The sequence below is a fragment of the Eubalaena glacialis genome, chromosome 5 (assembly GCF_028564815.1).
Source record: "Eubalaena glacialis isolate mEubGla1 chromosome 5, mEubGla1.1.hap2.+ XY, whole genome shotgun sequence".
Taxonomy (NCBI): domain Eukaryota; kingdom Metazoa; phylum Chordata; class Mammalia; order Artiodactyla; family Balaenidae; genus Eubalaena; species Eubalaena glacialis.
Window position 1 is genome coordinate 129,226,303 of NC_083720.1, and position 72,089 is coordinate 129,298,391.

The 72,089-nt window shown below is 38.7% G+C and overlaps 1 protein-coding gene across 4 annotated transcripts; it reads left to right on the forward strand.

Annotated features, from left to right (window-relative positions):
* Nucleotides 1–2,111: 2,111 nt before the first annotated feature.
* On the forward strand, nt 2,112–27,014 carry TRMT10A (tRNA methyltransferase 10A). Of its 4 annotated transcripts, none has more exons than XM_061191691.1 (8): nt 2,112–2,221; nt 7,645–7,841; nt 10,971–11,133; nt 20,784–20,855; nt 21,925–21,999; nt 23,913–24,062; nt 24,945–25,050; nt 26,586–27,014. In XM_061191691.1, the coding sequence occupies exons 2-8, from the start codon at nt 7,657–7,659 to the stop codon at nt 26,849–26,851; spliced, it is 1,017 nt and encodes a 338-aa protein (XP_061047674.1). In that variant the 5' UTR covers nt 2,112–2,221; nt 7,645–7,656; the 3' UTR covers nt 26,852–27,014. The 4 variants fall into 4 exon arrangements, with proteins under 4 accessions (XP_061047674.1, XP_061047675.1, XP_061047676.1 ...); XM_061191692.1 differs by lacking the exon at nt 2,112–2,221 and adding an exon at nt 2,479–3,401; XM_061191693.1 differs by lacking the exon at nt 2,112–2,221 and adding an exon at nt 2,479–2,797.
* The last annotated feature ends 45,075 nt before the right edge of the window (nt 27,015–72,089 follow it).

Below are 72,089 nucleotides of genomic sequence, written 5' to 3' on the forward strand. Positions count from 1 at the left end.
AATGACCCAGTTAACAGAACTACATTCCTACAGTTGTCCAAATTAGAAAAACTCTTAGGGTTATTCTTTCCTCTTTCTTTCTCATCCTACCCACAGCTTATCAGTCATGTACCAAACTATGACATGTCTTTGCTTTCACTGTTCCCAATATTTAATTTCCCAATATATAAATTTTCCCTTCTTGATCTCTGGAAAACTCCTATTTACTTTCCAAGATGGAGCAAATTATTCAATTTCTGAAACTATGTCCCCCACCTCCAGGAACATTTAGTTGCTCCTTTCCATGTACAGGCATCTCAAGTACATTATATGTTGTATGATATGTAACACTGGCTCTCCCACTAGACTAGGGATTCCTCAAGAACAGAGATCATTATTTAGTTATCTTTGTATCAACAGTACTAAAACAAACAAAAAAAATGGAACTCAATGAATATGTCAAATTAAACACGAATTTTACAAATCAATGAAAATAAGATTATTTCATATTATGATTTTTACCTTCCTATATTTTCTGAATGCTTTCTATATCTTTGGTTAAATTGTCCATTTTTTGCTGGTGCTTGGTCTGGATTGATACTAGAATCATTTTAAATTTCACACCCTATGATTATAAAGTTAAATGGCTATGTCAAAAGAAAACATTGACCCCACTGTTAAAATATCAGGGTTTTTAAAGTAACTTAAAATTTTTGTTTTAAATATCTAAAGATATCAGGTATTAACGCTGAAAAAAATATATAATTATTCATAAAACAGATCCCTGAGGGGCAACTGAACAGCTGTTGAAAGTTCTGGCACATCACTATGGCCAGCCTGAGTTTAATGACCTACATGTGAAGGGCTACATATCCAATTACTAATCCTCCCTCAGCTACTCGTTGGCCTGATATGGAGGCAGCTGAAAAAAGATGCCCTACTAACAGATCAGAAATGGATCCAGACTTCTCTGCCAATGCTTAGTTAAAAGATCTTTTGGACTGGAGATAATGAAGAAACAGACATGGCTTACAACCATGTTACAGCTGACATAGTTTTTCAAGTAAAATTTGATGGTTTAAAGCAAGAGTGACTTCCGTTTTGTAACTAAATTTAGGGAAACCTCAATTCTTTAAGAAAACTCAAATTCAGAATTTAATTTTCTGTTCACTGAAACCTTTAAACATGTTAAGATGTTTTCAAATATCAAGAATAATTTACTTCAGAGTTCTTTCCAAACTGAGATGGCAGTCTTCTATTCATTGAGTCAAACAACATTCTTATCTTCAAATTCTGCAATAATCACCTTGTAGAAGTAGGACCAGGGACTTCCCCGGTGGTCCACTGGCTAAGACTCTGCCCTTCCATTGCAGGGCCCGAGGGTTCTATCCCTGGTTGGGGAACTAGGCTCCCACATGCAGCAAGGCACAACCAAAAAAATAAATAAATAAAACAAAACAAAACAAAGGAGGACCAACTTAAAAACTAAATAGAAAATGACAATATACCGGATTATGTTTCAGCCCTCCCTCAGTTGACTTGATCTATATATAGCAAAAAGATTTCATAAGGTCAGGTATTATCAACAATGAAATGTCACCTGATGTTTTGCAAAATAGCATATGAAAAACCGCTCAAGAAATGAATGGAGAGTAAGACTTGCGGTTGTAAGCAAGAAAAACCTTAAACATTCCAGGTTTACACGCATCTTATTGGGAGTTTGACTCACTTTTAAAATTTGATTTTCTATTTGAGTTGTGTAAAATCATGTGCTACTGACAACCTTCTTCTGCATTAGTTACAAATAGTTTAGGCAAGAGATGCTTTCATCTCCAACACGGAAGAATTAAGAGGCCTTCATCAGTATTTCGCACTTGTAATTTTTAAGAGTAGGAATGTCTTAACTTCCCCCGCCATCCCCACAGAAATATGAGTGAATATATGCCACAGGTATAACCTTGCCTTGAAGTGGAAAAACAGACATCACGCAACTACCTCCCACTCCAGAAACCCTAACTCCAGACCCCGCCCCACATAAACTCCCGCCCCTTTCTCCCACTGCGGGTACGGAGTGGGCGCAGTTAGCTGACGTAAGACGTAACCTCCGTAGCCTCCTACGCGTAGCTACCGTGTCTGCCTCTGGGAGTTGAAGTTTCCGAAAGAGGACCTTCTGGAGTGGTAAAGACCACTACAAAAAGCTTTCTGTGCGGGCTCTCAGGTTCCCCGACAACTCCTCCGTTCGGTAAGTCTCTTGGCATGGAGACTATCGCTCGCCTACCCTTTGATATAATCCGAGCGCGTGCCACTGCCGCCTTCCACTAGCAATAGGGCTTCCGAGGAAGAGGGGAGTGGGACACTGAAAGCAGCAGCCGAGACCCAGCTTCCGAAGGAAGTGACGTCATAGAGAGCGCGCCCCCTCGCCTTGCCAAGCAGATTTTTGATTCGTCGGCTACAGTTTAATCCCGCCTCTGGAATGCGTCCGCCCGCGGGTGGCCTGGAGGGAAGAGTGGGGCGCGGCTCTGCCCACCAGCGTCGGGGCTGTGGTTGTCGACGTTTGCTTGGGGGTAGCGATACGGTCTCTAGCATGTGAAGGGTGTGCGCTTCCCAAGAATGAAGGGAGAGGGAAATCTGGACTTTGAAGGGCCGGAAAACGAGTTGTGGTTCTGCCACTTGGTGGCTAGAGAGCGTGAGCAAGTCGCTTCACCTCTTTAAACCTGCCTTACCTCAGTTTTCCAAAGAGGGCTGACGTCGCTGAGCGCTCTGAAATGTGGGGAGAGCCCAGGGCGAAGTTGCTGCAGGTGCTGTCAGCTCCACATTGGTGAGCTGAGGACGATTTTAAGAAGTCCGTGGTGTTACTGGATTTCACTGAAATATTTTGTGTTAGAATTCGGGACTTCTTCTAGAGATATAAAGAGGATAGCGACAGAAGACTTTCTCACTTTATTTTTCTTTGTTTTAAATCTTGCCCCGTCTCCCCAGCCTGGCCCAGCCCAGCCCTCTGCCTAAGGGCCTCATAGCTGAACCGAGCTATGCAGATTTGGCCCGCGCGTTTTAAAAAGGATATTCTTTCTCTATCACCGTGAGGTCGTTTAATTACATTCTGCAGTTATTCCGACATTCATTTGGATCTTTCTGGAAGGGAGGCTGTGTCATAAATTATGAAGACTTTAGCCCAATCAATAAAACCATGATAAATTTTTTTTTTTAACTTTGGCCGGTCACTCATTATGATGTATGTCCTCCTTGCCGGCAGTTGTGCTAAGAAGTGGGAATACAAGGACGATTGAGATACAATTTTTTTAATGTATTTATCCCATACTAAATTGCCTTAGTCATCCTTATCCAGTTGTTAATTTTATAAGACCATCAGATAACCTGGATCTGCAACCTAATGAAACATTTTTTAAAAATTCAATGCCCAGGTAAACTAAATTTCACGCAGTTATTTCTATAATTGCTACAAAATTTGTTGAACGTGGTGAATGAATGAAAATGAGCTGTGAGTATCACTGCATGTGAGGGAGGAATGCAAAACTCCGTGGAGTTTATATTTTGCTTAACAGGTTAATCCAAACAAGCTAATACATAGTGAAATACTTATTGTATGTTGTAGGCAGTAGGAGTTGGTACGTATCTTTGTATGTAAAGTATGCTGCAAGCAATAATTTATAGGATCTCAAGCTAGCATCGTTTTTGTTGTGCAATGTGCAATGTATCTAGCTTATTCAAAGCTTAAAAAAATTCTCTTACTACAGTGCATTTTCTTAATTGGGAATAACTTTAAAAATAGTAGTGATAATGATGTTGACTAGCTCATGACCTTTCTCTGTATTTGATAGGCTGTTTAAAAACATTAGTGTGCAATGATAAGCAAATTAGATTTAACTTAGACTTCTTAGATAGGAAAGGCGAAAGCTCCCTCTGGTGTGCATGAGCTGTAAAACATTGCTATACTTTCCTAAAATTTTCACATGATAAAGCAAATCAACACTTGCATTTTCGAACAGAGTAGAGAACTAACAAAAAATGCCACTGATAATAGAAATATTCTTTCTTAGAATATTAATCACTGTTTCATGAAGAAAGCAATTTGTTTCCTCTGAATTTTAATTGTGCCTTTAAGTTTGCACATTTAGCTTAATGGGCAGGTTTAGCTTATGTTTTCTCCACCCTATATTGTTTTGAATACATTCATTGCCCATTTTTATTAACGTACTATCTATGGAAAGGAAATAAAAGTGATCCTAGGGGTCACAATATATATTTAAATTTTTTCTTCTGATCTTTTCAGGCTTACTGTGTTTCTCCTATCTCCTGTTTCTTAAATTGAATGTTAACCTTATTTTCCAGATTAAAAAAAAAATTAGTGAATGCACTCAAGGTTATATATTTATCCTCAGTTACCTTTTTGGCCTGTAGTTCTCTCATCCTGTTACTTGTATCTAAATGCTCAGACATACTATTTTTTCGTTCTATTTTTCTGTCTGAATTCTGAGTTAGATTCTGAGGATGTCTTCTAATTCATCAGTTACCTCTTGGACTCCAGGTAATCTGGAGTTTGTCTCATATGTTGAAATTTTTATATCTTCATTTCCTGGTTTCCAAATTGGTTCTTTTTTACAGATTCTTGTTTTCCTATTTTTATGCCTGCTTTTGTGTCCCAATTTCCTGTTTTGTTTTTATGGTTATTACTCTTCATGAGCTCTGAAAGATTTCAACCAAACTTATTTTAAAGTCATTTTCACATTGCTCTATTCAATTTTTATAGAGTGAATTTATCTCCTGCTTGTTGATTTAGCTGGGGTTTTTTTTCATTTCTGTCTTTTTGTAATTTTGCTTTGCAGACTCATCTTGAATGGAATTATAACTTTCCTCTCCAAACTACTTCTCTCTGTACTACTGATTTTGTGGTTTCTCTCACCCATGACCCTTTTCAGTGCTTCAGCCCACAGCAGAGCTTATATATGTGGTTCAGAATTCTAATCATGTAATAATATAAGTTCATATGTCACCTCATGCTGGACCCAGGTTGTAGCCAAGAGGCTGTGTCTGTTTCCTTCAGGTTTCCCCCGAGTAGTCAGTTTTGTATAAGCTATAGTCTATAATTTTACCTGTTTTCAGGCTTTTTTCATGGAAGGAGGAGCCCCACGCCTAACACTAGTGTAAGGGTTTGTCTTAAACTGTCTCCCATCTTTCTCCCATCCTCTGTCTTGTATTATTCTTCTTCTCTTTACTTTAAAGCTAGGAAAACTTCTAGCTGCCTTTACACAGAAGACCCAGTTCTTAACTTGGATTTTGAGAGAGGCTCTACCTTTTTTGTTTCCCCTTTTTATATTTTATCTACTGTTGTCATGTATTTCAAGATTGGGAGGCAGGGTGCATCAAAACATGAACTTTTGGCAATGATCTCTAGGAAGTCTGTCCCAATTTTTTTGGTGCAGAGGCATAAGAATAGAACTGGAGCTATTTTTTTCTCCTTATGTTTCAGTGATACAGGTCTTTTCAGAGCCCTCCAACAGCAGGGTTAAAGCAACACAGCTCTTTAACATTCTTTGGAAATCCTCATTTTCTAAATAAGACTTTGGATTTCTGGGAGATGGTAGAGTTAGATGTGGGTTGGAATCTTAGCTCCATCACTTCATTTGTCTATTCATTCAAGTATTTTGAGGACCTACTTTGTGTGACATTTGCTCTAGGTGCCTTGTTTCTTAGGAATTATTTAATAGCTTTCTAACTTCGGGCAAGTTATTTAAGCTTTGTACCTCTTCCTTTGCAAAGTAGGTATATACTATCTACTTCATAGGGTTTTTATAAAGAGTAAATTAGATAAGTTTTTTATTAAGCATAATAAGAATTAATAAATGTTTGCTCTTACTATTTTCATTACTTTAAAAAGTCCTTTGTAATATCATAGTCACTCGTTTGTTTATTCTACCAGTGTATAATAAGCATCTACGAAGTGCCAAGCACTGTATTAGTATTAGCAATATAATGTTGGGCAAAATCAGACTTATCCCTTACCCAGTGGAGTTTCCAGTGTAGGGTCAAAGTTGAGTTGTCATTTCTAGGAGATGTTCTCCCTAAGGAGAACTGTTTGGTTGGTGGCATAAGGAAAACTTGTGAATTCTTACTTGTATTACTAAATGATTTTTTTCCGCTCTTAGTAATTTTGTGACCTAGTAAAATGCCAGGGCTTTTGCTCCAGCCCCTAAAGCACTCATCTTAAAATTTCTTGTCTTTCAAAATTCGGTAAACTTTCTAAGTTTGCTTTGGTTATCCTCATATGTCCTGTTATTTCATTGCACTTTTAAAGAAAGCAAGAACCATATAATAAAACTACTGCTCAAATTATGTTCTGCAAAGGTTTTTTCCTTCCACTATCTGAATTGTGGGGATTGTTCTTTTTTCTTTTAGATGCTAGCTTCTCTGCACAGACTTGTTAGCTATCTCTGTAAGAGGGAAGAATCATATATTTTTCTATAAGGCCAATAGAACATTTGCAAGCTTCATGCTTAGTCTTTGGTAGGGATAAATAACATATATTCTTAAGCTTTGATGTTAAGAATCAATTAAAGAGAAAAGATATCTCATATTTCTAGCCCTTTCCGTAATCTGAAAGCAAGTTCAGTTCTAGGCAATGGATATGAAGATGTGGGTGTTTAAATCCAAATAAAGATGTTTGAGTTGGCCCTAAGTGTTCCACAGCTGATTACAGAGTCAACTTACGTATTTTGTTTTTCAGCTGTGACTTAAGTGGAAAATTTACAGTTACATATTTACAATGAAATATATTGGGGTGGGGGCAACCAAATTTCTTCTGTGCACTGGCCAAAAGATAGAAATATATAGCATGTCTGTTGTCAAGAACCAATTGTTGAGGGTACGCCCAGATAGTGAAAGTAATATTTTTCTTGTATGGACAGCATTAAAGACAAGTACAAAAAGGTGTCTTCCATCTCTTTTTAAAAAATAGTATATATTTTTCTATAAAACTATATTTTCATTATATAAAATTTAGAAAATGCAGAAAGCCGTGGGTGGGTCAGAATTAACACGTGTGTATGTATTTTTTTAAAACAAAATTGGACATTATGTATTTTTTGCTTTGATTTTCTTATTTAACATAACCATTTCCCTTTATCATTAAATAATTTTGGGAAACATGATTTCTCTTGGCTGCTTAGTATTCCAAGCCAGTGTTATAGATGAACTTTAATTTATATTTAGTCCCCATTTGCTGACATTCAAGTAGTTTCTAATTTTTTTTTCTATTTTTTTTCTCTAATTTTTTATTGTTAAAAATAACAGTACATATCCTTTTGCATTAATTTTGTGTGTATTTCTAATTAATTTACAGGAATTTATTCTAAGGAAATAAATTACTATGTGAAAGAATATCACCATTTTAAAGCTCTTCAAACATACAGGTCTGAGTAGTCTTCTGGAAAAATTGTGCAATGGCCACCAGTACTGTATGAAAATATCCCATTTCATCAAATGATCTTTGCCAGTAAATGACAATTAATTGCCCAAATTTGCATTTTTATTCATTACTAATATGGTTTAATTTTAATCACATCCTTCAGTCTTTTTTTTTTTTTTTTTTTACTTTTTTTGTGTTTGTAAGTCATCTGTTCATGTCAAAGTTGCTTTTCAATTTTTCAGAGGCATCAAATAATGTCATCTGAAATATTACCAGCATTTAGTGAGACTTCTAATGTTGAAAGAAAGCAAGACTTAAATGAAGACCAAGAGGAGAATCAGAAACCAGGATCAGGTGAAGGGTTTGAACCAATATCTAAACGGCAAATGAAGAAACTAATGAAGCAGAAACAATGGGAAGAACAAAGAGAACTCCGCAAGTATGTATCAAAATGCATGTATTCTACCCCTATTCACAGGGGTATATTCCAATATACCCCTGTTGGAATGTTGGACCTTGCAATAGCCCTTTGACACATTAAAAATAATTGTGTTAATTAAAATTCGGGCTATACATATTGTTAGCTAACATTGTCAATTGGCTACTAAAACTGTGTTTTAAATTATTTTTTTAGCAGTGTTGATGAATTTATACCGTACACTTTTCTCACTCAGAACCTATTGTGAGTAGCAGCACAATTTCTAAAATAACTGATTTACAAAAGGGATATAGTTAGCATCCATGTCCTAGATATGGAACAGAAATAACCACCTCAGAAAGATCAAATTTGGGCCTAACATTGATTTTGCTAGAAAAACGATTGCAGGTTTTGGTGAGAGCAGAACTAACATTGATTTTGCTAGAAGAACTATTGCAGGTTTTGGTGAGGCTGAAGCTGTCACTGTATAAAGACAAAATTTACTAGAAGAAAATAAATTACTGTTGATGCAGATGAGAGAAAAAAATATGGCTTTTTTTCCACAAACAATTTTACTTTTTTTTTTAATGGGAATAGTTTTTAAAAAAACATGTTATTTTTATTGAGGTATAGTTAATTTACAATGTTGTGTTAGCTTCAAGGTATACAGCAAAGTGATTCAGTTATATATTTATGTATAAGTATATACATGTATATATATTCTTTTTCAGATTCTTTTCCATTATAGGTTATTTACAAGACATAGACTATAGTTCCCTGCTCTATACAGTAGGTCCTTGTTTATTTTATACATAAATAGTATGTATATGTTAATCCCAAACTCCTAATTTATCTCCCCACTCCCCTGCTATCCACTCTTATAACCATAAGTTTGTTTTATATATCTCTGAGTCTACTTCTGGTTTGTGAATAAGTTCATTTATATCATTTTTTTAGATTCCACATATAAGTGATATCATAAGATATTTGCATTTCTCTGACTCACTTCATTTAATATGATAATCTCTAGGTCCATCCATGTTGCTGCAAATGGCAATATTTCATTCCTGTTTATAGCTGAGTAATATTCCATTGCATATATATACCACATCTTCTTTGTCCATCTGTTGATGAACATTTAGGTTGCTTCTATGTCTTGGCTATTGTAAATAGTGCTGCTGTGAACATTGAGGTGCATGTATCTTTTTGAATTAGAGTTTCCTCCAGATATGTGCCCAGGAATGGGATTGCTGGACCTTATGGTAACTCTGTTTTTAGTTTTTTAAGGAACCTCCATACTGTTTTCCATAGTAGCTGCACCAATTTACATTCCCACCAACAGTGTAAGAGGGTTTCCTTTTCTCCACACCCTCTCCAGCATTTGTTTTTTGTAGACTTCTTAATGATGGCCATTCTAACTGGTGTAGGGTGATACTTCATTGTAGTTTTGATTTGCATTTCTCTAATAATTAGCGGTATTGAGCTTCTTTTCCTGTGCTTCTTGGCCATCTGTATGTCTTCTTTGGAGAAATGTCTATTTAGGTCTTCTGTCCATTTTTTGATTGGGTTGTTTGGTTTTTTTGATATTAAGCTGTATGAGCTTTTTGTTTATTTTGGAAATTAATCCCTTGTCAGTCGCATCATTTGCAAATATTTTCTCCCACTCCATAAGTTGTCTTTTTATTTTGTTGATGGTTTCCTTTGCTGTGCAAAAGTTAGGTCCCATTTGTTTATTTTTGTTTTTATTTCAATTACTTTAGGAGATGGATTCAAAAAAATATTCCTTCTATTTATATCAAAGAGTGTTCTGCCTATATTTTCCTCTGGGAGTTTTATAGTATCTGGTCTTACACTGAGGTATTTAATCCATTTTGAATTTATTTTTGTATATGATGTTAGAGAATGTTCTAATTTCATTCTTTTACATGTAGCTGTCCAGTTTTCCCAGCACCACTTATTGAAGAGACCATCTTTTCTCCATTGTATAGTCTTGCCATCTTTGTCATAGATTAGGTGACAATAGGTGCATGGGTTTATCTCTGGACTTTCTATCCTGTTCCATTAATCTATATTTCTGTTTTTGTGCCAGTACCATACTGTTTTCATGACTGTAGTTTTGTAGTATAGTCTGAAGTCAGGGAGGATGATTCCTCCAGCTTCATTCTTTTTTCTCAAGATTATTTTGGCTATTCAGGGTCTTTTGTGTTTCCATACAAGTTAAAAAAAATTTTTTCTAGTTCTGTGAAAAATGCCATTGATAATTTGATAACGATTGCACTGAATCTGTAGATTGCTTGGGTAGTATAGTCATTTTAACAATATTGATTCTTCCAATCCAAGAATGAGGTATCTTTGCATCTGTTGTGTCATCTTCAGTTTCTTTCATCAGTGTCTTAGAGTTTTCAGAGTACAGGTCTTTTGCCTCCTTAGGTAGGTTTATTCCTAGGTATTTTATTCTTTTTGATGAGATGGTAAATGGGATTGTTTCCTTAATTTCTCTTTATGATATTTCATTCTTAGTGTATAGAAATGCAACAGATTTCTATGTATTAATTTTGTATCCTGCAACTTTACTGAATTCATTGTTGAGCTCTAGTAGTTTTCTGGTAGCACTTTAGGATTTTCTATATATACAGAATTATGTCATCTGCAAAGAGTGACAGTTTTACTTTTTCTTTTCCAATTTGGATTCCTTTTATTTCTTTTTCTTTCTGCCTGCTGTGGCTTGGACTTAACAAAACTATGTTGAATAAAAATTTTAATTTTTTATATGGTTATAAATGTAACTCAAAAATCATGTAGGAGAAGAATGATAAAAGTAAAATTTATCATAACTCTCAAACTCAGTATTTTAAAAGTTTTGTAAGTACGTCTAACATGCTACCAATAGTAAATAAAATTATTAGTATAGTTCGAATTTGTGTAAAAAGTACTATACTGTTTTTGCAAACTCATTTATTATATAAAGCTTTTAGATAGATTATATAAAATTGCTGATATCTGACAATTTTTGATCCATGGAAGTGGCAATTTTGTTATGGTTTAGTCTGCTAATTTTAAAAAGTAATTGTTTCTTTGTCTATTTAGAAAAGTATTGTAAATATATGAATATACAAATAATGAAAAGTTATTTTCAATTACTAATTTTAGACAAAAGAGGAAGGAAAAACGCAAGAGAAAGCAATTAGAGCGACAGTGTCAACTGGAATCAAACTCAGAAGGAAGTGACAGAAAACGTATTCGAAGAGATGTTGTTTACAGCCCACTCCGCCTTATCATTGACTGCAGTTTTGATAGCCTGATGGTATTAAAGGTATCATGAATCATTGTCAGAAAAATCCTGTAACTGAACTAGGCTGAATAATTTTTGCTTTAATATGTAATATGACTTTGGTGTAACTTTATGTACTAAAATGCATCTTTTTTTTTCTTTTTAATTGTGGTAAAATACACGTAATGTAAAATTTACCATCTTAACCATTTTTAAGTGGACAGTTCAGTAGTGCTAAGTACATTCATGTTGTTGTGCAGCCAGTCTCCAGAAGTCTTTTCATCTTGAAAAACTAAAACTCTATCCCCACTGAATGAACAACCATTTCCATTCCCCCTCCCTCAGCCCTTGGCACCACCATTCTACTTTCTGTCTCTATGAATTTGACTGCTCTGTGTACCTTATGTAAGTGGAATCCTCCAGTATTTGTCCTTTTGTGACTGGTTTATTTCACTGAGCATTATGTCTTCAAGGTTCACCCGCATTGTAGCGTGTGTCAGAATTCCCTTATGTTTTAAGGCAGAATAATATTCTAGTGTATGTATAGACCACGTTTTGTTTATTCATTCATCTGGTGTCGATGGACATTTGTGTTGCTTCCACCTCTTGGATATTTTGTTGTTTTTTTGTGTGTGTTTTAAATTTATTTTATTGAAGTATAGTTGATTTACAATGCTGTCTTAGTTTCTGTTGGGCAGTAAAGTGACTCGGTTATACATTTATATATATTCTTTTTCATATTCTTTTCCATTATGGTTTATTACAGGGTATTGAATATTTTTCCCTGTGCTATACAGTAGGACCTTGTTGTTTATCCATTCTATGTATAATAGTTTGCATCTGCTAATCCCAGACTCCCAATCCATCTCTCCCCCACCTCTCCTCCCCTTTGGCAACCACAAGTCTGTTCTCTGTGTCTGTGAGTCTGTTTCTGTTTCGTGGATAAGTTCATTTATGTCATATTTTTAGATTCTACATGTAAGCGACATCATACGGTATTTGTCTTTCTCTGACTCACTTCACTTAGTATGATAATCTCTAAGTCCATCCATGTTGCTGCAAATGGCATTATTTCATTATTTTTTATTGCTGAGTAGTATTCCATTGTATAAATATACCACATCTTTATCTATTCACCTGTTGATGGACATTTAGGTTGCTTCCATGTCTTGGCTGTTGTAAATAGTGCTGCTATGAACATAGGGGTGCATGTTTTGTTTCGAATTATAGTTTTCTCTGGATATATGCCCAGGAATGGGACTGCTGGATCATATGGCAACTCTATTTTTAGTTTTTTGAGGAACCTCCATACTGTTCTCCATAGTGGCTGTACCAATTTACATTCCCACCAACAGTGTAGGAGGGTTCCCTTTTCTCCACACCCTCTCCAGCATTTATTATTTGTAGATTTTTTGATGATGGCCATTCTGACTGATGTGAGGTGATATCTCATTGTAGTTTTGATTTGCATTTCTCTAATAATTAGCGATATTGAGCATCTTTTCATGTGCTTTTTAGCCATCTGTATGTCTTTGGAGAAATGTCTGTTTAGGTCTTCTGCCCATTTTCTGATTGGGTTATTTTTTTTTTATATTAAGGTGTATGAGCTTTTTGTTTATTTTGGAAATTAAGCCCTGGTTGGTCGCATCATTTGCAAATATTTTCTCCCAGTCCATACGTTGTATTTTCATTTTCTTCATGGCATCCTTTGCTGTGCAAAAGGTTATAAGTTTGATTAGGTCCCAATTGTTTATTTTTGCTTTTATTTCTATTGCCTTGGGAGACTGACCTAAGAAAACATTGGTAGGATTTATGTCACAGAATGTTTTGCCTATATTCTCTTCTAAGAGTTTTATGATGTCATGTATTGTATTTAAGTCTCTAAGACATTTTGAGTTTATTTTTGTGTATGGTGAGAGGGTGTGTTATAACTTCATTGGTTTACATGTGGCTATCCAACTTTCCCAACACCACTTGGTGAAAAGACTTTGTTTTCCCATTGTATATTTTTGCCTCCTTAGTTGAAGATTAATTGACCATAAGTGCGTGGGCTTATTTCTGGGCTCTCTATTCTGTTCCAGTGACCCATATGTCTGTTTTTGTGCCAGTACCACACTGTTTTGATTACTGTAGTTTTGTAGTATTGTCTGAAGTCTGGGAGGGTTATGCTTCCAGTTTTGTTCTTTTCCTCAGGATTGCTTTGCAAATTCTGGGTCTTTTATGGTTCCATATAAATTTTAGGATTATTTGTTCTAGTTCTGTGAAAAATATCATGGGTGATTCGATAGGGATCACATTAAGTCTGTAGATTGCTTTGGGTAATATGGCCATTTTAACAATATTAATTCTTCCAATCCAAGAGCATGGGATATCTTTCCATTTCTTTGAATCATCTTCAGTTTCCTCTGTTTCCTTTATTGATGTTTTATAGTTCTCAGCATATAAGTTTTTTACTTCCTTGGTCAGGTTTATTCCTAAGTATTTTTTTTTTTGGATGCAATTTTAAAAGGGATTCTTTTTTTACATTCCCTTTCTGAAATTTATGGTTAGTGTAAAGAAATGCAACTGATTTCTGTATGTTAATCTTGTATCTCGCTACCTTGCTGAATTCATTTATCAGTTCTAGTAGTTTTTGTGTGGAGTCTTTAGGGTTTTCTATATATAGTATCATGTCATCTGAATATAATGACAATTTTACCTCCTCCTTTCCAATTTGGATACCTTTTATTTATTTTTTTTCTTGTCTGATTGCTGTGGCTAGGATTGCCAATACTATGTTGAGTAGAAGTGATGAGAGTGGGCATCCTTGTCTTCTTCCAGTTTATAGCAGGAAGGCTTTCAGCTTTTCACCAGTGAGTATTATATTGGCTGTGGGTTTGTCATAAATAGCTTTTATTATGTTGAAATATTTTCCCTCTATACTCACTTTCGTAAGAGTTTTTATCATGAATGGATGTTGAATTTTATCAAATGCTTTTTCTGCATTTATTGAGATTTCATGTGGTTTTTGTCTTTTCTTTTGTTGGTGTGGTGTATCACATTGATTGATTTGCATATGTTGAACCATCCTTGTGACCCTGGGATGAATCCCACTTGGTTATGGTGTATGATCTTTTTTATGTGTTCTTGGATTCAGTTTGCTAATATTTTGTTGAGAATTGTTGCATCTATTTTCATCAGAGATATTGGCCTGTAATTTTCTTTTTTGTTATGGTTTGTCTGGTTTTGGTATCAGGGTGATAATGGCTTCATAGAGTGTCTTTGGGAATGTTCCCTCCTCTTCAGGCTTTTGAAAGAGTTTGAGAAGGACTGATATAAGTTCTTCCTTGTATGTTTGGTTGTTATTTAAGTCTAACTGTTGTATTTTATCATTTACGATATCTGTTGCCTTACTGATTTTCTGTCTAGAAGATCTGTCCATTGCTGTGAGTAGGGTGTTAAAGTCTCCTGCTATTACTGTTTTCCCATCAGTTTCTCCCTTAATGTCCGTTAGTATTTATTTTATGTATTTGGGTGCTCCTATATTGGGTGCATATATGTTGAGGAGTGTAATATCATCTTCTTGTATTGATCCTCTCATCATTGTATAGTGTCCTCCTTTATCTTTCTTTATGGCCTTTGTTTTAAAGTCTATTTTGTCTGATATGAGTATTGCAACCCCCGCTTTCTTGTCATTTCCGTTTGTATGAAATATCTTTTTTCATCCCCTCACGTTCAGTCTTTGTGTGTCCTTTGCCCTAAAGTGGGTCTCTTGTACACAGCATATTGTAGGCACTTGCTTTTTTATCTAGTCCGCCACTCTAGGTCTTTTGATTGGAGTACATTGACATTTAAGGTAATTATTGATAGGTATGTATTTATTGCCATTTTAAACCTTGTTTTCCACTTGATTTTGTATTTCTTCTTTGTTTATTTTTCCTTTTTGTATTTCCTTTTGTGATGTGATGATTTTTTTTGTATTATGCTTGTGTTCTTTTTGTTTTCTTGTGAATCTGTTGTATGTTTTTGATTTGTGGTTACCCTGTTTTTCAAGTATGTTAACCTCTTCCTATATCTACTGCCTTTAAACTGGTAGTCATATAGGCTAAAACACATTCCAAAAAAAAACCCCTACATTTTGTTACTCTCCTTCCCCACATTTTATGATTTCAATGTCCTCTTACATATTCATGTTCATCCTTTTGCTGTTCATTGTGGTTCTCTTGCTTTCACAGAAATGTTTTCTTTCTTTCTTTCTTTTTTATTTTTTTAATCTGTATACTGGCTTATTTAAGTGATTTACTTTCCAATTGTGATTTTCTCTTTCGTATAGATTCTTACTTCTCTATTTAGACAAGACCTTTTAATATTTCTTTTAGGATATGTTTAGTATTGCTTTTTTCTTTTAGTTTTTGCTTGTCTGAGAAATTCTTTATCTCTCCTTCTATTCTAAATGATAATCTTGCTGGGTAGAGTATCCTAGGTTGCAGACTTTTCCCTTTCAGGACTTTGAATGTATCTTGCCATTCCCTTCTGGCCTGGAACATATCTGTAGAGAAATCAGCTGATAGCCTAATGGGGGGTTCCCTTGTAATTAACTCTTTGTTTTTCTCTTGCTGCCTTTAGAATACTCTATCTTTTACTTTTGCCATTTTTGAATTATAATACATCTTGGTGTAAGTCTGTTTGGGTTCATCTTGTTTGGGACACTCTGTGCTTCCTGTACCTGTATAACTGTTTACTTCTTTAGGTTTGGGGAGTTTTCAGCCGTAATTCCTTCAAATATATTTTCGATTCCCTTTTCTCTTTCTTCTCCTTGTGGGACCTCTATTATGTGTAGATTGGCGTGCTTTATATTACCCCATACGTCTTATATTGCTTTAATTTTTTTCACTTGGCTTTCTGTTTGCTGTTCTGATTGCGTGATTTCCATTAGTCTGTCTTCCATATCGCTTATTTGTTCTTCTGCATTATTCAATTTGCTGTTCGTTGACTTTAGCTCAGCTTTTGTCTCAGCAAATGAGTTTTCTAATTTTTCTTGTCTCCTGTTTATATTTTCTAGTTCCTTTTCCTGGTAATCTGCATTTCTGTCAATAGCCTTCCTTACTTCCTTCAGTATTTTCATTATCTCCTTTTTGAACTTGATGTCTATTAGACTGAAGGAGTCTGTTTCATTGTCTTTGACTGGCAATCTCTTGATCTTTTCATTGGGAGTGGTTCCTCTGTTTTCTTCATTTTACTTATAGTTCTCTTACTCTATGGGTTTAGGAGAAACAATTATTTCCTAAATAGTTGGAGATATTTTTATGTGGGAATGTCCTTGTGTAGCCTGCATGGGTTTAATAATTTTGGTGAGAGAGCTGTTTTTTGTATGGATGCCTGCCGTTATCTCCTCGATAGGGGGTGTGACTGGGGTTGTGGTGGCCAGAGCCTGCACTGAATATTGAGCAGGGTCTCCTCTTTGCTCTGTGGTTGTCATGGCCCTTTTGGAGGCAAGGTCTATTCCCCAGTTGTTGGAGTAGAAGCCCCCAGATCCATTTCTGAGCTGTAGTGTGAGGTAAACAGTATTGGAGCACTCCCACTGGGAGAGGAGCCACTGAGTATTCCTCTGCCAGAGCTGTCCACTGAGAAGTGTGCTCCGTCATGTCATCTGTCACCCGTTGTGCAGGCTCACAAAGTACACTGTTGTTGGCACTGCCCTCAGCCTCACCTCAACCATGGGAATGCAGGCAATTGGCCCTGTTGTTCCTCAGGTGCTGGGTTCACAAAGCCACCAGCGCAGATCCGCTGGTGCAGATCCACTGAAGTCAGGTACCAGGACTGCAGTAGTTGCACACCTGGACCTGCTGTGGGAGCTATGGATGGACCCCAGACCCTGGCCCAACTCCATATGCATGCACCCACAAAGCCCACAGCTGCTAAGGCCAGACCCGCCCCAGCCATGGGAGCACCTGTAGCCCACTTGGATGTTCTGCAGGCACTGAGTTTACAAAGCTGGCAGCAGTGGCCTAAACCCACAGATCGCACAGCCACAGGGAGAGGGCTCACATATCAGCCCTGCTTCCTAAGTCACATGGCCCCTGGGGATCAGCTCTGATTTCAGCCCCACCTCTGTGTGTGGGCAATTCGCTGGCACTTGCGTGCTCCCAGAGCTCGTAGAGGCAGCGCTGAGCCTGCTGAGCTCACTGAGAAAGAGGCAGCTTTGGCAGGCACTGTCCCTTAACAGTGGGGTTTCAGTGGCAGCAGCACACCTGCTGTGAGCACACCAAGAGTGAGGCTGCTATGGCGGGCCCTGCCCTTCCCTTTGTGCACCCCTTAACAATGGTGCTTCACTTCTGTGGCAGGCCTGAGCCACAGTCCAGCCCCTTCAGGCTGTCTCCGTGCAGCCAACCCCAGTCCTCTCCCTGGGTCTGTCCTCTGAAGCCCGAGCTTTAGCACCCAGCCACCGTACACAAAAGCAAAAGCACATCTCAGACTGGGGAGTGCAGGGTGGTGGCAGGGACCATTTATGCAGGTCTCCATCTGTTCTGCCTGCTGCAAACCAGCTGCTGCGCTCTCCTCCAAGCCTCTGAAGCTCCCTTTCTGTCCCAGCTGATCTCCCTGCCAGTGAAGGGGCTTCCCAGTGTGCAGGAACGTTTCCTCTTTCACTGTTCCCACCCAGGGGCTCAAGTCTTGTCCCGATTCCTTTTTTTTCTTTCATCCTAACCAGTTACATGGAGATCTTTCCTGCAGTTTTGGGTGTCTGAGATCTGCCGGTGTTCAGCAGGTATTCTGTGAGAATTGTTCCACATGTAGATGTATTTGTGGGAGGAGGTGAGCTCTGTGTCCTTCTATTCCGCGATCTTGATTGGAGCCCTCTAAAATGCATCTTTTTTTTTTTTTAATTTTTGTTGGAGTATAGTTGATTTATAATGTTGTGTTAGTTTCGGGTGTACAGCAAAGTAAATCAGTTATACATATACATATATCCACTCTTTTTCAGATTCTTTTCCCATATAAGCCATTACACAGTATTGACTAGAGTTCTCTGTGCTATACAGTAGATCCTTATTAGTCATCTATTTTATGTATAGTAGTGTGTATATGTCAGTCTCAGCCTTCCAATTTATCCCTCCCCCACCTTACCCTCTGGTAACCATAAGTTTGTTTTCTACATCTGTAACTCTATTTGTGTTTTGTAGGTAAGTTCATTTGTACCCTTTTTTTAGATTCCACATATAAGCGATATCATATGATATTTATCTTTCTCTGTCTGACTTACTTCACTCAGTATGACAAACTCTAGGTGCATCCATGTTGCTGCAAATGGCATTATTTTATTCTTTTTTATGGCTCAGTATTATTTTATTGTATATATGTGCCACATCTTCTTTATTCATTCCTCTGTCAGTGGACATTTAGGTTGCTTCCATGTCCTGGCTATTGTAAATAGTGCTGCAGTGAACATTGGGGTGCATGTATCTTTTTGAATTATGGTTTTCTCCAGATATATGCCCAGGAATGGGATTGCTGGATCATATGGTAGCTCTATTTTTAGTTTTTTAAGGAACCTCCATACTGTTCTCCATAGTGGCTATACCAGTTTACATCCCCACCAACAATGCAGGAGGATTCCCTTTTCTCCACATCCTCTCCAGGATGCATTGTTTGTAGATTTTGTAATGATGGCCATTCTGACTGGTGTAAGGTGATACCTCAGTATAGTTTTGATTTGAATCCCTCTAATAATTAGTGATGTTGAGCATCTTTTCACGTGCTTTTTAGTCATCTGTATGTCTTTGGAGAAATGTCTATTTAGGTCTTCTTACCAATTTTTTGATTGGGTTGTTTGTTTTTCTGATATTGAGCTGCATGAGCTGTTTGTGTATATTAGAGATTAATTCCTTGTCAGTTGCTTCATTTGCAAATATTTTCTCCCATTCTGAGGGTTGTCTTTTCGTTTTGTTTATGGTTTCCTTTGCTGTGCAAAAGCTTTGAAGTTTAATTAAACTTAAAAGGTTAAGTTTTAATTAAACTTTAAGCTTAATTAAACTTAAAAAGTCCCATTCGGACTTCCCTGGTGGTCCAGTGGTTAAGACTCCACACTTCCAATGCAGGGGGCATGGGTTTGATCCCTGATTGGGGAACTAAGATCCCATGTGCATGGCCAAAAAAAAAAAAAAAAAACTGAAAACAAAAACAATAATTTGCTTGATTTTTGGTTTTATTTTCATTACTCTAGTTGGTGGATTGAAAAAGATCTTGCTGTGATTTATGTCAAAGAGTGTTCTGCCTATGTTTTCCTCTAAGAGTTTTATAGTGTCCAGCCTTACATTTAGGTCTTTAATCCATTTTGAGTTTATTTTTGTGTATGGTGTTAGGGCGTGTTCTAATTTCATTCTTTTACATATAGCTGTCCAGTTTTCCCAGCACCACTTATTAAAGAGACTGTCTTTTCTCCGTTGTATATTCTTGCCTCCTTTAGGTGACCATAGGTGCATGGGTTTATCTCTGGACTTTCTATCCTGTTCCATTGATCTATATTTCTGTTTTTGTGCTAGTACCATACTGTTTTCATGACTGTAGCTTTGTAGTATAGTCTGAAGTCAGGGAGCCTGATTCCTCCAGCTGCGTTTTTCTTTCTCAGGATTGCTTTGGCTATTCAGTCTTTTGTGTTTCCATACAAATTTTTAAATTTTTTGTTCCTATTCTGTGAAAAATGCCATTGGTAATTTGATAGGGATTGCATTGAATCTGTAGATTGCTTTAGGTACTATAGTAATTTTGACAATATTGATTTTTCCAATCCAAGAATATGGAATGTCTTAGATCTCTCTCCATATGTTTGATTTCTTTTATCAGTATCTTACAGTTTTCTGAGTGCAGGTCTTTTGCCTCCTTAGATAGGTTTATTCCTAAGTATTTTTATTCTTTTTGATGTGATGGTAAATGGGATTGTTTCCTTGATTTCTCTGTCTGATCTTCTGTTGTTAGTGTGCAGGAATGTGTACTCCACCCAGCAAAGCTCTCATTCGTATTAGATGGAGAAATCAAAAGCTTTATAGACAAGCAAAAGCTAAGGGAATTCAGCACCACCAAATCAGCTTTAAAATGCATCTTAAATAAAGTTTTTCAAAATCTGTGACCCTAAGTTAAACTAGCTAATAAGTTGCTTTTATTTATATGTATATGTATAGACAGAGGGAAAGACAGATACCATAATAGATTATGAAACTCAGTAACTGCATATTAATCATAAAGAGCTGTGGTGGGGTTGTTATTTATCCTAATCAAAAGGAAGAAAATAAGAAATATGATTGGCTTAATAGAATTATTTCTTATTTAATAGTTTGAGAAATCTGGTTGTTTAAACAATGCTACTAAAAGGAATATGTTTATAACCTTTGGTAGTTATAAAAATTGTAATAGCATGACTATAAGAGAGTTCTTTGTTGTTGTTGTTGTCTCTTAAGAAGAGTGAAAGTTTTCCTGAACTTGCATTTTAAGTGGCTACAAAATGTGAAATAATGGGTCACTTATAGAGTATTGACTTATGGTAATTATTTTATTAGTATGTAAGAAAACTGAATGGAAATTATCAGAAAGGACTTGTATTTCAAAAGAAAGAATGTCCCTATCTAGTCATGCCTTCTGCTTATTCTATTCCACTCGGATTGTGGAATGGCCATAGATAATTTTGAAAATATTGCTTTAAAAATTGCACTCTTTTATAGGACATTAAGAAACTTCATAAGCAGATTCAACGATGTTATGCAGAAAATCGACGAGCACTGCATCCTGTGCAGGTATGTTTGGGGAATTTAAAACAAACTTCCAGTTTCCTTTTATATCTTACTTCGGAAAAGGCGTAGATAATCCTCATTGCTTTTACAAGAAAGAGTCTTACAGGTAATCTTTCTTAGAGAACAAAATGCCTATTTGTAAAAATGTTTTATTTTTCTACAAAAATAAAATATTTTAAACATTTTTTCACGTCATTCTCAAACACATTGTGCCCATTCATCATTAGTCTTGTACACACTGACCTGTTCATTGCTGTGTAGTTGAACATCTTCATTAAAGGACATATGCATATTTTCATACCAGTTTCTCAGCTCTCAATTCCTTCCTTTCTGGGGACTAGGGTAACTGCCCCTGGCTGATATGTGCCATTGTGTCTGTTGGCTAGATTTTTTCTACTTAAAGGATTTTGAGTCACTAATAATTTTGAAAGGTACTTTATTAGCTAGAATGAGGAAGTGATTTGTGAGACTAGTTGGCTGCCCTTAAGAGTAGGGTCATTTTTCTTACTGAATTTGTTTGAATTCTAGGTGACCTAAAAATTAACTCTGGCTCACTGATGTTAAAAACCAGAAAATCTTAATATACTTTTGGTTAGATATTTTCTTCTTATCAAGTGATAGTAATATTATATTTTTACATTCTATATTCGTCTCACCCTTGATTAGATTTGAAATAGGTTTCAGGGTTCAGAGTCAAAGCAAAATTATGAAGATTTTGGACTGGTAAAAAATAACTGTAGTGGCAAAAGAAGGGGAAGGGAAACTTCACATGGAAGCAGGAAGTTTATAGAAAAGTGATCATTAAACAAGAGGCAGATTATAACTGCTTAGAAAACAGGATGAAAATGTAGATGGAATACAGAAGTTAGTGGGTTAGGAGATACACAAAAATACACGTCGCTTGTACCACAAATTTATTCTTGCATGTTTAAAGCATGCCATAAATTTATTTTTTTCCAGAATGAAAATACTTTGTGTTTCATTGATAATCAGATGAGTGTATGAGGGAATAAAATATTGACTTTAATAGTCATTTGCTCTCTCTTTCTATACCTGCCGATCTCTTTATCAGTTTTACTTGACAAGCCATGGAGGCCAGTTGAAAAAGAACATGGATGAAAATGACAAAGGATGGGTCAACTGGAAGGTAACTAAAATAGATTAACTCTCACATAATTCAAGGTATTTTTATGCTTAAAGGTCTACATTTTTTACCTAAGTTCTACACAATGCTAATAAAGAGTCAGCAGCTACAAACCCTGCGTATCACTGTACCTAAGTTTACCAGTGGGAGAAGCTAAGAGCCTTGAGATATAATCTGTACTTGCTTTCATGAAATCTCACTTCCTATTTTACTGCCAACTTTAAAACATATTTTTTAAAAAAGGAAAAAATTTAAAGGTCTGTATGCAGTCTCTACCTAGCAAACTGGCTATACATTATTTATAAGAGTGAAGTCACTCTAAAATTTGGAAATGTACTTGCATTCTCTTTCTTCTAAATCTGTGCTATACCATATGGTGTCCACTTCCACATGTGGCTATTGAACTCTTGAAATGTGACTGGTCTGAGTTGAGATGTGCTATAAATGTCAAATAGACATTGCATTTCAAAGACTTAGTACCAAAAAAAAAAGAGAGAATGTAAAATATCTCCTTAAAATTAAAAAAAAAACCCACAGTTATTATAAGTTGAAATGATAACATTTCAGGTATATTGTGTTGAATACAATGTATTATTAAAATTAATTTCATCTATTTCTTTTCACTTTTTTTTAATGTGGCTATTAGAAGATTTCAAATTACATATGTGGTTCACATTTTTTTTCTTTTGGACTAAACTACTCTCAGTCATTTGCAAAGATGACTAATAGATTGGCTTTAGTACCAGTCCCTAAGGAACCTTAACCCTATTCTACTCAGAGAAGTAGTGGGTTATTCCTACACTTTTTTCCTTTCTCCAAGCCAGTTCTCAGCGTGACAGACTTTCCCTCTCTCACTCACTAATCCCATGACTGCATTTATTTTATTAATAGTCCATAGTATAAAACATTTTCAAAGGTTTTTTAAGTTTTAAAGTACAGTATATTTACCAAGTTTTATGTTCATGCCTATTTTCCTAAGAAATAATGTAATAAGTTAGAATAGGCATACTTTCAGTTATTTTGTGGCTTGTTAAATTTATTATTTCATACCACCAGTTTTCCAGAGAGATGTGAGTTCGCTGGTCTCTAATCATGCACATTCCTCTTGGGGCCCTTATTAAGCATAGGGACCAAGTTTATAATATACCATTTTCCAGAAAAATGGCTGTTTATTAATCAATAAGGTATACATCTTAGATGAGAGGTCTCCTGCTTCATTTTTGATTTCCACAAAAATTATTGAGAAATGCCATCTGAGCCTGGCGATGCATCTTCCTTTATTCTTTTGGTGCAATTTGCAAAATTCTGACTGCCAACTGTTGTTCAGTCTTGTACCTCTGACCTGACAGTTTTGGTGAAGAAGATTTCAAATGTGTATCTTTGTGGAAGCAGATGCACGGAATTTATTAAATCTGTAAGCCCTTTCCTTTAGATGATTCATGTAGATGGAGAAGGAAGTAATTGGAGAAGGCATTCTTTAGCTGGAGAACAATGTGAGCAAATACATGACAAAAATGCATTTGTTTTGTTGGAACAGAGAAAGTTAGATAGGTTAGTGCTATATTCAGGAAAGAATTACTAATTAAGGAGTTTGAATTTTATTCTACAGATAAAGATAAAACATGAGAGTAGTGTTTTCAGAAAATGAGTGCACCGTCCGTGTGTGGAAGTAGATTGGAGAGATCTGAGGCTAGAGACAGGGAAATAACATCAGGAGGCTACTTAAATAATTGAGATGTGAGGTGAAAAGATGCTGGAGTAGTAGATTCTAAATAAATAACACATTGTTATAATATTCTTTCAAACTTCCTTTCATATATTTTTTGGATGGGTTTGTCTAGGGAAAAGAAAATAATCATTTTTAGCCAATTTTCACAAAATCCTATTAATAACATCTTTCCCCTTGTGTTTTAAAGGATATCCACATCAAACCAGAGCACTATAGTGAATTCATACAGAAAGAAGAACTGATTTATCTTACATCAGATTCACCTAATATACTAAAGGAATTAGATGAATCAAAGGCCTATGTGATTGGAGGATTAGTAGATCACAACCATCACAAGGTACTATTAAGTTTTTAATTTTGCTTTTGCTCATACTTAAAATTGATATATCAGTTTTCTTGATAGTAATATCAATTTTCTTGATAGTAAATACTTTGATAGTTGATGTTTGAGTGCCTACACTATTTCAGTCACCTTTCTAGCTAAGCAAAGCATTTTGCGTATATTAGTTTGCTTTATCCTCACTGCAACCCAGTGAGGTCAGTGCTATAAAAATTTTAAAAATCATGCAACCTATTGGTTGAGAAGTTTAGCTCTTCTTCCTCCTTCACTCTGTCTTTTGGCTCTTTCAGTCCTGATTAGACCCAGGCTTTAAGGATTTTAATTTTGAGAAGAGAGAAAATTTATATTCAGCATTCTTTTGACAGAAAGGGAAAAATAAAATTTATAGGCAGTTGAACATTTTTTTCAATTCAGGTTTTTATTTAATTTGTGTTTGCCATTTGTGCTTCTTAGTGTTATGTAATTGAAACATAGTTTTGTCCTTTAAATTCATGGGAAGAATGATGATGCTTCTCTAGGAATTCAGTTTGTGTACTTTAAGAGAGAAAGGCAGTGTGGAGTGATGAGAAGCTATTTGAGTCAGGAGGCATGAGCCAGGTTTTTCCTTTGGTTCTGCCACTGAGGAACTTTGTGATGGGACAGAGAGCATAATGTCTTTGGTTTCCTCATTTGTAAATTGGTTAAGACAAATGCCAGCAACATTCTAACTATACTTATTGTCAAGAGAATGTTTCCAAATTAGTGGTTAAACGTACGCACACACTTTTTCAGATTATATTCTCTGAACTAAAATCTTTCCTAAAAATTATTTATTCTTTCATAGACTTTAAGTTTAAATAATGTAATGTTCTAGCCCAAGTTACAGTGTCTTTGTTTTAGGGACTAACGTATAAACAAGCATCAGAACATGGAATTGATCATGCACAGCTCCCCCTTGGAAATTTCGTGAAGATGAATAGTAGAAAAGTTTTGGCAATTAATCATGGTAAGCTATAAGGGGATAAACTGAAAATGTACCGGAGTGAACACTGTGAAAAAATAACATTACATTTACATTTGGACAAGTAGAAAATATACACCTTTGGAAAACACACAATTTGGGGTACAAAATTATAAAATGTAATCATTTATGATTTGTTTGAATAATACATGCATACTTTAGAAAATTTTGAAAATGTACAAAAGTATAAAGAAAAATAAATAGGTGTAATTTCACTGCGCAGAAATACTTTGTAGAAACTTTTTGGTCTGTTTTCTTCCAGTTATTTTCCTATGCATATATAATATTATTACATAATTGGATTCTTACTCTATTGCATAAAATGTTATAAATCCGGGGTGTTTTCCCCCCCATTTATTATTATATTTATTGAATCATTGTTAGTGGCTATGTAATTTTCCATCATCTAAGTACACAATAATGTAACCATTCTCCTGTTGTTATTTTTTTTCTTTTTACTATTGTAAATATCATTGTAATAGACATTCTCAGACTTAAGTCTTTGCCTGGAGTTTTGCTTTTTAAAATTTTTTTAGTAGAGATTTTTGTTAGTACACAACTACTAATTGGCCTTTTAAAATTTCTCTATAGCAGGCTCTAGGGAGTTATAGAAACAAACTTATTGATTCAAGGAATGAACTTCTTCTAAGACTTGCTAAATTAGTGGAAATTACTTTTCTCTCATAAAGTAATCCAAATTTCCCCCCAGCAGTGTATTAAAGTGAAAGGACATTGGAGACAGTATTTTTTATTTATTTATTTATTTATTTATTTATTTATTTATTTATTTATTTATTTATTTATTATTTATGGCTGTGTTGGGTCTTCGTTTCTGTGCAAGGGCTTTCTCTAGTTAAGGCGAGCGGGGGCCACTCTTCATCGCGGTGCGCGGGCCTTTCACTGTCGCGGCCTCTCTTGTTGCGGGGCACAGGCTCCAAACGCGCAGGCTCGGTAGTCGTGGCTCACGGGCCCAGTTGCTCCACGGCATGTGGGATCCTCCCAGACCAGGGCTCGAACCTGTGTCCCCTGCATTGGCAGGCAGATTCTCAACCACTGCACCACCAGGGAAGCCCTGGAGACAGTATTTTTTAAAAAAAGCAGGCAAGACACTCCCCAGAGTGAGTGGCACTATATAGGAAAGATAGAAGAAATTTAGGTTAACACTAACCCTTTTTTTTTTTTTAGTTTTATGTTAGCACAATAAAGGATAAAGAAGTGGAAGGGAACAAAGAATAGGAAGGAAACAAAAAAGGTCCTCTGCCTATTATAACTGACAACAGATAATGGTAAACCTCTGAGTGCTTAAGAACTGAAATGAGAAAAAGCTACAAAAGAGGTAGCAGCCTTGAGAGCCTTAGGCATATTGGCTCTGACAGCTAATACAGGAGAAAGAAGTAATAAGAACAAAGTAGTTATTAGGACATACTAGCACTCTTAACACAAAAGCAATGTGTTTTTTAAAGTATGCACCATTGTGATGGACTAGGTTAAGAAACACATGGAGTTTGTCTTTGTTGCAGTGTTTGAGATTATTCTGGAATACCTAGAAACAAGAGACTGGCAAGAAGCATTTTTCACTATCTTACCCCAAAGAAAAGGAGCTGTTCCCACAGACAAAGCCTGTGAAAGTTCTTCACATGAGAAGAAGTTCGCCAGAGTTGAAGGTGGATTGAACAGTGATTCCAGTGAGGAGGAAAATAGAAATGAACTAGATTCACCACATAAGGAAGAAAAGCAGGATAAAGAAACTAGCACTGAATCTACAGTGAACTCTATACTACACTAATGTCATCTTTTTTTTTTTCTTAAGTGTAAGGAAAATTAGGAGAAAATGAATATAGAATTTCATAGAATATTTTATAGAATATTTGAAATGGGAGAAACTTTCATTTTCTCTTATTTCTGTTGTGAATTTTTTAATCTTTCTTTTTTTAGAACTAAGTGATAAAAAGCACTAAAAAAGCATTCTTTTGTTTTTGCATAAGATTTAAATGTGTAATTTAAAAAATAATTTTCTAAACCTCAAATAAGCATTTCTTGAGAATTTTACCTTATTAGTAAACTTTCATTCTCTTTTATTTACAAGACTGTATTCTTCAGAATGTGCCTTCTGACCTTTCAGTTTTCTTATTATATGTCTATATCAATGTCTTTCTGATTTATTGCCTACTTATTTATGGAGGCAGATATCCTAAAACTCCTGTAAGTCTACCAAAATGTTCTGTATGGGTGGTTACCTTCTATTTGCAGCTTTTATATTCAATTTAGTTACTTCAAAGGAATATAGTGATTTTAGGAATAAGTATTGGATTGAGAAACTCAAGAATTGATTTCTTTTGGACTACGGAGCCCGTCTCTGTTCTTCCTTTGTAATGCCTTTGTGGTTCTAAAGCAATCACTGAAGAGTTAAGACTCTCTTTAATATATTTTCTTAATTTCAATAATGATGGTAAATTATTTCAATTACAAAATTTAATTTTTCAGGCTATATTATTTTAAAAGGCTGTTGAAGGATCAATTTTGTCATTACCCAAATTTAAAAAGAAACAGTTCTTAAAAAAAAAAAAAAGTAGCTCTTAGCAGCTATTCTTTTCCTTCCATATGTACTTCTTTACAATAAAATATGTTGGTTCTTAAGCAAATAAGGTTAACTTTATATGTGCATCTGTCTACTATCATATAATAATATTCAAGCTAATGTAAATGTATGTTTCTATAAATAATGTAAGCATATATGAAAATATGCATGTAATTGTATATACATCTATTTGTCCATATCATGTATGATTCTCAGTTGTTAATCAATGATAATAGGATTGAGTTGCCATACATCTGTTTTATTTGTGTGAATGATTGTGTTGAAAATCACTAAGGAATTTAAATTTCATAAAGTGCAAAAATCCATAACTCAACATTTGTATGAGGGCATTGGCAAGGGAAGATGGGGCTCGAAAGAGATATTTTAGTTCCTATCAGTAAATGTAGAGCAATTACGTTTAAAGTGATTATTCTCTGTCACAGCTAAAGTAACATTTCAGAAGCCTTTTCTGAGTTTGCATAAATTAAGTTTCTATTCTTTTTACTCATTGGCATCTCAGATTATATATATATTTGGTAGAAAGTTCATTGAATTTAACATTGATGTTCACTGTCTCTTACGTTGCTTTATTCTTAGTGATCTATTATAGTTATCCATCTAAGGTCTGTGAGCAACGTATGTAAACAAAGAAAAGCCCCCGCAATGGTAGGAGAACAAAGCTTAATGTCTTAAGTTGTATTTTTCAAAGTTCCAGGTTTTTCTGAGTAAATCTAGTTGGTGGCATGGAACATTATGCCTTTTCCTTAAATTACTCCATATGGAATAAGGCACAGTTTAATATTGAAAGGTGGAGAAAGATCATTACAAGCACTACACAGTTTAATTTTCACCGATTATAAAAGCCCTGTAATTGTTTCCTAGGGCTGCCATAACAAACTGTTGCAAACCAGTGGTTTAAAACAACAGAATTTGTTACTCTTTAAAAAAACGAAAACAAAAAAAAAGGACATGGAAAAATGCTCAAAATCACGAATAATTAGAGACATGCAAATACAAACAACAAAGAGGCATCACCTCTCACCAGTCAGAATGGCCATCAGCAAAAAGTCTACAAACAAGAAATGCTGAAGGGGTGGTGGAGAAATGCATACCCTCCTATGCTGTTGGAGAGATGTAAACTGGTAACAGCCAGTAAGGAGAACAGAACGGAGGTGCCTTTAAAAAGTAAAAATTCCATATGATCCTGCAGACCCACTACTGGGCCTATAACCTGAGAAGACCAGAATGGAAGAGACACAGGCACCCAAACGTCCACTACAGCAAGATTTACAATAGCCAAGATATGGAAGCAACCAAAATGGCCATCAACAGATGAATGGACAAACAAGAAGTGGTACATGTAGCCAATGGAATATTAGCCATGGAAAAGAATGAAACAATGCTGTTTTCAGCACCGTAGATGAGCCTAGAGATAATCATATGTGAAGTAAGAATGAGAAAGACAAATATCCTATGATATCATGTATAGACGTTATCTAAAAATTGATACCAATGAATATATTTCCACAGAGAAAGATACTCACAGACTTAGAAAACAAACTTATGGTTAACTAAAAGGAAAGGTGGGAGGAACGGATAAATTAGGATATGGGGGTTAACATACATATACTAAAACAGATAAAATATATAATCACCAAAGACCACCATATACAAGTGAGGTCTACTCAACACTCTGTAATAACCTATATGGGAGCAGGATCGAAGATGAATAGATATATGTATATGCATAAATGAACCAGATTCTGTACACCTACAACAAACACAACATTGTAATGGAATTTACTCCGATAGAAAATAAAATTTAAATTAAAAAAACAAGAAGTAATGAGACATAAGCTTTTGGGGGTTTGTCCTGGCACATTCCACTCTGATTTACAACCTAGGAGCATGTCTTCCAAGAAGGCTCTGTTGCCCTAGTAACCAGAGTTGGGGATGTAGATATTGTGCCGCCTTGTGGCCATTTCCGGCAACAGCAGCTTTAAACCTAGTGCTAATGGTCACTTAACATTCACAAGGGACTGCCGGTCTGTAAATGACACCTGCCCTCCAAAAATGTCCGACAGTCTGAAATTGACAAAAAAACTCAACACGGGGCAAATTTTCAAGAAGAAAATTTCACAAAGTAAAGTTTACTCACTCTTTTTTTTATTAAACAAAAAAAAGGCATGGAAAAATGGTCAACATAATGAATAACTGGAGACATGCATATCCAAACGACAAAGAGGTATCACCTCACACCAGTTAGAACGGCAATCAGCAAAAAGTCGACAATAAATGCTGAAGGGGTTGTGGAGAAATGCATACCCTCTATGCTGTTGGTGGGATGTATACTGGTGACAGCCACTAACGAGAACTGAATGGAGGTGCCATTAAAAGGTAAAAATTGAGCTACCATATGATCTGGCCGACCCACTACTGGGCCTATCTACCGAGAAGACCAGAATCTAAAAGACACAATCACCCAAACGTCCACTGCAGCAAGATTTACAGTAACCAAGAAATGGAAGCAACCAAAATGTCAACTGACATGTGAATGGACAGAAGTGGTACATGTACACAATGGAATATTAGCCACAAAAAAAGAATGAAACAGTGCCCTTTGCAGAACCATAGATGAGCCTAGAGATAATCATACTACGTGAAGTCAGAAAGAGAAAGACAAATATCCTATGATGTCATTTATAGGTGTTATCTAAAAACGGATACCAATGAACATAGTTCCACAGAGAAAGACACAGAAAACAAACTTATGGTTAACCAAATGGAAAGGTGGGAGGAATGGGTAAATTAGCATGTTGGGGTTAACATACATATACTAATACAGATAAAATAAATATATCAAAAAGGACCTACCTCATTGCAAGGGAGTTCTACTCAACCGTCTGTAATAACCTACACGGGAACAGGATCGGTAGATGAATAGAGATATGTATATGCATAAATGAACCAGTTTCTGTACACTGAGAACAAACACAACATTGTAATCAATTTACTCTGATAGAAAATAAAAATTAAATTAAAAAAACAAAGAAGTAATGAGACATAAGCTTTTGGGGGTTTGTCCTGGCACATTCCACTCTAATTTACAACAAAGGAACAGGACTTCCAGGAAAGGCTCTGTTGCCCTAGTAACCAGAGTGGGGAATGGAGAAATCCTGCCGCCTTGTGGCCGTTTCCCGCAACAGCAGCTTTAAACCTAGTGCTAATGGTCACATAATATTCACAAGGACTGCAGGGCTGTAAATGACACCTGCCCTCAAAAAATGTCCTGCGGTCAGGAATGGACAAGAAAATTCAACACAGGGCAAACTTTCAAGAAGACAATTTCAAGAGGTAAATTCTACTCACACCGTTTTTTTTTTTTCTTAAAGCACATGGAAAACTGCTCAACGTCACTAATTATTAGAGTCAGGCAAATCCAAAATACAAAGAGGTATCACCTCACACCAGTTAGAATGGCCATCAGCAAAATATCTACAAACAAGAAATGCTGAAGGGGTGGTGGAGAAATTGGTACCCTCTTATGCTGCTGGTGGGATGTAAACTGGTAGCAGCCACTAATGAGAACAGAATGGAGGCGGCTTTAAAAGGTAAAAATTGAGCTACCATATGATCCGGCAGTCCAATTGCTGGGTGTGTATCTAAAGACCAGAATTCGAAAAGATGCACCCAAACGTGCACTGCAGCAAGATTTACAATAGCCAAGACATGGAAGCAACCAAAATGTCCATTGAGCAATGAATGGATAAAGAAAAAGTGGCACATGTCCACAATGGAATATTTGTTCAGGCATGAGAAGAATGAAATAATGCCAACTGCAGCAACATAGATGAACCTAGTTGTAATCATATTAAGTGAGGTAAGTCAGAAAGAAAAAGACAAATATTGTATGATACCACTTATAGGTGGAATCTAAAAATTAATACCAGTGAACCAATTGACAAAAGAGAAACAGAATCACAAAAGTAGAAAATAAAATTACGGTTACCAAAGGGGAAAGATGCGGGGAAGGGATAAATTAGGAAGTGGGGATTTACAAATAGAAACTATTACATATAAAATAGATAATCAACAAGGACCTACGTATAACAAGGTAGTTCTACTCAACATTCTGTAATAACCTATATGGGAAAAGAATCCGGAGATGAATAGATATATCTATATGTATAAATGAAAAAGATTCTGTACACCTTCAAAACACACAACACTGTATATCACCGTTACCCCAAGAAAAAATAAAAATTAAATAAAAAAAAAAGAAGTGATGAGACACAAGTTTTGGGAGTTTTTTCTGGCAGATTCCACTCTAATTTACAACCCCCAAACAGGACTTCCACAAAGGCTCTGGTTGCCAGAGTAACCAGAGCTGGGCTTGGAAGAAATCCTGCCACTCTGTGGCCATTTCCACAGACAACAACTTGAAAACCAGTGCTTAGGGTCACTGCATATTCGCAAGACCCTCCAGCCTGTAAATAGCACCTGCGTCTTGGGGTAAGTAATGGAAAACGACTTCAAAACAAGGCAGAATTTCATGAGCCGGACTTGAAGAGGTAAATTTTACTCACACTGTTTTAAAAATGACAACATGGAAAAGTGCTCAACATTGCAAATTATGATGGAAATGCAAATCAACACTACAACGAGGTATCACCTGTCACCAGTCAGAATGGCCATCTTCACAGTCTAAGACAAGAAATGCTGGAGAGGGCGTGGAGAACAGGGAACCCTGCTACACTGTTGGTGGGAATGTACATGGCTAACAGCCACTCTGGAGAACACTATGGAGGTTCCTTAAATATCTATAAATAGAGCTACCAGAGGATCCAGCAATTCCACTCCTGGGCATATATCCGGGGAAAACCATAAATCGACAAGACACATGCACCCCAACGCTTGTTGTAGCACTGTTTACAAGAGCCTAGACTTTGAATCAACCAAAGTGTCCATGGAAGGATGAATGGATAAAGAAGATGTGGTACATATATACAATGGAATATTACTCAGCCATGAAATGAATGAAATAAGGCCATTTGCATCAACTTGGATGGACCTAGATACGATCATGCTAAGTGACATAAGTCAGACAGAGAAAGATAAATATCATATGATATCACTAATAGGTGGAATCTAAAAATTGATACAAATGAACAAACTTACAAAACAGAAACAGAGTCAGAGACTTAGAAAACAAAGTTATGGTTACCAAAGGGGAAAGGTATGGGGGTGCCTTAAATTAGGAGGTTGGAATTGGTATATACAAACTTACATATAGAAAATAGATAATCGTCAAGAATCTGCTGTATAGCACATGGAACTCAACACACTGTAATAACCTCAATGGGAAAAGAATTCGAAAAAGAATATATAGACATCTCTGTATAAGTGAATCAAGTTGCTGTACACCAAAAAGAAACACAACATTGTAAATCAACCATACTCTGTTATAAAATTAAATTCAATTTAAAAAAAGAGAGAGAGAAATGGTCAATAAATTCGTTCAGGTGTGGTGAAAGGGCTGGTGTCACATCCCTGGAGACAGACCCATTTGGGTCCCAGGGCTGGACTGCTGTGGAGCTGGGGGAGCCGGGGAGGATGTTCCAGCCGATGCAGCCCCCTGGGACCTGTACTGCCTGCTCTCCACTGCATGGGCCACAGTCTCCACGTACAGGTGAGTCCCCCTACAGCTAAAACATGCTTGGGGCGCTCAAAGGATGGTGGCCCCCTGCTCTGGTTGAGTTTTGAAAAGTCACCTGGTCTCCACATATTCTGGTGGTGCCGTTCCCACCTCCAGCCTTTTTCCTAGGAGTTGCCCCACCTCCGGAAGACAGCACCCTCAATAGTCGGTTTGGCAAAGCTGGGATTTGTCCAGGGAATAATGGGTAAGTCGTGAGAAGGAATGAGACACCAGCCCTTGGGTTTTGGACACGCACATTCCACTGAAATTTACAGCCCAAGAACAAAACTTTCCAAAAGGCTCAGGTTGAAGAAATACTGCCCCCTTGTGGCTGTTTCCCAAAACAACAACATGAAAACCGGTGTTTAGGGGCGCTGCATATTCCCAGGGCCTGCAGCACTCTAAATGATTCCTGCTCTCAAAAAATGTCTTGTGGTAGGTAATCAAAACTGACTTCAAAATAGGGCAGAGTTTCAGGAACCCAATTTCAAAAGGTAAAGTTTACTCACACTGTTTTAAAAAGAGCACATGAAAAGGTGCTCAACATCGCTAATACCTAGGAAGATGCAAATCAACACTGCAAGGAGATATCACCTCTCACCCTTCAGAATGGCCATCTTCACGAAGTCTAAGACAAGCAATGCTGGAGAGGGCGTGGAGAAAAAGGATCCCTGCTCCACTGTTGGTGGGAATGTAAATTGCTAACAGCCCCTGTGGGACAGTATGGAGGTTCCGTAAAAATCTAAAAATAGAGCTACCGGAGGATCCAGCAATTCCACTCCTGGGTGTATATCCAGGAAAAACCTTAAATCGACAAGACACATGCGCCCCAACGTTCACTGTAGCGCTGTTACCAAGAGCGAAGACTTGGAAGCAACGAAAGTGTCCATCGAAGGATGAATGTGTAAAGAAGACGTTGTACATATATACAAAGGAAGATTACTCAACCATGAAATGAATGAAATAAGTCCATTTGCTGCAACTCGCAGGGACCTAGATACGATCGTACGAACTGACACAAGTCACACAGAGGAAGATACGTCGTATGATATCACTTATAGGTGGAATCTAAAAATTGATACAAATGAACTAACTTGCAACACAGAAACAGAGTCACAGACTTAGAAAATAAACTTATGGGACCAAAGGGAAAGGTGGGGGGAGGCATAAATTAGGAGGTTTAAATTAGTATCGATACCCTTATATAGAGAAAATAATCAATAAGGACCTAGTGTAGAGAACAGGGAACTCGACTCAACACACTGTAATAACCACAATGGAAAAAGAGTCCGAAAAAGAATATATAGACGTCTCTGTATAAGTGATTCAAGTTGCTCTGCACCAAAAAGACACACAACACTGTAAATCAGCTTTACTCCATTATACAATTAAATTGCAAAAAAAGAGAGAGATGGTTACTAAATGGCTTGTGGCGCAGTGACCCAACTTGGCGATACATCCCTGGAGCCAGAGCTGGCTTGGGTCCCAAGGCTGCACTGTCATGGGGCTGAGCGAGCCAGGGAGGATGTGCCAGCAATTGGAGCCCCCTTGGACTTGTACTGCCTGGTCCCACTACATGGGTCCAAAATCTCCAGGTCAGGTGGCCCCCCCACCAGCTAAAACATACCTCGGACACCCAAAGGATGGTGGACCTCTGGGCTGGAAGAGATTTGAAAAGATACATGGTTTCCACAACTCCTGGTAGTGGGGTTCCCAGCTCTGGCCTCTATTCCTGAGAGTTGCCCCACCTGCAGAAGACATCACCCTCAAAAGGCAGTTTTGCACGGCTTGGAATTCGTCTGGGGCATGATGGGTTAGGGGGGAGAAGGAATGAGACACAAGCTCTTTGGTGTTTGGACAGTCACATTCCACTCTCATTTCCAATCAGGAAGAGGATTTCCCCTAAGGCTCAGGTGGCCCCAATAACCAGAGTGGGGCTTGAAGAAATCCTGCCCCCTTGTGGCCGTTTCCCCAAACAACAACTTGAAAACTGGTGCTTGGGGGCACTGCGTAATCAAAAGGCCCTGGAGGCTGTAAATGACACCTGCGTCTTGGGGTTAGTAATCGAAAATGACTTGAAACAAGGCGGAATTTCGGGAACCAGCTTTCAAGGGGTAAATTTCACTCAGTGTTGCGTTTTGTTTTAAAGAAAAAAAAAAGGTCTATGAAAAGCTGCTCAAGATCCCAAATTAGAGGGAAATGCAAAAAACACAACAACGAGATATCACCTCTCACCATTCAGAATGGCCATCATCACAAAGCCTCAAAAGAAGAAATGCAGGAGAGGGCATGGAGAAAAGGGAGCCCTGCTACGCGCTTGCTGGGAATGTAGATTGCTAACAGCCACTCTGAAGAACCCTAGGGAGGTTCTTAAGAATCTAAAAATAGAGCTACCAGAGGATCCGGCAATTCCACTCCTGGTTTTATATACGGGGAAAGCTATAAACCGACAAGACACATGCACCCCCAGCGGTCACTGTCGCACTGTTTACAAGAGCCTAGACTTTTAAGCAACGAAATTGTCCATCAAAGGATGAATGGATAAAGAAGATGTGGTACATATATACAATAGAATATTAGCCATGAAATGAATGAAACAAGGCCAGTTGCAACAACTCCGATGGACCTAGATACGATCATACTAAGTGACATAAGTCAGACAGAGAAAGACAAATCATATAATATCATTTATAGGTGGAATCTAAAAACTGATACAAATGAACTAACTTACAAATCAGAAACAGAGTCACAGACTTAGCAAAGAAACTTATGGCTACCAGAAGGAAAGGTGTGGGTGAGGCATCAATTAGGCAGTTGAATAAGCACACATACCCTTATATAGAGAAAATAGATAAACAATAAGACCTACTCTGTAGCACACGGAACTTGACTTAACACATTGTAATAACCAAAAAAGAATATATAAGAATATGTAAGAATCTGAAAAAGAATATATAGACGTCTTTGTATAAGTGAATCAAATTGTTGTACACCAAAAAGAAACACAACATTGTACATCAGCTATACTCCATTATATAATTATACATATACATATATATACATATACATATACTCCATATACATACATACATATACATATATACAGCTATACTCCATTATATAATTAAAATTAAATTAGAAAAAGAAACAGGAAGGGTTATGAAATTTATTCAGGGGTGGTAACGCAAGCTGGTGTCACATCCCTAGAGCTAGAGCTGTTTTGGGTCCAAAAGGCTGGACTGTTGTGGAGCTGGGGGTGCCGGGGAAGATGTTCCAGCAAATGCAGCCCCCTTGGACTTGTACTGCCTGCTCCCCACTGCATGGGGCCACAATCTCCAGATCCAGGCAAGGCCCGCTACAGCTAAAACATGCCTCGGACACCCAAAGTATGGTGGACCTTCTGGGCTGGAAGAGGTTTGAAAAGTCACCTAATCTCCACTCACCTGGTGGTGTGGTTCCCACTTCCAACCTCTTTCCTTAGAGTCTCCTCACCTCCAGAAGACAGCACACTCAACAGGCGGTTTTGCAAGCCTTGCGATTTGTCCGGGGGATGAAGGGTAAGGGGGGAGAAGGAATGAGACACAAGTCCTTGGGTGTTTGGACAGGCACATTTCACTCTAGTTTCCAATCAGGAGCAGGACTTTCCCTAAGGCTCAGGTTGCCCCAGTAACCCAAGTGGGGCATGAAGAAATCCTGCCGCCTTGTGGCCCTTTCCTGAAACTACAATTTGAAAACCTGTGCTTAGAGGCACTGCATAATAACAAGGCCCTTGAGACTATAAATGACAGCTGGCCTAGAAATATGTCTTGGGGTACGTAATTGAAGACGACTTCAAAACAAGGCAGAATTTCAGGACCCCGATTTTTTCAAAGGTCTTCTGAATTTATTGATATGATAAAAATTGTCTCCATTAGGGTGTTGTTAATGGATATAATTATTTGATTTTAGACTGCTGAACCAGCCTTGCATATCTGGGATTAATCACTCTAGGTAATGATATACAATTCTCTCAAAACATTGTTGGATTTGATTTGTTAGTATTTTGTTAAGGATTTTTGCATCAATGTTCCTGAGAGATATTGATTTACTCAATAGTAAATAGTTTATTTACTATTCATATTTTCCTCTCTGTTTTGATGTTGTGATTTTGGTGTCAGACATTCATTTGAGGAAATTCTCAGTCATTTTTTTTTTAATATTCTTTGTTGTTATCTTTTTTTCTAACATCTTTACTGGAGTATAATTGCTTTACAATGGTGGGTTAGTTTCTGCTGTATAACAAAGTGAATCAGCTATATGTATACATATATCCCCATATCCCCTCCCTCTTGCGTCTCCCTCCCACCCTCCCTATCCCACCCCTCTAGGTGGTCACAAAGCACCAAGCTGATCTCTGTGTGCTATGCAGCTGCTTCCTACTAGCTATCTATTTTACATTTGGTTTTGTATATATGTCAATGCTACTCTCTCATTTCATCCCAGCTTACTCTTCCCCCTCCCCGAGTCCTCAAGTCCATTCTTTACTTCTGCATCTTTATTCTTGTCCTGCCCCTAGGTTCATCAGAACCATTTTTTTTTTTAGAGTCCATATATCTGTGTTAGCATACAGTATTTGTTTTTCTCTTTCTGACTTACTTCACTCTTTATGATAGACTCCAGGTCCATCAAACTCACTACAAATAACTCAATTTCATTTCTTTTTATGGCTGAGTAATATTCCATTATATATATATACCACATCTTCTTTATCCATTCATCAGTCGATGGACACTTAGGTTGCTTCCATGTCCCAGCTATTGTAAATAGTGCTGCAATGAACATTGTGGTACATGTCTCTTTTTCAATTATGGTTTTCTCAGGGTATATGCCCAGTAGTGGGATTCCTGGGTAATATGGTAGTTCTATTTTTAGTTTTTTAAGGAAGCTCCATACTGTTCTCCATAGTGTCTGTATCAATTTACACTCCCACCAACACTGCAAGAGGGTTCCCTTTTCACCAGACCCTCTCCAGCATTTATTGTTTGTAGATTTTTTGATGATGGCCATTCTGACCAGTGTGAGGTGACACCTCATTGTGCTTTCGATTTGCATTTCTCTAATGATTAGTGATGTGGAGCATCCTTTCATGTGTTTGTTGGAAATCTGTATGTCTTCTTTGGAGAAATGTCTATTTAGGTCTTCCACCCATTTTTGGATTGGGTTGTTTGTTTTTTTGATATTGAGCTGTATGACCTGCTTCTATATTTTGGAGATTAATCCTTTGTCAGTTGCTTCATTTGCAAATATTTTCTCCCATTCTGGGGGTTGTCTGTTCATCTTGTTTATGGTTTCCTTTGCTGCGTAAAAGCTTTTAAGTTTCATTAAGTCCCATTTGTTAATTTTTGTTTTTATTTCCATTTCTCTAGGAAGTGGGTCAAAAAGGATCTTGTTGTGATTTATGTCACAGAGTGTTCTGCCTATGTATTCCTCTAAGAGTTTTATAGTGTCTGGCCTTACATTTAGGTATTTAACCGATTTTGAGTTTATTTTTGTGTATGGTGTTAGGGAATGTTCTAATTTCATTCTTTTACATGTAGCTGTCCAATTTTCCAAGCACCACATTTTGAAGAGACTGTCTTTTCTCCATTGTATATTCTTGCCTCCTTTATCAAAGATAAGGTGACCATATGTGCATGGGTTTATCTCTGGGCTTTCTATCCTGTTCCATTGATCTATATTTCTGCTTTTGTGCCAGTACCATATTGCTTGGTTACTGGAGCTTTGTAGTATAGTCTGAAGTCAAGGAGCCTGATTCCTCCAGCTCCATTTTTCTTTCCCAAGATTGCTTTGGCTCTTTGGGGTCTTTTCTGTTTCCATACAAATTGTAAAATGTTTTGTTCTAGTTCTGTGAAAAATGCCATTGGTAGTTTGATAGGGATTGCATTGAATCTGTAGATTGCTTTGGGTAGTATAGTCATTTTCACAATGTTGATTCTTCCAATCCAAGAACATGGTATATCTCTCCATCTGTTTTTATTGTCTTTAATTTCTTTCATCAGTGTCTTATAGTTTTCTGCATACAGGTCTTTTGTCTCCTTAGGTAGGTTTATCCCTAGGTATTTTATTCTTTTTGTTGCAAAGGTAAATGGAGTTTTTCCTCAATTTCTCTTTCAGATTTTTCATTGTTAGTGTATAGGAACGCAAGTGATTTCTGAGCATTAATTTTGTATCCTGCTACTTTACGAAATTGATTGATTAGCTCTAGTAGTTTTCTGGTAGCATCTTTAGGATTCTCTATGTATACTATCATGTCATCTGCAAACAGTGACAGTTTAACTTCTACTTTTCCGATTTGGATTCCTTTTATTTCTTTTTCTTCTCTGATTGCCGTGGCTAAAACTTCAAAAACTATGTTGAGTAACAGTGGTGAGAGTGGGCACCCTTGTCTTGTTCCTGATCTTAGAGGAAATGGTTTCAGTTTTTCACCATTGAGAATGATGTTGGCCGTGGGTTTGTCATAAATGGCTTTTATCATGTTGAGGTAGGTTCCCTGTATGCCCACTTTCTGGAGAGTTTTTATCATAAATGGGTGTTGAATTTTGTCAAAAGCTTTTTCTGCATCTATTGAGATGATCATTTGGTTTTTATCCTTCAGTTTATTAATATGGTGTATCACATTGATTGATTTGCATATATGGAAGAATCCTTGCATTCCTGGGATAAACTCCACTTGATCATGGTGTTTGATCCTTTTAATGTGCTGTTGGATTCTGTTTGCTAGTATTTTGTTGAGGATTTTTGCATCTATGTTCATCAGTGATATTGGCCTGTAGTTTTCTTTTTTTGTGATGTCTTTGTTTGGTTTTGGTATCAGGGTGATGGTTGCCTCGTAGAATGAGTTTGGGAGTGTTCCTCCCTCTGCTATATTTTGGAAGAGTTTGAGAAGGATAGGTGTTAGCTCTTCTCTAAATGCTTGATAGAATTCATCTGTGAAGCCATCTGGTCCTGAGCTTTTGTTTGTTGGAAGATTTTTAATCACAGTTTCAATTTCAGTGCTTGTGATTGATCTGTTCATATTTTCTATTTCTTCCTGGTTCAGGCTTGGAAGGTTGTACTTTTCTAAGAATTTGTCCATTTCTTCCAGGTTGTCCATTTTATTGGCATATAGTAGCTTGTAGATCCTTTGTATTTCTGCAGTGTCAGTTGTTAGGTCTCCTTTTTCATTTCTAATTCTATTGATTTGAGTCTTTTCCCTTTTTTTCTTGATGAGTCTGGCTAATGGTTTATCAATTTCGTTTATCTTCTCAAAGAACAAGCTTTTAGCTTTATTGATCTTTACTATTGTTTCCTTCATTTCTTTTTCACTTATTTCTGATCTGATCTTTATGATTTCTTTCCTTCTGCTAACTCTGGGGATTTTTTTGTTCTTCTTTAATTGCTTTAGGTGCAAGGTTAGGTTGTTTATTTGAGATTTTTCTTGTTTCTTGAGGTAGGATTGTATTGCTATAAACTTGCCTCTTAGAACTGGGTCGTCATGTTTTCATTGTCATTTGCTTCTAGATATTTTTTGATTTCCTCTTTGATTTCTTCCATGATCTCTTAGTTGTTTAGTAGCATATTGTTTAGCCTCCATGTGTTTGTATTTTTTACAGTTTTTTTCCTGTAATTGATATCTAGTCTCATAGCACTGTGGTCGGAAAAGATACTTGATATGATGTCAATTTTCTTAAATTTACCAAGGCTTGATTTGTGACCCAAGATATGATCCTGGAGAATATTCCACGTGCACTTGAGAAGAATGTATTATGTTGTTTTTGTATGGAATGTCCTATAAATATCAATTAAGTCCATCTGGTCTAATGTGTCATTTAAAGCTTGTGTTTCCTTGTTTATTTTCATTTTGGATGACCTGTCCGTTGGTGAAAGTGGGGTGTTAAAGTCCCCTACTATGATTGTATTACTGTCGATTTCCCCTTTTATGGCTGATAGCATTTGCCTTATGTATTGAGGTACTCCTATGTTGGGTGCATAAATATTTACAATCATTATATCTTCTTGGATTGATCCCTTGATCAGTATGTACTGTCCTTCTTTGTCTCTTGTAGTAGTCTTTATTTTAAAGTCTATTTTGTCTGATATGAGTATTGCTACTCCAGCTTTGATTTCCATTTGCATGGAATATCTTTTTCATCCCCTCACTTTCAGTCTGTATGTGTCCCTAGGTCTGAAGTGGGTCTCTTGTAGACAGCATATATACAGGTCTTGTTTTTGTATCCATTCAGCCAGTCTATGTCTTTTGGTTGGAGCATTTAATCCATTTACATTTAAGGTAATTATTGATATGTATGTTCCTATTACCATTTTCATAATTGTTTTGGGTTTGTTTTTGTAGGTCTTCTCCTTCTCTCATGTCTCCTGCCTAGAGAGGTTCCTTTAGCATTTGTTGTAAGGCTGGTTTAGTGGTGCTGAATTCTCTTAACTTTTGCTTATCTGTAAAGGTTTTAATTTCTCCATCAAGTCTGAATGAGATCCTTGCTGGGTAGAGTAATCTTGGTTGTAGGTCTTTCCCTTTCAACACTGTAAGTATATCCTGCCACTCCCTTCTGGCTTGCAGAGTTTCTCCTGAAAGATCAGCTGTTAATCTTATGGGGATTCCCTTGTATGTTATTTATTGCTTTTCCCTTGCTGCTTTTAATATTTTTTCTTTGTATTTAATTTTTGATAGTTTGATTAATATGTGTCTTGGCTTGTTTCTCCTTGGAGATACCCTTTATGGGACTCTCTGCACTTCCTGGAGTTGATTGACTATTTCCTTTCCCATGATAGGGAAGTTTTCAACTATAATCTCTTCAAATATTTTCTCACAGCCATTCTTTTTCTCTTCTTCTTCTGGGACCCCTATAATTCGAATGTTGGTGTGTTTGATGTCCCAGATGTCTCTGAGACTGTCCTCAATTCTTTTCCTTCTTTTTTGTTTATTCTGCTCTGCAGCAGTTATTTCCTCTTATTCTATCTTCCAGGTCACTTATCCGTTCTTCTGCCTCAGTTATTCTGCTATTGATTCCTTCTAGAGAATTTTTAATTTCATTTATTGTGTTGTTCATCATTGTTTGTTTGCTCTTTAGTTCTTCTAGGTCCTTGTTAAACATTTCTTGTATTTTCTCCATTCTATTTCTGAGATTTTGGATCATCTTTACTATCATTACTCTGAATTCTTTTTCAGGTAAACTGCCTATTTCCTGTTCGTTTGTTTGGTCTGGTGGGTTTTTACCTTGCTCCTTCATCTGCTGCTAATTTCTCTGTCTTCTGATTTTGTTTAACTTACTGTGTTTGGGGTCTCCTTTTGGCAGGCTGCATGTTCATAGTTTCTGTTATTTTTGGTGTCTGCCCTCAGTGGGTGAGGTTGGGTCAGTGGCCTGTGTAGGCTTCCTGGTGGAGGGGACTGGTGCCTGTGTTCTGGTGGCTGGGGCTGGATCTTGTCCTCCTGGTGGGCAGGGCCACTTCCGGTGGTGTGTTTTGGGGTGTCTGTGAACTTAGTATGTCTTTAGGCAGCCTCTCTGCTAATGGGTGGGGCTGTGTTCCTGTCTTTCTAGTTGTTTGGCATGGGGCGTCCAGCACTGGAGCTTGCTGGCCGTTGGGTGGAGCTGGGTCATAGTGTGAGACAGAGATCTCTGGGAGAGCTCTCACTGATTAATGTTACGTGGGGCTGGGAAGTCTCTGGTGGTCCAATGTCCTGGACTCAGCTCTCCCACCTCGGAGGCTCAGGCCTGACACCCCGCCTGAGCACCAAGACCCTGCCAGCCACACGGCTTGGACGAAAAGGAAAAAAAAAGAAAAGAAAACAAAAACAAACAGATAGAACCCCAAAACAGATGGTAAAAGCAAAACTGAAGAGACAAAATCAGACAAAGAAACATACACACACACACTCATAAAAAGAAAAAACAAAACAAAAAAACCAAACAGACAGAACCCTAGCACAAATGGTACGAGCAAACCTAAACAGACAAAATCACGCAAAGAAACATACACCCACACGCTCACCATTCACAAACAGAGAAAAAAGAAAAACAAAAAGGAAGAGAGCAACCAAACCAAAAAACAAATCCACCAACGATAACAAGCACTAAAAACTAAACTAAGATAAACATAAAACCAAAAACAAATCGGAAGCAGAAAGCAAACCCCAAGTCTACAGTTGCTCCCAAATCCACCACCTCAATTTGGGAACATTCGTGGTCTATCCAGGTGTTCCACAGATGCAGGGTTTATCAAGTCAATTGTGGGGATTTAATCTGCTGCTCCTGAGGCTGCACTGAGAAATTTCCCTTTCTCTTCTTTGTTCGCACAGCTCCTGGAGTTCAGCTTTGGTTTGGGCCCAACCTCTGCATGTAGGTCGTTCTCAGGCATCTGTTCCCACCCACACAGGACGGGGTTAAAGCAGCGGCTGATTAGGGGGCTCTTGCTCATTCAGGCAGGGGGGAGGGAGGGGTATGGTAATTATAATTGGAATGTGGGGTGAGCCTGCAGCGGCAGAGGCCAGTGTGACATTGCAACAGCCTGAGGCATGCCACGTATTCTCCCAGGTAAGTTGTCCCTGGATCACGGGACCCTGGCAGTGGTGGGCTGCACAGGCTCCTGGGGGGTGTGGGTAGTGACCTACACTTGCACACAGGCTTCTTGGTGGCAGCAGCAGCAGTGTTAGCTGTCCATACCCACCTCTGGGGCCTGAGATGATAGCCATGGCTCACGCCCATCTCTGGAGCTTGCTTAGGCAGTTCTCTGTCATCTGTGGGCACATGAAGCAGGAAGCCCCTCTCCTCATGCACCCCAAAACAGTGGTCCCTTGCCTCTTAGGCAGTTCCAGACTTTTTCCCGGACTCCCTCCGGCCAGCTGTGGCGCACTAGCCCCCTTCAGGCTGTCTTCACGCAGCCAACCCCAGTTCTCTCCCTGGGATCCGACCGAAGCCCGAGCCTCAGCTCCCAGTCCCCACCCGCTCCGGCGGGTAAGCAGACAAACCTCTCAAGCTGGTGAGTGCTGGTCGGCACCGATCCTCTGTGCGGGAATCTCTCCACTTGGCCCTCTGCACCCGTGTTGCTGTGCTCTCCTCCGTGGCTCTGAAGCTTCCCCCACCCCCGCCCACCCCCCCGTCTCTGCCAGTGAAGGGGCTTCCTAGTGTGTGGAAGCTTTTCCTTCTTCACAGCTCCCTCCCAGAGGTGCAGGTCCCGTCCCTATTCTTTTGTCTCTGTTTTTTCTTTTTTCTTTTGCCCTACCCAGGTACGTGGGGAGTTTCTTGCCTTTTGGGAAGTCTGAGGTCTTCTGCCAGCATTCAGTAGGTGTTCTGTAGGAGTTGTTCCACATGTAGATGTATTTTTGATGTATTTGTGGGGAGAAAGGTGATCTCCACGTCTTACTCTTCTACCATCTTGAAGGTCTCTCCCTGTCGTTATTATAATTACTATTATTATCCCAATTTCTTAAACAATATTTCAATACTTTATCTATTTGAAAAAATATTTTAATTTTTTTTCTTTGCCTTTTTGTGGTCTAATACATGGTAAATATTTAGGTGCTAACATAATCTAAAAATGCATTTTTTTAAACAGCCAACCAAAATGGAATCAAGAAGAAATAGATAACTTGAACAGCCTGATCACTAGAAGTGAAATAGAACATGTAAAAAAAAAAAAAAAAAAACAAAAACTCCCTACCAACAAAAGTCCAGGATCAGATGGCTTCACAGGCAAATTCTACCAAACATACAAAGAAGAACTTATACTGATTCTTCTCAAACTCTTTGAAAAGATTGAAGAGTAGGGAATACTTCCAAAGACATTCTATGAAGCCACCATCACCCTGACACCAAAACCAGATGAAGACACTAACAAAAAAGAAAATTACAGGCCAATATCTTTGATAAATATAGATGCAAAAATTCTCAACAGAATATTAGGAAAACTAATCCGAACAACACATAAAAAGATCATACACCATGACCAAGTTTGATTCACCCCAGGGTCACAAGGATGTTTCAACATATGCAAATCAATGTGATACACCCCTTCAACAAAGGAAAAACAAAAACCAAATGATCATCTCAGTAGATGTCAAAAAAGCATTTGATAAAATTCAATATCCATTCATGATAAAAACTCTTACCAAAGCAGGTATAGAGGGAACATATCTCAACATAATAAAAGCTATTTATGACAAACCCACAGCCAATATAATACTCAATGTTAAAAACGTGAAAGCTTCCCGCTAAAATCTGGAACACGACAAGGATGCCCACTCTCACCACTTCTCTTCAACATAGTATTGGAAGTCCTAGCCACAGCAGTCAGACAAGAAAAAGAAATAAAAGGTATCCAGATTGGAACGGAAGAGGTAAAATTGTCATTATATGCAGATGACATGATAATATATATAAAAGAAACCCTACAAATTCCACACAAAAACTACTAGAATTGATAAATGAATTCAGCAAAGTAGCAGGATACAAAATTAACATACATAAATTGGTTGCATTTCTTTACACTAAGAATGAAATATCAGAAAGGGAATGTAAACAAATAATCCCTTTTAAATAGCATCAAAAAATAAAATATTTAGGAATAAACCTCACCAATGAGGTGAAAGACTTATATGCTGAGAACTACAAAACATTAATAAAGGAAATTGAAGATGATTCAAAGAAACGGAAAGATATCTCACACTCTTGGATTGGAAGAATTAATAGTGTTAAAATGGCCATACTATCCAAAGCAATCTACAGATTTAATGTGATCCCTATCAAATTACCCATGACATTTTTCACAGAACTAGAACAAATAATCCTAAAATGTACATGGAACCATAAAAATTCAGAATTGTCAACACAATCCTGATGAAACAGAACAGAGAAGGAGGCATAACCCTCCCGACTTCAGACAATATACAAAGTTACAGTAATCAAAACAGCATGGTATTTGGCACAAAAACAGATATATGGATCAATGGAATAGAATAGAGAGCCCAGAAATAAACCCACACACCTATGGTCAATTAACCTTCGACAAAGGAGGCAAGAATATACAATGGGGAAAAGACAGTCTCTTCAGCAAGTGGTGTTGTGAAAGTTTGACAGCCGCATGCAAATCAAGGAAGTTAGAACACACCCTCCCACCATACACAAAAATAAACTCAAAATGGCTTACATGCTTATATGACATGACACCATAAAACTCCTGGAAGAGAACATAAGCAAAACATTCTCTCACATAAATCATACCGAAGTTTTCCTAGGTCAATCTCCCAAGGTAGTACAGATACAGTAAGTCCCCTACATATGAACCTTCAAGTTGCGAACTTTCAAAGATACAAACGTGCATTCACATGTCCAATCACATAAGTTAGTTCATGTGTCTGGTGTACACTGTCACATGCGTGCATCCTCTACAAGTGGTTGTGCTTTTGTGTACTTTACTGTACAGTACTGTATAGAGTACAGTACAGTACCTTTACTTCAAGCCCAAGAAGTCTGGAAGCAAGCATAAAAGCAGTGGTGATGTAGCTGGTGCTGCTAAGAATCGTCAAGTGATAACGATGGAAACAAAAGTGAAAATAATTGACAGAGTGGAGAGAGGTGACAAGATGGTAGACGTCGCTCATTCTTGTAACCTGAACTGTTCAACCATCGGCACAATTCTAAAGAACAAGGACAATATCATGGAACATGTGAAGTCTGCTGTGCCGATGATGTCGACAATAATATTGAAGAAGCATGGAAAAGTGATGGAGGAGGTGGAGAAACTTCTCAGTGTGTGGATGCAGGATCAGCCTCAGCGTCCAGTCCTGCACAGCTTAATGCTGATTCAAAAGAAAGGTAAAACCCTTCATGAAGACATGAAGAAGAAAAAAGGCGAAGAATCAGAGGGTGCATCTTTTAATGCCAGCTATGGCTGGTTTCATCAGTTCAAGGCTAGAGCCAACCTTGACAACATAAAAGTAAGTGGAGAGGCAGTGAGTGCAGATACGGTAGCTGCCTGGGAATTTCCTGAAATGCTTCGAGAAATTATTGATGTATTGTATTTACCCGAACAGGTTTTTAATGTGGATGAGACAGGACTGTACTGGAAGAGAATGCCAGACTGAAGTTACATCAGTAAGGAGGAAAAGTTGATGCCAGGCTATAAAGCAGCAAAGGATAGGCTAATTCTGTTGTTTGGTGGCAGTGCTTCCGGCAATATGAAGCTGAAGCCTCTCTTAGTTTATTATTCAGAGAACCCAAGAACCCTTAAAAACATAGCCAAGTGCTCTCTTCCTGGTGTGTGGAAGAGTAACCCCAAAGCCTGGGTTACACAGGACATTTTCCAGGACTGGTTCTTCCACCACTTTATCCCGGAGGTAGAAAAATATTGGTTGGAGAAGGACGTCCCATTCAACATTCTTTTGCTGCCCGACAATGCTCTGGACCATCCCCCTCCATTCATGGGTGTCTTTCATCCCAACATCAAAGTAGTACATCTGCCACCGAATACTACGTCGCTCATCTAACCTATGGATGAGGGAGTTATAGCGACTTTCAAGAAATATTATTTACATCACACTTTTTGTCAGGCAGCAAAGGTGAGCGATGAATCAGGAACAACCTTGTGACAATTTTGGAAGGACTATAACATCTACAAAGCCATAAAAATCATTGATTTTGCTTGGCGTGAAGTTACGGCCATCACCATGAATGGGGTTTGGAAGAACTTTTGCCCACAGTTTGTTCGTGATTTATGTGGATTTGAGAAGGTAGATCAGAAGTCCGAAGAGGTCTTCAGCAACGTAGTGACCCTCAGCGAGAAGCTGGAGCTAGATCTGCAAGAGGACGATTTCACTGAACTCCTTGCTGTGCAACACGAGGAGCCTATTAATAAAGACCTGATGGAATTGGAGGCCCAGACAAAGGATGAAGAGGGACAAGAGGAAGAATAACTGAGGAACCGAGGAGATTCATGACATAGGAAATGGCAAGGGGATTTTCTTTATTTGAGGAGGCACTGTTAGTTTTTGAGGTACAGGACCTGAACATAGAACAGTACATGAAAGTTGCAGCAGCTCTACCATTTCCCACCTCCTTTCCCTCCTCCAGTCAGTAACTCTTCTTGCCTGGTTTGCTCGATGCCAGCCCCAGCATGCCAGCTGTTGTACTGTACTACTGTACTTTTCAAGGTACTGTACTGTAAGTTTAAAAATGTTTTATTTTCTGTGTTTGTTTTTTATGTATTGTTTGTGTGAAAAGTAGTATAAACCTATTACAGTACAGCCAATTGTGTTAGTTGGGTACCTAGGCTAACTTTTTTGGACTTAAGAACAAATTGGAGGGACTTCCCTGGTGGCGCAGTGGTTAAGAATCCGCCTGCCAGTGCAGGGGACACGGGTTCGAGCCCTGGTCTGGGAAGATCCCACATGCCACAGAGCAACTAAGCCCGTGTGTCACAACTACTGAGCCCGCACTCTAGAGCCCGTAAGCCACAACTACTGAGCCTGTGTGCCACAACTACCGAAGCCGGTGTGCCTAGAGACCATGCTCCACAACGAGAAGCTACCACAACGAGAAGCATGCGTGCCACAACGTAGAGTAGCCCCTGCTCGCCACAACTACAGAAAGCCCACGCGCAGCAACAAGGACCCAACGCAGCCAAGAATAAATAAAATAATAAATTTATAAAAAAAAATAAAGAAACTGCTGTAAACATTAATTAGGGTTGTCTTCGTGTATTTCTCAGTGTTCTTTTTAGATAAATTCTAGTTCAGGTAAACTGGAGTAAAACCCAAGCTCTAATATTTATTGAGTGTTTGACAAAGTATCTCAAAAAAGAGGAACCTGCTCTCCTTGGGTGAGGATACATTCCTTCCAAAATTTCTTATCCACCCACAGGGTTTATAGTCCACCCTTCATTTGTAGAATGTCTCCTGGAATCTTCTGCTTCCTACAATAGAGTTTCAGATGGCAACTTTTCAGGAAAAATTGGGAGTTTGTGTGTATATTTTATTTTATTCTTTTAAAATTGCAGCCTCCCTTTAAATTGTAACTGCTTGGAATGTGTCTATATGAACTGTGTACTATATGCTTCTGTTATAGTCCTTACAATATTTTATTGTCTTATTTTCTGTAACAATTTTCCATGGATTCTTTGGGCTTAGGGTATATTAAAAGCAAGACTGCAATTTTAAAAGAATAAAATAAAATAAAAATAAATCTAACAACACATGTGAAAAGCCTATATGAATAAAATTATCAAGTACTCTTTATATAGATAATGCAGATTTGAAGAAAAGAGAAATTAAACTATTTCCTTAAATGAAATAATAAAACTTACATAGAGAGATAAAATATACCAATACCTATATGAGTGTATATATATACATATGTAAATATATTGGTATGTATATATGCATATAACATATATATGTGTATATTTGTATATATATGTTTGTGTATACACACAGCTATTTTTCAGGGGATAGATAATTTATTGTTTACATAAAATAATGAGAAAATATATATAAAATATATGTAAAATAATGAAAAAAATTATAAAATTAAAATTTCATTATTATTAACTTCAGTATATTTTACATACAAGATATTTTATAAAAACTGCATGGAAACTATGGAAAACAAACTATTGTAGTTACACAAAAGATAAAGTAAAATAATGAGCACATACCACGTCAAAAAAAAATACAAAGGAACAATAACAACAACAACATTAATAAATGGAAAACCATGAAAGGGTAATTGTAAGTCCTTATCAACAATTAAGTTAAACTTTAACAGACTAAATTCTCCAATTAAAAGGCAGAAAGTGGTTGAATTAATTTCACAAAAAGAACCTATAATATGCTGTCTAGAGACCACTTTTCCTTTAAGGACATATATATGTTAAAGTGAGAGAATATTAAAAAATTTCATGCAAATGGCAACCAAAACTATATTTATATCAGCTAATACATATTTTCAATCAGGATTAGTCATAAGAGAGAAAGAATGTTACTGTACAGTGATAAATGGATAAAATTATCAAGAAACTATTCTAAATATAAATGTATATGCACTCAACACTGGATATGTAATATTTAAAGCAGATATTAACAAAACCGCATGGAGGGCTTCCCTGGTGGCGCAGTGGTTGAGAATCTGCCTGCCAATGCAGGGGGCACGGGTTCGAGCCCTGGTCTGGGAAGATCCCACATGCCGCGGAGCAACTAGGCCCATGAGCCACAACTACTGAGCCTGCGCATCTGGAGCTTGTGCTCCGCAACAAGAGAGGCCACGACAGTGAGAGGCCCGTGCACCGCGATGAAGAGTGGCCCCCGGTCGCCGCAACTAGAGAAAGCCCTCGCACAGAAACGAAGACCCAACACAGCCAAAAATAAATAAATAAATAGATAAATTAATTAATTAAAAAAAAAAACGCATGGAGAAAAAGCAAAAAAGCAATAGTCAAACACTTCAATACCCACTTGTAAACATTGGCTAGATCATTCAGACTGAAAATTAATGAGAGAACATTGACCGGCATAACACTTCAGAAAAGTAAACAGAACAGATATATACAAAACATTCCATCCAAGGACATCAGAAAACACATTCTTCTAAAGGGCACAGAAAATATTCCCCAGGATATGTCATTCCTTGGCCACAAAGCCACCCTTAACACATTTAAGATTAACATCATATCTCATAACTTTCCAACCACAATGATATGGAACTAGAAATCAATAGAAGAAAAAGCTGAAAATTTTATACATACATGGAAAATAACACACTCCTTAATAACCAAAGGGTCAATGTAGAAATTGAAAGAAAATTTCCACAGTATCTTGAGAAAAATAAAAATAAAAATTCAAACTACCACAATTTAGGAAATACATCAAAAGTAGTTATGTGCCTACATTTTATTTATTTAAAAAATTTTTTTTTCCTATTTATTTAATTAATTAATTTATTTATTTTGGCTGTGTTAGGTCTTCGTTGCTGCGCGCAGGCTTTCTTTAGTTGCGGCAAGTGGGGGCTACTCTTCGTTGTGGTGCATGGGCTTCTCATTGCGGTGGCTTCTCTCGTTGCGGAGCACGGGCTCTAGGCACGCGCGGGTTTCAGTAGTTTCAGCACGTGGGCTTAGTAGTTGTGGCTCGCGGGCTCTAGAGCGCAAGCTCAGTAGTTGTGGCGCACGGGCTTAGTTGCTCCGCAGCATGTGGGATCTTCCCGGACCAGGGCATGAACCTGTGTCCCCTGCATTGACAGGTGGATTCTTAACCACTGGGCCACCAAGGAAGCCCCATGTGCCTACATTTTAAAAAATGAAAGTTTTCAAAAAAATAACTGAACTTTGTCCATGAAGGAAGCAGGAAAAAAAAAGAAGCACAAAATTAGGAGAAGAAAGGACAGAGCAAAGATTAGAGAATAAACAGTAGATAAAAGACTAAAAAAAACAGAAAAAAATCAACTAAAAGTTTGTTTTTTAAAAAATAAAGCAACTTGACAAACTTTTAGCTATGCTAACCAAGGAAAAAAGAAAGAAGTCCAAAAATCTGATCAATAAGAGACATCAAAGAAATACAAAGGACCATAAGAGCTTATTATTAACAATTATACAGCAACAAATTCGATAAATTAGAATAAATGAATAAATTCCCAGAACTACCAAGACTGAATCACAAATAGAAGCCAGACCAGACAAATAATAAATGAGGACACTGAAACAATAAACACAAACCTCCTGACAAAGAAAAGCCCGAGACCAGATGGTTTCACTGGTGAATCCTACCAAACATTAAAAAATAATGCCAATCATTATCAAACCCTTTCCAGAAAACTGAGGAAGAGGGAACACTCACAACCTCTTTTTGAGGACAGCATCCCACAGACACCAAAACTAGATAAAGAACACTACAAGAAAATAAATCTATAGGCAGATATGCCTGATGAATATAAATGCAAAATATCTCAGCAAAAGTCTAACCAAACTCAACAGCAAAATAAGAAGATCATACACCATGATTAAATGAAACTTATCCCTGGCATGAAAGAATGGCACAATATCACTCTATTATATATAATTATATATAACATAACATATGAATCAATATAAATTATATATATATAAATTGATAAGGGTGATCCACAATGATAATAGAAAGAAGAATAAATATATGACCCTTTCAACTGATGCAGAAAAAGAAATCAACGAAATTCAAAACACTTTTATGACAAAAGCTCTCAACAAGTTGGGAACAGAAGGAGCATACCTCAAAATACACAGATTAATGCACACCCACTACTAACCTTGTACCCAATGATGAAAAACTGAAAGCTTTTCTTTTAAAATCAGGAAAAAGATAAGGGTATCCACACTCACTACTCTTATTCAAGACAGTACTGAAGTCTGAGCCAGAGAAGACTGAAACAAAAACAAGAAATAAAAAGGTATCCAAAGTGAAGAGGAAGAAGTAAACCTTTCTCTCTTTTCAGAAAACATGGTCTTATACATGACTACCCCCCAAAACGGTAGAACTAATAAATTAATTCAATAAAGTTACAGGATACAGAATCAACATACAAAAATCTGTGGCATTTCTATACCCTTAACCACACATTATCTGAAAGAAATAAAGAAAATAATTCTACTTACAATTGCATGAGAAAAATACGTAGAAATAAATTTCACTGAGAGAGTGAAAGACCTGTGTACCGAAAACCACAGGATATTAAGGAAAGAAACTGAAGATAACACAAATAAATGTTAAGATAGTCTTTGGTCACGAATTAAAAGAATTAATATTGTTAAAATATCCATACTTCCCAAAGCAATATACAGATTCAATGCAATCCCTATCAAAATTTCCAGAGCATTTTTCACAGAAATAAAACCAACAGTTCTAAAATGTGACTGGAACCCCAAAAGAATCCAAATAGCAAAAGCAATCATGAAAAAGAAGAAAAACAAAACTGGAGGCTTCATGCTTCAAGATTTCAAACTCTATGACAAATCTATGGCCCCCAAAACAGTATGGTATTGACATAAAAACAAACACATACATCAATGGAAACAATAGCACGAAAATAAACCTAAGAGTATATGGTCAATTCACTGAGGACAAAGAAGCCAAGAATATACAAGGGGGAAGTATTAATAATCTCTTTATTAAATGTTGTTGGGAAAGCTAGGCAGCCCCATGCAAAAGCATGAAACTGGACCGCAATCTTCCACCATACACAAAAAATAACTTCAAATGGGTTAAAGACTTGAATTAAAGAGGGAAAACCATAAAACTTCTAGAAGAAAACACAAACATAGCAAGTTCCTTGACAGGTCTTGGAGGTGCTTTTTTGAATCTGACAAAAAAAGCAAAACCAACAGAAGCAAAGTAACAAAAGGGAGGATATCAAACGAAAAAGCTTATGTACATCCAAGGAACCATCAACAAAATAAAATGGCAATCTACTGGAAAAGATGAATAATACCTTAATAAACCTACCTTTGGAAAAAACTTTGTAGCAAGATTAAATGAATCTTACACCAAAACTCTACTGTTTTGGTTGTTAGGAAATATATTAACATAACTCATCAAATTATATTGACACATTTAGGAAAGGCATGTGATCAACTTCATAGATGCAGACAAAGGAACATGGGAGAATTCTACAGGTAATAATGATAAAAATAAAGATGATATTAATGCATAGGTACTCAAAGAAACATCACATACCCCTAGCATTAGTTCACCTACAGAGAAATAATACATTTATTTCCTCTAATTGTCAGAAAGGTCACTAGGAGATATGAACACTTAACTGATTTAGCACTTTGAGGTATCAGTGAAACAATTAGTATTGGAAAAGAAGGATTAAAATCATCTCCATTTGCAGAGCATATGGATATATGTACTTAGTAAGCCCAAAGAGTCCATGGAAAATTGTTACAGAAAATAAGACAATAAAATATTGTGAAGATTATAACAGAAGCATATAGTACAGAGTTCATATAGACACATCCCAAGCAGTTACAATGTATATTTAAAAATAGGCTGCAATTTTAAAAGAATAAAATAAAATAAAATGAGAATAAATCTAACAACACATGTGAAAAGTCTATATGAATAAAAATTATCACAAACTCCTTATATAGATAATGCAAACTTGAAAAGAAAAATCAAACTATTGATATTTCCTTAAATAAAATAATAAAACATATATAGAGAGGTAAAATGTACCAATACATATATTTGCGTGTACATGTATACATATGTATGTATGTTGGTATATATATATATATACACATATATACACACATATAATATATAGAGGTATATATTTGTACATATATGTATGTATATACACATAAATATTTTTCTGGGGATAGATAATTTATTGTTTACATAAAATAATGAGAAAATATATATAAAATATATATAAAATAATGAAAAAATTTATGAAATTAAAGATTCATTATTATTTACTTCAGTATATTTTACATACAAGATACTTTATATAAATTTCATGGAAACTACAAATAAAAAAATCTACTGTAGTTACACAAATGATAAAGAAAAAGAATGAACACATACCACATCAAAAAAAAATTACAAAGGAATTACAACAGCAACAATAACAAATAGAAAACCAAGAAAGGGGCACTTGCCTGGTGGTTCACTGGTTATGAATCTGTGCTTCCACTGCAGGGGGCACAGGCTCCGTCCCTGGTTGGTGAACTAAGATCCCACATGCCATGTGGGCATGGCCAAAAGATTAAAAAAAAAAAAAAAAAAAAGAAAGGGTAATTGTAAGTCCTTATCAACAATTAAGTTAAATTTTAACGGACTAAATTCTCCAATTAAATGACAGAAAGTGGTTGAATTAATTAAAAAAAAACCTACAATATGCTGTCTACCAGATACTTTAACTTTAAGGACATATATAGGTTAAAGTGAGAAGATGTAAAAAGATATTCCATGCAAATGGCAACCAAGACTATACTTATATTAGAGAATACATATTTTCAATCAAAATGAGTCACAAGAGACAAAGAATATTGCTATGCAGTGATTAAAAGGTCAAATTATCAAGACACTATTCCAAGTATAAATATATATATGCACCCAACACTGGAGCATGTAAATATTTAAAGCAAATATTAACAAAATCACATGGAGAAAAAGCAAGAAATTAATAGTAGGGCACTTCAGTAACCACTTGTAAATGTCAGATAGATCATCCAGACAGAAAATTACTGAGAAAACCCTGACCTGCAATAACACTTCAGAAAAGTAACATAACAGATATATACAGAACATTCCATCTAAGGACACAAGAAAACACATTCTTCTCAAGAGCACATAAAATATTCCCCAGGATAAGTCATTTCTGGGCCACAAAGCCACCCTTAACCCATTTAACTTTAAAATCACACCTCATAGCTTTCCAAATAGAAGCAATACTCTCAATATTACTAACAATAAGTATTTCTCCTTGCATAAGCTTATATCAGAACAGATAACCCACTGATAGTTAACAATAAAATAAACCTAAAGTAATACTTAATCTAGTCAAACATCGTTAACCCAACACAAGTGTGCATTCAAAAAAAGATTTTTTTAAGAAGTAAAAAGTACTCGGCAATCACAAACCCTGCCTGTTTCTTAAAAACTTTGCCTCTAGCACATCTGGTATTAGAGGCACTGCCTGCCCAGTGACATCTGTTTAATGGCTGTGGTATCCTGAGTGTGGAAAGGTAGAGTAGTCATTTGTTCTCTAAATAAGGACTTGTATGACTGGTCACACAAGGCTTTTACTGTCTCTTTTAATCAGTGAAATTGACCTTCCTGTGAAGTGGCAGGAATAATATAAGAAGAGAAGACCCTATGGAGCAACAATTAACTAATTAATCCAGAGAAAAATAAACAACTGAACTTTAACATAGCTTTTAATGAATTAACAATTTTTAAAGCAACTATAGTCCAATAAAAATTCATTTTAAAAAAGTGGGCAGAAAAGAAAAAAAAAACAATTTTGATTGAGGTGAGCTTGGAGAATAAAACCACCTCTGAGTGATTAAAATTTAGACCAGCTAGTCAAAATGCTTTATCACCTGTTGTTCTAAAACACTGATCAACCGAACAAGTTATACTAGGGATAACAGTGTAATCGTATCCTAGAGTTCATATTGACAATTCGGTTTATGACCTTGATGCTGGATCAGGACATTTCAATGGTATAACTGCTATTAATGGTCTGTTTGTTCAATGATTAAAGTCCCACATGATCTGAGTTCAGACTGGAGTCATCCTGGTCATTTTCTGTCTATTATAGATTTCTCCCAGTACGAAAGGACAAGAGAAATATGGCTTACTTTACAAAATGTCTTCAAACTAAATGATATAATCTACATTCAATTAATTTATGCATACCCTACTGTAGAACAGGGTTTGTTTTGGTGGCAGAGCCCAGTAATTATGTAAAACTGAAACTTTTATCTGCAGTGGTTCAAGTCCTCTTCCTAAGAATATGTTTATAATCAACATTCTTTGACAAATTACCCAATTTAACTCACCATAGCATTCCTCATATTAACTAAATGGGAAATCCTAGGCTATATACAAATCCAGAAAGGGCCAAAAATCATCAGCCCCCATGGATTATTACAACCCATTGCTGATGCATTCAAATTATTTATTAAAGAACCAGTATGACCATCAACATCATCAATTTATATATTATTGCCCCAATGCTGGCCTTAACCCTGGCTCTCACAACATGAATTCCTCTTCCCATATCTTATCCATTAATTAGTATAAATGTAGGCATACTATTTATATTAGCCATATCAAGCCTAGCCATTTATTTTATCCTCTGATCTGGATGAGCTTCAGATTCAAAATACTCACTCATTGGAGCTCTAGGGACAGTAGCACAGACAATCTCATATGAAGTAATGTAGCAGTAACTCTCTTCTCAGTCCTACTGATAAATGGATCATTTACACTTGCAACAGTAATTATTACACAAGAACATCTATGACTAATTTTCTCCTGACCACTACCCAGAATTTATCTCTATACTAGCAGAAATCCAACGAAACCCCACTTGATTTAACACAGTAGAATCAAAGCCTGTATTTGGCTTCAATGTAGAAAACATAGTCAGCCCATTCACCCTGTTCTTCCTAGAGAATATGTCAATATCATTATAATAAACATTTTCACAACAATCTGTTTTTAGGAGCATTTGACAATCCCTACATGCCAGAATTATATACAGCCCAAGTCATCATTAAAACACACCTAACAATCTCCTTTCTGTGAATTCGAGCATCCTACCCACAATTTTGAAATGATCAACTTATACATCTCTTATAAAAATTTTTTTACTACTAACATTAGCCCTATGTATATGAGAGTTTTCACTACCTGTCATGCCAGGCAACCCACCACAAACTTAAGAAATATATCTGACAAAAGACTTTGATAGAGTAAATGATAGAGGTTTAAATGCTCTTATTCTTGGAATTGAACTTATTCTTAAGAATTTCACATTCTCCTTGCTACCACATTACACCACGTGCTATAGTAAGGTCTGCTAAGTAAGCTTCAGGCCCATACCCCCAAAATGTTGTTGTATATCCTTCCTGTACTAATAAACTCTATTGTTTTTACTATCATTCTACTGACCATTATCTCAGGAAACATAATTGTAGTAATAAGCTCACACTGGTTAATGGTATCCCCATTCTAATAAAAAACATGAACCCAAAAGCTATAGAAGCATCCAACAAATATCTTCTAAAACAATCCTCCACATCAATACTGATTATAATGGCTATTATCATTAATCTAATATACTCTGGTCAAGGAATACAATGAATTACAAAAACCTTTAATCCAGCAGCATCCACCATCATAAAAATAGCCCTTGTCACAAAAGTAGGACTTTCCCCATTTCACTTCTGAGTGCCTGAAGTCACACAAGGCACTCCATGAACAGCAGGCCTGATACAGTTAATGTGACAAAATTGCACCCCTATCAGTTTTATACCACATGTCACCATCCATCAACCTAAACATACTATTAATCACAGTGATATTATGAATCATAGCTGGAGGCTGAGGCAGACTTAGCCATACTCACCTAGAAAAAATTATAGCCTCCTCATCAATTGCCCATATAGGATGAATAACAGCTATTATAATGTATATTCCAATTATAACAATCCTAAACATACTAATTTATATCATAACAACACTATCTTCTTACTATTTATGCCCAGCTCACGTACTACAACAGTATCATTATCACACACATGAGATAAAACACCTCCCATCACAATCCTTATCCTCACCATTATAGTACCATTAGGAGGTTGCCCACCACTACCAGGGTTTTTACCCAAATGAATAATTATCCAAGAGATAACAAAAATGACAGCATCATTCTACCAACACTAATAGCCATCATAGCAGTCCTCAGCATATATTTCTACTTGCAGCTAACACACTCCAAATTACTAACTATATTCCCTTCAGTAAACAACACAAACATACAAAACAAATAACCTTCCTATCATTACTAATCATAATAGCCACACGATTACTACCCTTAAAACCCATTCGATCGGTGCTGGACTAGGAATTTAGGTTAGTTTAGACCAAGAGCTTTCAAAACCCTAAATAAGTACAATTTACTTAATTTCTAAAAATAAGGATTGCAAGACTCTTTCCTACATCAATTGAATGCAAATCAAACATTGTAATTAAGCCAAATCCTTACGAGATTGATGAGCTTCGACCTCAGGAAATTTTAGTTAACAGGTAAATCCTCTAGTCAACTGGCTTCAATCTATTTCTCCCACCTTCAAGGAAAAAAAGGCAGGAAAATCACCGGCAGAATTGAAGCTGCTTCTCTGAAGTTACAATTCAATTTGTTGATTCTCCACAGGGTTTGGCAAAAAGAGGGCTCAATCTCTGTCTTTAGATTTATAGTCTAATGCTAGCTCAGTCATTTTACCTCTGTTCATACACTGCTGATTATCTTCAACAAGTCACAAAGATATCAGCATTTTATATTTACTATTTGGTGCTTGAGCTGGAGTAGCAGGCAGCACCTTAAGTATATTAATCCTGGCTGAGCTATGCTAACCTGGAGCGCTACCCGGAGATGCCCAAATCTTTAAGGTAGTCAGAACAGTCCCTGGACTTGTAATAATTTTCTTTATAGTTGTACCTGTTATGATTGCAGGCTTTGGAAGCTGACTTGTCCCACTAATAAGTGGGGCACCTGACATAGCATTTCCCCGAATAAATCATATAAACTTTTGACTCTTCCCCCATCATTCTTACTCCTACTCATATCACCAATAGAAGCTGGTCTGGTACCAGTGGAAACGTACATTCAGCTCTAGCCCTCAATCTGGCCCACGCAGGAGCCTCTGTCGACCTAACCATTTTCTCCTTACTTTTAGCAGGTGTCTCTTCAATTCTTGGTGCTATTACTTTTATTACTATAGTCTTTAGTATAAAACCAGCAGGCATACCCCAATACCAAACACCATTATTTGTTTAATCTGCCCCAACTATAGCCATATTACTATAATTATCACTCTCAGTCCGAGGAGCCAGAATTACCATACTGTTAACAGATAGAAATCTAAACACTGCTTTCTTTGACCCTGCAGGAGGAGACCAAATCCTATACCAACACCTAATTTTGAGTCTTTGGTCACCCTGAAGTCTGTATTCATAGCCTACCAGGGTTTGTTATAATCTCACATATCATTACATACTATTTAGGACAAAAAGTGCCTTTCAGCTATTTGGGAATAGTATGAGTCACGTCCACTGCTTTTTAGGATTTAACTTGTGGGTCCATCATATGTTTACCATAGGGATAGATGTCTACCAGTGAGCATACTTTGCATCAGCTACCGTAATTACTTCTATCCCTACAGGAGTAAAAATATTTAGCTGATTAACAACTCTTCACGGAGGTAATATTATATGTCCTCCCACTATATTATGAGCTTTAGGCTTTATTTTTCTTTTTGCAGTAGGTGGTTTGACAGGAATCATCTTAGCAAATTCATCCCTTGACATTGTCCTCCACGATACATACTATGTAGTAGCATACTTCAATTACGTAATGTCCATGGGAGCAGTCTTCACTATGATAGGAGGCTTCCTACACTGATTCCCACTATTCTCAGGTTATACACTTAACTCAACATGAGCAAAGATTCACTTCACAAGTATATTTGTAGTAATAAATACGAATTCCTGCAGCACTTTCTTGGCCTCTCAGGGATGTCACTACGTTAGTCTGAGTACCCTGAGGCACACACAACATGAAATATTTTGTCTTTAGGCTCATTCATCTCAGTAACATCAGTAATGCTAATGATCTTCCTACTTTGCTTTTCCATCCAAACGAGAAGTGTCAGTAGTGGAAACTGCTACTCCTAACCTAGAATGGTTACATGGATGCCCTCCACCATATCCTATGTTTGAAGATCCTACCTATGTAAATGTAAAATAAGGAAGGAAGGACTCAAGTCCTTTTCAACCAGTTTCAAGCCAACACCATAACCACTATGTCTTTCTCAATAAATGAGATAAAAGTAAAAAGTAACTTTGTCAAAGTTAAATCATAGGCTAAAATCCTGTATATCACTAAGGCATATCCATTTCATCTAGGCTCTAAAGATTCAACATCATCGATTATGGAAGAACTTTTACATTTTCATAATCACACATTAATAATCATTTTTAAAATAAGTTCCCTAGTCCTCTATATTATTTCACTAATATTGACAACTTAACTCATATACGTACAATAGATGCACAGCTAGAGAAAATTTGAACAATTTACCAGCCATGATTGTAATCTTAATTGCCCTATCATCACTGTGAATCCTTTACATGATACATGCGGTCAATAACTCTTCCCAAACCATAAAAACTATGGGTCAGTAATGATCCTGATGCTACAAATACACAGATTATGAAGATTTAAATGTTGACTACTCTATAATCCCCACATCAGAGCTAAAACCAGGAGAATTATGACTAATAGAAGTCAACAACCAAGTAGTATAGAGATGGTCACTGAAAATGTTTTACACTCCTGAGCTGTTCCTTCTTTAGGCCTAAAAAGAGCTGCTATCCCAGGACGCCTAACTTAAAGAATCCTAATACCAACAGGACCAGGCCTATGTTGTGGACAAGAGAGCTCGTTTTCCTGAGTTCAAAGACAGGACAGAGGGATACGGCTGAGATATGGGGTGAATCTGGAGCCCATGGGGATGCTCTCTCCAAGCTCCAGGATAGGAACGGGGCGTCTAGGGTCCCAGGCCACCCACCACGCCCTCCTGAGCAGGATCTTGGCAACATTCCCTGTCAGTGATGAGGCAGCCCTAGCGCTTGTCACGCCCCTATGTTGTGTCCTATGTGGGCCCCATGCTCTTGGGACCACACCCCACACTCTGCAGGTCCATGCTACAGGGTCCTTCGTGCCTCACGAGTAGAGACCACACAGCAAGCAGTTCCCTCCCCAACCAGCAGGAGGAGGGGAGGAGAGCAGGGGCACCAGGGGAATCTCACTCAGACAACAACACCCCAGGGGTGCCAGCGGGGACAGTGATGATGCAGATGAGGCACAGACCAAGAGATGGGACCAGAGGACCCAAAAGGCAGCTGGTCAGGTCCTGGCTCATCTGCACCCCGGACACCTTTGTCCCTCACACACCCCCTTCCTCATACACCCTCTCCTTAAATGCAGAATCTTCAGATGCAAACAGGCAGAGCTTCAGACTGAAAGTCAGCTCTTCCAAAATGACCCATCAGCAAACACTGCAGGATTCCACTCCAGTGGGTGCCCTGGAGTCGACAACTCAGGGACTGAAGTGGATATCGGTGCCAGGGGCAGTGGGAGGGAATGGGAAGTGAGACTTTCATGGTTGTGGAATTTTGGTTTTGCAAGATGAAAAGTTCTAGGGATGGTGGTGATGGCTCCACGAGAAAGTGAATATACCTGATGCCTCAGAAACGTGCACTTAAAATGGTGATGATGGTAAAGGGTATGTGACGTGTGTTTTATTTCACTTAAAATAAATTCTTAAAATAATGTCTTGTTAATTGAGATTCCATTTCGACTCCCCTTCATCACAAATGTTGGAGGCCCAGACACAGTCCCCTACCTTAGGGGCCATCACGGTACCCTCACAGAGCACGTGGGAGACCATTCTTAGCGGGGGCTAGTCTGCTCACCTGACCTCTGTCCAGGGGGACCCAGACAGTGGTGACCCCCATAGATTAGACATATGATATGCTAGGATATTAATATGATACCACCAAGTGTTGTCACTCACCAGAACACAGAGCAGCTACCCATTCAAACGTGCCTGACCTCATATGAATGTGACAAGATTAAGAGAAGAAAAGGAACCACAGGTTAATCAGGGCAACACCCGCAATTCAGATGTTGGAAATCTCAGAGGGGATAAGAACCACTGCAGGCAAAGAGCACATATGCGGTCTCCCCGTACATGTGATCCTGACGCATGCAGATGGGGTGCGACCGGCACAATCCCCAGACCCTGCACCTGGGGTCACACGTCCCCTTGGTCACGACACCGTGGCTCTGCTGGTTGGCCCCCTAATGTGGAAACAAGCTGGGTTCCTGGGACCTCCTGGGATGGCAGAGAGAAGTGTAGGGTCGGTCTCCCCTCCCCACATTTGTCCCAGAGAAGTCCTCCTCTTTTCACTTTGGTTCTGTGTGATTTTAACTGTTTTTAAAGCTTTCATGCTAGAGTTGAACACACGACCTTGGTGCTGGCAGGCTCAGTCCTTTCTCGTCTCACTTACATGTTGAGAAAACTCACAGGACAGCAGGGCTGAAAGCCTAGGGGCAGCTCTGGACTCTGCTGAGTAAGGACAGTAGACTGGAAGGAGAGCTCAGCAGCAGCCTCAGCTGTTACCCATCGGCCTTTTGCCCGATCTGCGTGCCCTGCAATCAATTCACCACCTAAACCTGCCTCCCTACGCACCATGCACATGCTGGTAAATTGGAATTATTGCCAGGTAGCCCTCCTGAGGATTCTCCACGAGCCCCAGGGAAGGTGTACCTTGCAGGGATTAAGACTAAGGCCCCGACCATAGCACTGACCCTTGGGAGGGCCAGGTAACCACACTCAGAACAGAGGCTGTTACCTAGACAAGCCCACCTCAGCTCCAGACCCCAGACATCTAAGCACTGACATTCAGATGCAGGCAAGGAGCTTCCCAGTACTGAGGCCAGGCCAGGTCTCTACCCAGGTCCTAACGTACACAGAACACGGTCAGGTCTAAATGTTCTTATTATAGACAGCACATGGTCAGCTCTAAACATAATCAGTAGACAGGACATGCAGAGGTCTAAATCTACCGTGTAGACAGAACTTGATCAGGTTTAAACTAGCTCAGGGCTGATCTCCTAGGAGGTAGAGGTCACACCCATGGGGTCTCTCATCTTTGGACACAGGGCTCACCCCCTTGCGGGAACTAGGATGTACATTTCTGGGAGAATAAATCAACATCAGACTCCACCCTTCACCCACATCAGGAAACAGAACAAAATCTTTGTCATTAAACATTTCAACAGGCAAAACAAAAATATTACCAATTATTTCTCTGGCCACATGATGGGCAGGATCCAGGGGTGAGCCAGAAACTTCCTGTAGTGCAGCCCAGTCTCCTGCAAGAACAGACAAGAACTGGCCTGATTCCAGCATCGCAGGCTTCCCGCACGAGGCGGCCACACTGGAAGCCCAGGCAGGACAGTCCTGGACGGTCCGGGCAGTGAGAGCCGGTCCGTCCATTCCGCGGGCTGATTCCAGGCGGGCCGCTCAGGGCTAATGAGAGCCCTGCACTCAGGTGCTGCTTCCCTGCAGCGTGCGCGTGCGTGCGTGTGCGTACGTGCGTGTGCGTGCACGTGCGTGCGTGCGCGTGTAGAGGGGGCGGTGGCTGACGGCTCCTATGGCTCCCGGTCAGGTGACCTCATGCCCTGGGGCTGACTCCCAGCACGGGCACCGCGCTGTCTTCCAGGGGAGGCACGGGGAGAGGTAGGGGCACAGGAGCCTTTGGAGAGGAGAACCCACCGCGGAACTCCTTGCACACTGGCTCGCCCCATCCGGGGACCCGCCTGCCCATCGTGGGCCCCATGCCACCCCCCACCCCCCGACCGCTGAGGGCAGGGCGCCTGCTCTTTCAAAAGCACAGGGTCTCACATGAAGGAGACCCAGTGGGGCTGTCACCCTCCCACTCCTTATGCTGAGTTTGGGGAGAATGAACCCCCTTGACTGGGCGATGGGACCCTGTGAGGAAAGAGGTAGCGGCCCCATCCGAGTCGGGGCCTGGCTGAGAGATGGGAACACAGGAGCCAAGTGCAGGGCCTGGGAGGGGCACCCCCAGCCTTGGCCGGGCTCACCAACTGTGACATTGTAGCTTTAAGGGATCTGGGGCAGGTGACAATGTAATGGGGGTCTAAACTGGACCCTGAATGGGGCTTAAAGAAGGTGTGAAGGATGTTACTGAGACAGTGACAGTCATTGGAGGACAGACTCTGTGTCAGGACATCCTGCTCCATCCATTTAAATCCCTGAGATCTGTGACCTTTACGTGGCTACGCAGGATTGTTAGAGCAGGTGCATGCGGACATATCTGGGTCCCAACTCAGTCTGCAACCAACTTGCAAGTGGTTCCAGCAAACACACAGGTGTGCGCACAGGCAGGCACAGCACAAACACATGCACGTGCACAGCAGAAATATATTCACACACTAGCATATGAACACACATGCACGCATATGCCCATGCACACACTAACGTGTGCGTGTGCAAATGCACATACCTATGCACATGCACAGCATATGTATGCAAACAGGCACATGCACACGCATAGCACACACACAGGGAACAAAGTGAATACCGTAAAGCGCTAATTCTTGAACACAAGTGAAGCTCAAATGTATTCTTCCCTTTTTCTTAGCTTTGATATTTTTCAAAATAAAAAGTTTAAGAAAAAAGTTAATGGAAAATGACTTGATTCACAGGACTCTCTGAAGTTATTCCACAAATATTATAAGACATGAGAAATGAATGTAGATATTACATGTGTCCATTGATGGATGAATGGAGAAGCAAAACATGGTCCATGCATACAATGGAATGTTATTCGGCCTAAAAAGGAAGGCAATTCTGACACAGGCTGCAGCAGGGAAGAACCTTGAGGGCATCATGCTCAGTGACATAAGCCAGAGACAAAAGAACAAATAGTGCCTGATGCACCCATACAAGGCCCCTAGAGCAGTCAGAACCATAGAGACAGAAAGCAGGATGGTGGGTACCAGGGGCTGAGGGAGGGAGAATGGGGGGTCAGTGTTTAATGGGGACTGTGTCAGTTTTGCAAGATGAAAAAGTTCTGGAGGAGAATGGCGGTCAGCGTTGCACAACAGTGCAAATTACTTCATGACCCTGAAATGTGCACTTAAAAATGGTTAAGATGGTAAATTTTATGTTATGTGTATTTGACCACAATTTTTAAAACTTGTTAAAAAACAACAGGAAATAATCCATGAATGCAAGAAGATGCACAACTTCACTAATAACCCAGGGATTAAAACCATAAGAAAAAACTGCATACACCTACCAGACTGGCAGACATGAAAGACACAGTATCAAATATCAGCAGCATGTGGAGAAATGGAAAGCCTGGTACGCAGCGGGGGGTGCAACCACTTCTGAAACAATCGGGCCTCAGATAGCGAAGTCCGTGCACACAGACCCACAGTGCTCCTCCCAGTGGAACACAAACCCACCAGCACTGCATCAGGACACACGGACATGGACTCTGCAGCCACAGGAGCTGAACCTGAAACCAAACTGAAGGCCATCACAAGCGGATGCAGAAATGAACCATGCACGCTCCTATGAAGGAATATTCCGCAGCAATGGAGTACACTTTTGTTTAAAGTTAGTAAAACTATAAAAAATTTTTTAAGAAACTGTATTTACAAATGAAAGAATCTCATGGACACAGTGCTGAGCCATCAAAAGCAAAAAAGTAGCACGCATGGTACACCCACTTACAGAGTTTGAAACTAGGCAAAGCTGGGCTGCATCATTCAGGGATGCATGCTTGGGCGTAAACTATGAGGACAAGATCGTGGTGCAAAATCAGGAGAACAGCTGCCTCACGGTGGGCAGGAGGCTGGGACGAGGGAAGGGCACTTCTGGGTGCCCACTCACCATGCTCTATTTCTTGATCTTTATGATTATTCTTTACATGTATATAACCTAATCCTTTTTTTTTTACTCTTCACACCTTTTTTTTTTTAACATCTTTATTGGAGTATAATTGCTTTACAATGGTGGGTTAGTTTCTGCTGTATCACAAAGGGACTCAGCTAAACGTATACATATATCCCCATATCCCTTCCCTCTTGTGTCTCCCTCCCAGCCTCCCTATCCCACCCCTCTTGGTGGTCACAAAGCACCGAGCTGATCTCCCTGTGCTATGTGGCTGCTTCCCACTAGCTATCTATTTTACATTTGGTAGTGTATGTATATATATGTCCATGCCACTCTCTCACTTCGTCCCAGCTTACCCTTCCCCCTCCCTGTGTCCTCAAGTCCATTCTCTACATCTGCGTCTTTATTCCTGTCCTGCCCCTAGGTTCGTCAAAACTTTTTTTTTTTAATTCCATATATATGTGTTAGCATACGGTATTTGTTTTTCTCTTTCTGACTTACTTCACTCTGTATGACAGATTCTAGGTCCATCCACCTCACTACAAATAACTCAATTTTGTTTCTTTTTATGGCTGAGCAATATTCCATTGTATATATGTGCCACATCTTCTTTATCCATTCATCTGTCGATGGACACTTAGGTTGCTTCCATGTCCTGGCTATTGTAAACAGTGCTGCAATGAACGTTGTGGTACATGACTCTTTTTGAGTTATGGTATAACCTAATCCTTAATATGTACTTACAGCTTATCATTTTTGTGTATTAAAAAGGGGGTCTCCCCATCAAAGTAGAAGGAGACCTGCTTCTCCCAGGGAAGTAAAGGAATAGTTTCTACCAGTTAAATCTCAATACCATGGCTTCTTCAACCATCAAGCCTGACAACAACTCCTGTGAGAGAGGCACTGGGGCCACGACACTCAGAAGGAGGCTCTGGGACATCAGTCCTGGGTCACTGCCTCTGAGGAGCCCACGGCACCTGGTCAAACTTCTCAGTCATTCCATGCATGACGCTTTTTCCTTGGTTGCTCTGGCACAGCTCAGCCGGCACCATTGCTGGGAGAGAAAGAAGAAACGTGCAGAAGAGGGAATCAGGCTTCAAGCTGACCCACCTCCTTCTACGGAGACAATGCCACAGTCCCTAAGAGAGGACAACAAGCGCGGAATCCAGCCTCTCTGCCTGAGGCCTAGCACACTAGCGCCCCACGCTTCTGATGCCACAGGGAGAATTTCGCAAGGTGCCTTCAGACCACCTGGTTGGACACATGGGGCTTTGAGACGTGCAGGTCCTGTCTGACCCCGCACCTCTGGTGTCACATTCTGGAGGCGGGCCTGCAAGCCTCCAGGTTTTCACTTTTGGTAGCATCTCTGTTGACACTGCATTTCTGTACCACACAGTTCACCCATTTTAAGTATTAAGCTCAGTGGTGTTTTGCATATTCACAGGGTTGTGCAGCCACCAGCACAATGCATTTGACAACATTTCCACCATCTCCCCAGAAACCCACTCTTTAGAGGTCACCCCTCATTTCCCACAGCCCCGGCATCCCCAGTCCACTTTCTGTCTCTGTGGGCTTGCCTGTTCTGGATGTCTCATGTAAGTGGAATCCACTAATTGTCTTTTTGTGTCTGGCTTGTCTCACTGAGCATCATGTTTTCGAGATTCATCCACATCATAGCCTGTGTCAGTGCTTCACTCCTTTTCCATGGCTGAGTCACCCTTACCCTCTCTGCTTTTAACTCTATAATTAATTGTGTCTCCCTGCCTACACCGCACAGGGCTGATGAGAATTTCACTTTCTGTCATTCTTGGGGTGTAAGCTGAACTTTTAACCAACACCAAGGGGTCCTGTGCAGAGGCTGAAAGCCCAGCCCCACACGATGCACAGTCGCCGTGTGTGACTAGAGCCCAGGAGGAAGGGTGAGATGGGCCTACCTGTTTACAGGACCAGCGTCCTAACGTCTCATGTGAAACCAACTCGCTGGTCAGCCTCCCATGAGAGCTGCTCCCCACGTGCCAAGTGGGCAAGACAGAATGGTCAGGGACCGCGGCGCTAACTTCAGTTCAGGCCCAGTCATAGTAACTGGCTAGTGGGAAAGTGCTGAGGCTCCAGGGGAGGGTCCTTCCTGCTTCTTCCAGCTTCTGGGGGCTCCAGGCATCCCTGGGCTGTGGCTGCATCCCTCCCGTCTCTGCCTTCACCTTCATGTGGCTTCCCCTCTGTGTGTCTGTCTCCGCTCATCTTATAAGGACACAGTTACACAGGATTGGGGCCACCCTAAGGCCCTTGTCTTACCTACTTACATGACCAGGCCCTACTTCCAAATGAGGTCATATCCTGAGGCCCTGGGGTCAGGACATGGATGTCTCTTTCCCTGGGGGGTACATAATCCCCCTTCACTCTGAGATAACAGATAATATTGCCCAGAAAACAAGCAAGACCCTTACCTAAGCCAGCCCCTCGAAGAGGTCTGAGCCTGCCTGGTCTCTTGGAAACTGACTGGGCAGGAGAGTGCGGCTCAGGACCCAAGTGTGAAGGACACCAGGAAGCACCCGTGTGAGGCTCCCCTTCGTAGCTGCAGCGCTGGACCAGCTGATGAGGTCCAGCAGGGCAACTCCGAGCTCCTTAGAGGACTCGACCCACGTGGTCTGGGGGCGACAGGCAGCAGTGAGCGGGAATGTGATTAAGTGTATGTGATGGGCCTGCAGTGAGCAGGTGAGCACACGTGTGCGTGTGACTTCAGGCACACGTGATGGGTCAGCAGTGAGCCCACATGTGTGAAAGATCAGGTGCATGTGATGGCCAGCAGTGCACACACACACACGGGATCAGGTGCACGTGGCATCTTAGCGGGCAGGGCACCACAGGGCTGCAGTGGTGCCAGTGGCTCGAGCAACCGACCCTGCCTGGTGTGAAGCATCCCTCCCCCGACCCCCGTGTCCCTCCTCCACCAGGTGCCCCAGCAGCTCCCATGTCCCCAACTGCCCCCCCCTCAGCGGCTGCACCTGCACAGAATACTTCCCCTGGGCAAGTACTCCTTGAAGAGGGTCACCTCCGTGGTGATGGTGACCTTCCTCTTCTGCTGCTTCAGCGGGAGCTGCCCCCGCCAGTGGCTGCTCTGCACCAAGGCATCCAGGCCGCCAAGGGGTGGTCCCTGCACCTGAGACCAAAGCGAAGGACTTGAGGGGCTGCGTTTTCCCCCACCGGGAGTCCCATATCCGGGGGGGGGGGCAGCGGGGCACGTCAGGCACACAGTGCCGGACATTCCGGTTCATCTTCCCCCAACACGGTGGGTGAAAGGAGAGCCACGTGGGAGCTCCGACCACATAGGACAAGGCGCGTGTCGAGGACCATCTCACCACTGTCGGCTGGCCCATTCAGTTTGCTCTCCTGTGAAATGCTGTTCGTGACTGGCCCAGTTTTCTGCTGGGCTATGTATTATTGGGACATATGTGTGGGTATTGATGATTGGGTTATTTTACATATGTGTGTGTGTGTGTACACATCAACATATATATATATATTTAGACAAATTCATAATGTCATGTATCCACAATTATAGTATCATACAGAGTATTTCTCTGCCCTAAAAATCCTCTGTGCTCTGCCTATTTGATGCCCCCAGCCCCTGGCAACACCACCCTCTTACTGTCTCTGTAATCTGCCCTCCCCAACATGTCATTTGGTTGGAATCACACAGGACATAGTGTCTCAGATCAACTTCCTCTTCTTTTTTTATTTGAAATTGTCTTTTCATTCCACTTCACTCAAAGAATGTTATTCCAGTGGAATGAACTTTGTTGCCTAAAAGTCTCATTGATTACCCAGCATATCTATGCTTACTAATAGAGAATTAAATTTTTGTTTTATTTATTATGACCATAGAGTTCTAAGGGTTACATTTTTTTCTGAATTATTATTACAGTTATAAGTAGTTCCAACTCATTAAAACAGTATATATATATGATTACATTCTTATATTATTAAACAAAGATAAATACTTATTTGAAACCTATCTTTTAATAGAATGAATGTAACTTTTCCTTTTTATTTTTTATATGTATTCAAGAATGACCATGACTAATTGCTAGGAAGAGAAAAGATTCAATAATTGGATCTATTCCTAGTTTGTATTTTTCAGATATTAGCACTAAGACACCTTGTTCATATAAGAGTGAGAGTTTTGCTTTAAAAATGTCACTTATTCTTTCAATTCCTTCCCAATTACATACCCAAATATTATACAATAGGTTTGGTAACCTATCAGCTGACAATGTGATTAGCTTTTCTCTCAATCTTGTTGAAAGCAAACCATGGGAAACTTTCAAGAGGATTTATGAGAACTCCTTTTCAGTATCTGGGAAGCAGGACAAAGGCTTCACCAGGCTCAGCAACTGAGCAACTGTGGATTTGATCAGCTACTCTTTCACTGAGAAACTCTTGCTTAACCTGATTGCCCAGGCAAGTTGCAACACTATGCATCTTATTCTGCCTTTGTGCATGTGGCATTTTATTTTAATAAAGGGCTCTTACTACAGGATGTGCTTTAAGTGCATTTTCTTCAAATCTGCATATTTAGCTTATTCTGCTTGTGGAAGATGATTGGCGTGTCCATCCTCCCTGCTTGGCCCACCAGCCTGGTTGGATTCTCTGATAGTCAAGCCTCATTTCAATGTTCACTGCAAGAAAAAGGTGTGTGTGTGTGTGTTGAGAGGAGGCTCACCAAACCGGTGAGAGGCAAACTGCAGGATGCATCCCTGAAAGCAGCCCCGCCGGGATCAGAATAAAATGGACCTGGGGTGAACACGGTTCCTATTTAAGTCACAGAAACAAGAGAGATCAAAACGCCGTTTCTCATTAAGCCGCTTCTCATGCAATGATACATAATTACCGAAAACTCTGGGATATTTTAACAGCTTTATCGAGGTGTAATCAACATACGACAAACGCACACGTTTGAAGTGTACAATTTGATAGGTCTTGAAACAAGTGTACCCCATCAAGATAATGATTATACTGTCGATGAAAAATTAATCAATGGTCAATCTAAGAAAGAAATGGAAAATTTTTTTGTGCCAACCTGAGTATTATAACCCGGGACACAGTTTTTCAGAAAGCTCTGAGGACTGTTCTGAAAAGGTGAAGGGGGAGGCCAGTATACATGTGAATTTGATGAAGGGGTACGTGCAACCAAGCACGCAGATTGGTAGGATGTTACTTCTATTCACGAGGAACAGATACCTTAATGGTTTTAGTGCTTTTCTAAGTGTGGGAAGAGGCAAGAATCCAGGTTCATAAACATTTTCTCCTGAAAATATCTAATTCTCTGAGGGCCAGTTCTGCCAGTTTTCCCAGAGCACAAAGTGCCTCACCCTGATCTTCGCCCTGAATTCCTTTCAGGGTGTCTTGTAAGTCAGCGACTGTGGTGGCTGATGACTTAATTCTTGTAGAACTGGACGGTGGGCAACA

Coding starts and splice junctions, on each gene's coding strand:
- TRMT10A (XM_061191691.1), top strand. CDS start 7,657: ATGTCATCTGAAATATTACCAGCATTTAGTGAGACTTCTAATGTTGAA. Junction 7,842..10,970: donor GAACAAAGAGAACTCCGCAA/GTATGTATCAAA, acceptor TACTAATTTTAG/ACAAAAGAGGAAGGAAAAAC. Junction 22,000..23,912: donor AAGGATGGGTCAACTGGAAG/GTAACTAAAATA, acceptor TGTGTTTTAAAG/GATATCCACATCAAACCAGA.